This window comes from Eretmochelys imbricata, chromosome 2, assembly GCF_965152235.1.
Source record: "Eretmochelys imbricata isolate rEreImb1 chromosome 2, rEreImb1.hap1, whole genome shotgun sequence".
NCBI classification, from domain to species: Eukaryota; Metazoa; Chordata; order Testudines; family Cheloniidae; genus Eretmochelys; species Eretmochelys imbricata.
Genome location: NC_135573.1, coordinates 3,147,788 through 3,212,101, shown reverse-complemented (window position 1 = coordinate 3,212,101; position 64,314 = coordinate 3,147,788). Strand labels below are relative to the sequence as shown.

The 64,314-nt window shown below is 50.1% G+C and overlaps 1 protein-coding gene across 5 annotated transcripts; it reads left to right on the top strand.

Annotated features, from left to right (window-relative positions):
* The first annotated feature begins 5,204 nt into the window (after nucleotides 1–5,204).
* On the top strand, nucleotides 5,205–45,324 carry ZFTRAF1 (zinc finger TRAF-type and ring finger containing 1). 5 transcript variants are annotated; one of them, XM_077809674.1, is made up of 4 exons: nucleotides 5,205–5,563; nucleotides 37,174–37,412; nucleotides 39,868–40,079; nucleotides 43,695–45,324. In XM_077809674.1, the coding sequence occupies exons 1-4, from the start codon at nucleotides 5,240–5,242 to the stop codon at nucleotides 44,084–44,086; spliced, it is 1,167 nt and encodes a 388-aa protein (XP_077665800.1). In that variant the 5' UTR covers nucleotides 5,205–5,239; the 3' UTR covers nucleotides 44,087–45,324. The 5 variants fall into 5 exon arrangements, with proteins under 5 accessions (XP_077665800.1, XP_077665803.1, XP_077665802.1 ...); XM_077809677.1 differs by lacking the exon at nucleotides 5,205–5,563 and adding an exon at nucleotides 6,198–6,232; XM_077809676.1 differs by lacking the exon at nucleotides 5,205–5,563 and adding an exon at nucleotides 6,314–6,345.
* The last annotated feature ends 18,990 nt before the right edge of the window (nucleotides 45,325–64,314 follow it).

Here is a 64,314-nt window from a genome sequence, read left to right as displayed (position 1 = left end):
CAGTTCAGTGTGGCCCTGCCTGTGTGTGTGCTGGAGGAGGCTTAATAGCCTGGCTCAGCAAGACAGGTAAAAAGGGTGCCCAGGCTGGCATAAAAGGCAGGCTCAGTGGTATCTCAGCACATCAGGTGGCATCCTAAAGGGGGAAACCCTTCATAGTTCCATTTACATTTAGCCAGATTAAAGTGCATATTGTTTGCTTGCGCCCAATTTATCAAGTGATCCAGATCATTCTGTCAGTTAGGGAGTGAGGGCTCACACTGTAACAGCCTTCAGACACCCCTCATTCCCCAACCCCATCCCCAATTGCATCCTTCAGCAAAACCAGGGTAGACCTGATATTTCTAAAGGTAAACAGAAAATATTAACAAATTAAATCCTTCAGACCATTTCCCCCCCCCCCCCCCCCCCATTATAAAGAAGCACAAAAGGCACAAGGACAGGTTTCAAAATAATCGTTTGCTGGTCACTTTTTAACACAAAATAACATTCCAAGTCTTTGGGCCTGATCCTGCAAAGTCCACAGGAACAGAGGAAGTCCTTGGGCATCTTTCAGGGTTGGGGCCATTTCTTTCTTCTTTAGGAGGAGAACCAGGCCCTGCATGTCGGCCAGACGGATGATTACAGACTGAGAAGAGCCAGGAATTGTTGGAAAGTTAAAAGTAGCAACTCTGTTACCGCTGCAGGCCAGGAGAATGACAATCATTTCCTGTTTGGTTCTGCGACTCTAGTATAAAACGGGCCCAATCCCAAATGAGATTTGGATTGCTGACTAGATAAGTGTAATTAATATGCAAATTACTCTCCCTTTTTTCCTCCAGAATTCAACATCAAAGGAATATCATCTCCAAGCACAAGAGCATCCAAATGAGCCAGGAACAATAGGGCATTGTTCACACAGCTCCTGAAAGACTAAAAATGCATCGTGTTAGAATGGTCGCTGCTATTTTGCAGCTGGTTGGGGATTTTGGTTTCTGTGTGTCCTTGCCCAAAGAACGGTCACAGAGAAAACACTAGTCAGGCATAAATGGCCATTATTCTTCCTGGGGCCCAGACCAGCTTCTAACACGCCACTTGCACCTTCCTGCCCACAGCTCACCATGCACATATCCAGCATGGGCTGTGCAAAACAAAGGCAGGACATGTAGCAACATGCAAAGGTCTGGCCTGTTACAGCTAGCAGTGTTGTTAGCCAAGGCCTTGTCTGCACTGGGGATTTTAGCCACTGGTATAGCTTTGCCAATGCAGCTGCCCCAGTGCAGACCCCTAGGCTAGCTGCATTGCACTGGTGCATCGACACTGGGAGTGTCCTCTCACCACTGCAGGGGAAGTTACTTCCTGAGCTTCACAAACCAAACTGCCCTGTGAAACGAGATTCACCTAGGAGATGAGATACCCCAGCAGATCCTCAGAAGAGACCCACTCCAGTCCATCACTTAGGCCCCAGGGGTTGAACTGCAGCATGGTAGCAGGCGCTGGTTGGACTTCTCCACGGCCTCGAGCACTTACTGCAGAATTTAAGCTTTCCTTTGCAACCCCTAACGTTCTAATTGCTAGGGTCACAAGATCCACTTGCAAATGGGATCCCCATGCATTGCTACCCCCAGAGTCTGCAGAATCCAGCTGGAGAGGAGCCTCCATCCATTTCGGGGAACTCCACAGCATAACCATGACCATTTAAGTCTCAGTGCTGCTAGTGGTTTCCCCGGGATTCAGTTCAGAAGCACCCAGCTAGACTGGGATAAGGCCAGTGCTTGAAGAGTGTCCGGCTTCTTTGGGCTGGTCTGACTCCTGTTTTGTGTCCCTGGGAGAGCCAAGCTAATTCCAGGGACACATTGCTGGGAAGCAGGTCACCCTAAAAATAAGTGTGCATGGCTTTATTCGTGTGCTGTAGGAATCACTACCTGGGCAGTTCCTTGGTTCCAGCCTTCTCTCGCTCAATAAGGACCGGATGGGATATTTCTCATTGACTTCAGGCTTTGGGCAGCCAGTGCGTGTGGTAAGTGGCTTGGGGGAGTCCAGGTGGAGGCTTTTGGGAGCCAGCAGGCCCAGCTGATTTCACAGCAGCTCCTCCTCCCAGCTTGGTGCTCAGTGGAAATGAAGGAACTTCAGACGTGACATTATCCCACCCAGCCAATGCCGCTGTCCGTGCAGGGGCTGGATGGAGGTGCCAGGGCGGGATCAGAAAGTGCATCTCGCTGCTTGAACGGAGTTCCAGTGACAGCATTTCTGAGCTGGCCTGGTTCCTCGCACGCCTTGCAGGAGACCTCAGTTCTGGCAGGGCAGGAGCCAGGTGTGCGTTGTGTTGGGGAGAGCGGGCGAGGACAGGGACACTTTCCCGGCCCACCTGCATTTCTCAAGGTCTCCCCACATCTTAATGAGGTTGGAAGCAGCTCACAGAGTGGATCTTGCAGGCTCTCCAGTGTGGCGCTGTAGGGCCAGGCTCCCCCCATCCCACCAGCTCAGCTCTCGGCTTAGTTATTCCAGCCAGGAGGGATTTGATCCCAGTAACCGAGTGGGGGTGAGCAGGCCCTATGGAAAGCACCCATTTATTGTCAGCCTGAATGGTAAGTACCTTCCCAACACTGTACTGCAGGGGGGAAGGAGGAGAGCAGGGAAAGGAAATGAAATACCATGCAAAAAAGGTAGGGGGTGGTGGTTAGGGTTGCCAACCCTCCCAGATTGGGCAGATGTGTCCTGGAATCAGGCTTGAGCTCCCGGAGGCTTCTGAAGCCAGTCTGGGAGATTTTAGGCCATTAAAAGTCCGGTTGGCGGTTCAGCAGAGCTAAGGCAGGCTCACTGCCTGCCCTGATTCCACGCAGCTCCTGGAAGCAAGTGATCAGGAAAGGTGAGCTATTACCAGCAGGAGAGTGGTCAGGGGAGGCGGGGGGGACGGGACCTTTTTTAGTGATAATCAAGGTGGGCCATTTCCAGCAGTTGACAAGAACGTCTGCGGAACAGTGCGGGGTGGGGTGGGGGATAAACATGGGGAAATAGTTTTACTTTGTGTAATGACCCATCCACTCCCAGTCTCTATTCAAGCCTAAGTTAATTGTATCCAGTTTGCAAATTAATTCCAATTCAGCAGTCTCCTGTTGGAGTCTGTTTTTGAAGTTTTTTTGTTGAAGAATTGCCACTTTTAGGTCTGTAATCGAGTGACCAGAGAGATTGAAGTGTTCTCCCACTGGTTTTTGAATGTTATAATTCTTGAAGTCTGAATTGTGTCCATTTATTCTTTTACGTAGAGACTGTCCAGTTTGGCCAATGTACATGGCAGAGGGGCACTGCTGGCACATGATGGCATGTATCACATTGGTAGATGTGCAAGTGAACGAGCCTCTGATAGTGTGGCTGATGTGATTAGGCCCTATGATGGTGTCCCCTGAATAGATATGTGGGCACAGTTGGCAACGGGCTTTGTTGCAAGGATAGGTTCCTTGGTTAGTGGTTCTGTTGTGTGGTTGCTGGTGAGTATTTGTTTCAGGTTGGGGGGCTGTCTGTAAGCAAGGACTGGCCTGTCTCCCAAGATCTGTGAGAGTGATGGGTCGTCCTTCAGGATAGGTTGTAGATCCTTGATGATGCGTTGGAGAGGTTTTAGTTGGGGGCTGAAGGTGATGGCTAGTGGCGTTCTGTTATTTTCTTTGTTGGGCCTGTCCTGTAGTAGGTGACTTCTGGGAACTCTTCTGGCTCTCTCAATCTCTTTCTTCACTTCAGCAGGTGGGTATTGTAGTTGTAAGAAGGCTTGATAGAGATCTTCTCGGTGTTTGTCTCTGTCTGAGGGTTGGAGCAAATGGGGTTGTATCGTAGAGCTTGGCTGTAGACAATGGATCGTGTAGCGTGGTCTGGATGAAAGCTGGAGGCATGTAGGTAGGAATAGCTCTCCTGCTGGTAATAGCTCACCTTAAGTGATCACTCTGGTTACAGTGTGTATGGTAACACCCATTGTTTCATGTTCTCTGTGTATATAAATCTCCCCACTGTATTTTCCACTTAATGCATCCGATGAAGTGAGCTGTAGCTCACGAAAGCTCATGCTCAAATAAATTGGTTAGTCTCTAAGGTGCCACAAGTCCTCCTTTTCTTTTTGCGAATACAGACTAACAGGGCTGCTGCTCTGAAACCTGTGATTAGACAGTTGGGAACCCTAGGGGTCGGATGTCTTTGTTGGTGCTTTGCCATCGTCATCTGGTCTCTGCTGTGCCTGCTGCAGGCTCTGCAGCCCCTTGCCCAGCTACTCTTTGCCACCCTTCCCTCCCACCTTTTGCCCACCCTACGGTACCCTTCCCCCTCTCACTAGACCTGCCCATTCCAGCACCCCCTGCTTCCCGGCACTGCCCTCTCATCTCCAGCCCCACCTCCACTCTAGTCTCTCCCTCCCCCTCTAGCTCCGCCCCTTCTCTTTAGCCCCTCCTCTCCCATCTCCAGCCCCCTTCTCCTTTAGCCTCTCCCATTCAGCCCCTCCCCCTCTTTAGCCCCTCCCCCTCCAGCCTCTTCCCTTCCCCCTCTAGCCCCTCCCCTTCCCTTTAGCCTCTCCCATTCAGCCCCTCCCCCTTTAGCCCCGCCCCCTCCCCCTCTAGCCTCTGCCCTTCCCCTCTAGCCCCTCCCCTTCTCTTTAGCCTCTCCCATTCAGCCTCTCCCCTGCAGCCCCTCCCCCTCCCCATCTAGCCCCTCCCTCTAGCCCCTCCCCTTCCCTTCAGCCCTTCCTCTCCCTTCTGTAGCCCCTCCCTTCTCCTTTAGCCTCTCCCATTCAGCCCCTCCCCCTTTAGCCCCGCCCCTCCCCCTCTAGCCCCTCCCTCTAGCCTCTGCCCTTCCCCTCTAGCCCCTCCCCTTCTCCTTTAGCCTCTCCCATTCGGCCTCCTCCCCTCTAGCCCCTCCCTCTAGCCTCTGCCCCTCACCTTATAGCTCCGCCCTACCGAGCCCCTCCCGCGAGCCCCGCCCCATCTGGCCCCGCCCCCGCTGTTTTGTTCCCTTCTCCGGGTTCGTGAAATTTTCACTGAAAAAAAGCCAGTGGGCGCGGGGCGGGGCCTCCCCAGGGGCGGGGCGACGACCTTTGTGCTGGTAGGTCGGTGGCGCGCCGGGCCCGCCCCCGCTGCGCGGTGATTGGCGGAAGGCGTGGAAGGGGCGGGGCGGACGAGGGAAGGAGGAGGAGGAGGCGGCGGCAAGCAAAGATGGCGGCGGCGGTGGCGGGGTGAAGCGGCGGCGGCGGAGTCTGGGCCGGCAGCAGCGCGGGGCGGGCGGCGCCATGTCCGGGGCGGAGGAGCGGGAGCCCGGCGGCGGGGTCCCGGCCGCCGCCTCCTCCTCCTCCGCGGCGGCCTCCTCCTCCTCCGCGGGGCTGGGCGAGGCGGCGGGGCCGGCGGCGGCGGCGGGGCCCGAGGAGCCGGGGCTGCTGCTCGGCGGGGCTCGGCCGCACGCGGAGCCCGCCGCCGACCCGGACGCGCCGCCCAAGAAGCGGCTGAAGGTGGCGGGGGCGGGCGGGGCCGAGGGCAGCGTCAAGCTGGAGGAGCGGCTGTACTCGGTGCTGTGCTGCACGGTGTGCCTGGACCTGCCCAAGGCCTCAGTCTACCAGGTACCGCCCCCCCCCGGGGCCCCCCATGTCCCCTACAGTCCCCCTGGCCCCCCCCCCAGTGCCCCGCCCCGCACGGTGTGCCTGGACCTCCCAAGGCCTCGGTCTACCAGGTACCGCCCCCCCCCCCGGGGCCCCCCATGTCCCTTACAGTCCCCCTGGCCCCCCCCCCCAGTGCCCCGCCCCGCACGGTGTGCCTGGACCTGCCCAAGGCCTCAGTCTACCAGGTACCGCCCCCCACGGGGCCCCCCATATCCCCTACAGTCCCCTTGGCCCCCCCCCAGTGCCCCGCCCCGCACGGTGTGCCTGGACCTGCCCAAGGCCTCGGTCTACCAGGTACCGCCCCCCCCGGGGCCCCCCATGTCCCCTACAGTCCCCCTGGGCCCGCCCCACTGCCCCGCCCCGCACGGTGTGCCTGGACCTGCCCAAGGCCTCGGTCTACCAGGTACCGCCCCCCTGAACCCCCCCGGGGCCCCCCATGTCCCCTACAGTCCCCCTGGGCCCGCCCCCCACTGCCCCGCCCCGCACGGTGTGCCTGGACCTGCCCAAGGCCTCGGTCTACCAGGTACCGCCCCCCGGGTCCCCCCATATCCCCTACAGTCCCCCTGGGCCCCCCCCACTGCCCCGCCCCGCACGGTGTGCCTGGACCTGCCCAAGGCCTCAGTCTACCAGGTACCGCCCCCCCCCCGGGGCCCCCCATGTCCCCTACAGTCCCCCTGGGCCCGCCCCCCACTGCCCCACCCCGCACAGTGTGCCTGGACCTGCCCAAGGCCTCAGTCTACCAGGTACCGCCCCCCCGAACCTCCCCGGGGCCCCCCATGTCCCCTATAGTCCCCCTGGGCCCCCCCCACTGCCCCGCCCCGCATGGTGTGCCTGGACCTCCCCAAGGCCTTGGTCTGCCAGGTACCGCCCCCCCAGGTCCCCCCATATCCCCTACAGTCCCCCTGGGCCCCCCCCACTGCCCCGCCCCGCATGGTGTGCCTGGACCTGCCCAAGGCCTCGGTCTACCAGGTACCGCCCCCCCACCGAACCCCCCCCGGGGCCCCTATATCCCCTACAGTCCCCCCGGGCACCCCCACTGCCCCGCCCCGCACGGTGTGCCTGGACCTGCCCAAGGCCTTGGTCTACCAGGTACTGCCCCCCGGGGTCCCCCATGTCCTCTACAGTCCCCCTGGGCCCCCCCACTGCCCCGCCCCGCACGCTGTGCCTGGACCTGCCCAAGGCCTCGGTCTACCAGGTACCGTCCCCCCGAACCCCCCCAGGTCCCCCCATATCCCCTACAGTCCCCCTGGGCCCCCCCCACTGCCCCGCCCCGCATGGTGTGCCTGGACCTGCCCAAGGCCTCGGTCTACCAGGTACCGCCCCCCCACCGAACCCCCCCGGGGCCCCTATATCCCCTACAGTCCCCCCGGGCACCCCCACTGCCCCGCCCCGCACGGTGTGCCTGGACCTGCCCAAGGCCTTGGTCTACCAGGTACTGCCCCCCGGGGCCCCCCATGTCCTCTACAGTCCCCCTGGGCCCCCCCACTGCCCCGCCCCACACGCTGTGCCTGGGCCTGCCCAAGGCCTCGGTCTACCAGGTACCGCCCCCCCCGAACCCCCCCGGGGCCCCCCATATCCCCTACAGTCCCCCTGGTCCCCCCCACTGCCCCGCCCCGCACGGTGTGCCTGGACCTGCCCAAGGCCTCGGTCTACCAGGTACCGCCCCACACCCCCCCTTGGGGGGCCCCCCAACTCCCCCGCCTAGCATGGTGTGCCTGGGCCTGCCCAAGGCCTCGGTCTACAGGGTACTGCCCCGCACTCCCACATCCCCCTCCCCCCCCCGGGCCTTCCTCAACTCCCCCGGCCTGCATGGTGTGCCTGAACCTGCCCAAGGCCTTGGTCTACCAGGTACCAGCCCCACAAACCCCGCCTGGGGCCCCTCCACTGCCCCGACCCGCATGGTGTGCCTGGACCTGCCCAAGGCCTCGGTCTACCAGGTATTGCCCCCCCCACCTCCTTGGGGGCCCCCCCACCTCCTTGGGGGCCCCCCCACCTCCTTGGGGGCCCCCCCACCTCCTTGGGGGCCCCCCCACCTCCCCTGCGTAGCATGGTGTGCCTGGACCTGCCCAAGGCCTCGGTCTACCAGGTATTGCCCCCCCCACCTCCTTGGGGGCCCCCCCACCTCCTTGGGGCCCCCCCACCTCCTTGGGGGCCCCCCCACCTCCCCTGCGTAGCATGGTGTGCCTGGACCTGCCCAAGGCCTTGGTCTACCAGGTACAGCCCCCGCATCCCTCCCGGGGCCCCCCGCATCCTTGGAGCCCCCCAACTGCCCCACCCTGCATGGTGTACCTGGGCCTGCCCAGGGCCTTGGTCTACTAGGTACCTCCCCCCGGAGCCCCCCACATCCCTCCAGGGCCCCCCCAACTGCCCCGCCCCGCACGGTGTGCCTGGACCTGCCCAAGGCCTTGGTCTACCAGGTACCCCCTGTGCCCCCAACCCCCCCCGGGGGCCCCCTACAGCCCCCCTGTACCCTTCCCAAGTTCCTCACCCCGCATGGTGTGTCTGGACCTGCCCAAGGCCTTGGTCTACCAGGTACCTCCCCACCCCCCTGGGGCCCCCTACAGCCCCCCTGGGGCCACCCCAAGTCCCCCGCCCCACACGGTGTATCTGGACCTGCCCAAGGCCTCAGTCTACCGGGTACTGCCCCTGTACCCCCAAATCCCCCATGGAGCCCCCCACATCCCCTACTGCCCCGCGCGGTGTGCCTGGACTTGCCCAAGGCCTCGGTCTACCAGGTACTGCCCCCCTGTACCTCCAAACCCCCCGGAGCCCCTCTGGGGCCCCCACATCCCCTACTGCCCCCCTGGGACCTCCCAAACTCCCCCATCCCGCACGGTGTGCCTGGACCTGCCCAAGGCCTCGGTCTACCAGGTACTGCCCCCTGTACCCCAACACCTCTGTGGGCCCCATGTCCCCTAGAACCCCCCAACTCCCCTGCCCCGCACAGTGTGCCTAGCCCTGCCCAAGGCCTCGGTCTACCAGGTACCGTCCTCCTTTATCCCCCAACACCCCCGGAGCCCCCCAAACTCCTTTCCTGCGCACGGTGAGCCTGGACCTGCCCAAGGCCTCGGTCCAACAGGTACTGCCCCCCGGGACCCTCCCAATCCCCCACAGCCCCCCTGGAACTCCCCAAACCCCACCCTGCCCTGCACGGTGTGTCTGGACCTGCCCAAGGCCTTGGTCTACGAGGTACATCCCCCCCTCCCCCGCACAGTGTCCCTGGACCTGCTCAAGGCCTCGGTCTCGCAGTTATCCCCACCCCCCGGGACCCCCATAACTCCCTTGGGACCTCCAGGACCTCCCCGCACAGTATGCCTGGACCTGCGCAAGGCCTTGGTGTACTAGGTACTGTTCCCCAGGGCCTCCCACCCTTATGCTTTGACCTGCTTAAGGCCTTGGTCTACCAATACCATCTTGATTCCCCTGGAATCCCCCATTTGTGGTTTACCAGTACCACCGTCCCACCCCGATTCCCCTGGGATCACCCACCCATGGTCTACCAGTTCCAGGATCTCCAGGACACTCCTGCTGACATGCCCACCCTGCATGGCATGACTGACTTGTCCAAGGCTTCAGTCTAACAGCTACCCGCATCCCCCCACCCCAGGATCCTTTCAGGATTCCCCATGGGAGCTTACCACCTTGCACGGTGTGCCTGGACCTGTCCAAGGCCTGGGTCTACCAGGTACCCCTGGGAACCTCCACCGCACTGATCCCTGGACTCCCCCATACCCTCTGTAACCTCTCTGTATGGTGTGCATGGACCTTCCAAGGCTGATCTACCTGGTACTGGCCCCCTGGACCTTATCCCGGCTGGGATGAGACCCTCCCTTCCCCTGCATGGTGTGCCTGAGGGACTGCTCAATGCTTCTGTCTACATGGTACCCTCTACCTGTCCTCCCTTCACAGTATTCCTGGATCTGGCTAAGGCTTCATCTACCAAGTATCCTCAGATCTGATCCCCTATTCTCATACCCCTGCACAGCATTGCCTGCACCTGCCCATGATCTTGTTCAACCAGGTACCCACCCTTGGGACCTCAGTCCACTATATACCTTCCTGGGACCTCTTCTCCGTCTCTGCTACCACTGCATGGATCTGCCCATAGCATCTGTTTTCCTGGCCCCTCTCCCAAGCAGGACCTCCCCCGGCATCCTCTGGATGGTGTGCCTGGATCTAGACAAGCCTCAGTCTTCTACAGAACCCCTCTGCCAAGGGCTGACGCCTCCTGTACCCAGAAGACCTTATCTCCACCCCCCTCATGGTGTCTAGCCCTGCCCACGGCCTTGGTCTGCTAGCTTCCATTCTCCAGGGAATGGGACCATCACACTGCAACGCTGCTTCTGGGGAGAGGGGAGCCCCCTATTGCTCTGGGGACTGTGCACTTGAGCCTGCCCAAGGCCTCTGTTTCACACCTGCACTCTGCCTCCGATTCCCCTTACCAAACCCAGCCTCCAGCCCTGTATCCTTGTCCAGCCCTGTTCTGGGTTATCGCTTCCTCTGCCTCTCTGAGGTTTGAGGACTAGGCTCTGCTACTGAGCAAAGTGATTCTCAAAGAGAAGATGAAGTGAGTCATTTCTTCCTCAGTCTGCTGATCACTAAGGGGGCAGGTGTTTTCCCATGGTCGCTCCCGAAGGGCCTTTCCCCAGATAGCATCTGAGATGTGCTCCTTGCTTTTTCTAGGTCACCTGGTACCAAAGTCAAGGCAACTTCACTTCACCCTCCTGCAGGGTGTATTCCCTCCCACTCCACGGCTCCTGGTCACCAGCTCCCAAAATACATAACATTCTGGGGAGGAATGGGCTTTGCAGAAGAAAACAGGGATCTAGTTGAACTCCTATTGAATGGAGCAGGCTACAGTGCCTCTCCCTGGGGATTGTCAGCTGGTCAGGGTTTGTTTGCTCCCTCTGGGAGACTTGTGTTCCATGGAGGGAGGGGTACCTTGTTTTAGTCAGGGAAGATCCCACCCTGTTTTGAATCTTAGTGAAATAACTTGATCCCATTGAATGGCTCCAGTGACTGGTCCCTTAGCCTGAAATAGCGCCAGGCCAGAGAAAGAAGGCAAACTTCTATGGAATAGAAACAGAAATACTCGTAAAAAACAAAAACCCATCTTTCTTCCACCTGAGTGTGCTGGTGGCTGGGCTTGGTGGAAAGCAGTGATCGCGGGCTCGCTGCCAGCTGCATGTCCCACACAGAGACTCACATCACAGTGAGGGTTTCATTGAAACAGCACAAGTGGAGGTGCCAGAAACTCCAGGGCATTATGTGGACCAGTTATGTAAAATACGTGTGGATATGTGTGGTGTTGACAAGACTCAGATCTGCTTTTTATTTTATCACCTCTTCTGCAAGCAGGCAGTTCTCTCTTCGCTCTGCAAAGCATACACTTCTCCTTGTAATGGTGCTGCAGGAACGTGTGCTAATCTGCAGACAGTTGTAAGTGGCCTCAGTATAGCCAGTGTCCATTTTGTGGGACACTGACCTTCTGGCGCTGTTGAGGCTTCACGTGTAAGGCAGGGCTACCCATCACTTTCTAGATCTGAGGATGACTGAGAAGTGAAAGAGTTCGATAGCCCTGTCAGTTCATTCAAATCTATCTTTGAGCTGGGATAGTTGATCTTCCTGGGGTATGCTAACCATTCTGGCCTCTTCAGGCAAGCAAGAGGAAAAACAAAATGGACTTCGGCCTAGCCATTCCTCAGCTTACAGTTTCTATGCTGCACAGGCTGGCTGGTTAGAGGAATTTAGACATAGGGTTGCCAATTTTGGATGTATTCCTGGAGATTTCATCACATGACACAATCTTTAATTAAAGATTAATCTTTCATTCCTGGAGACTTCAGGACAATCCTGGAGGATTGGCAACCCTATGCTTTAATTCTCCTTCCCAATCTGGTGTTTGGAAGGTTCATATGACTCGCATTTAATCACAGAGCTGAGCTGTGAAGCAGAGTGTGAGCTGAAAGCCTTGAAATGGTAGGAGTGAGAGACTTGAATTAGCCAAGAGCTTAAATGCAAAGGTCATTGCCTTGGTGATGTTACACTTTGCTGATCAGACCCTAATAATTTCGGCTGCACACTGTTGCTAATGTGAGAGTAGCCTAAGATGGCAGAGCTGTGCTGTCTCAAGGAAGGGAGCTATGTTACTGTGAGGTTTATTTCATGTGCAACTCTGTCATTCATGGTAAGGTTTACAGGCTCAAGGGATCGTGTAAAATGGCTGCTTGCTCTGAGGAAGCAGTGTTCTTAGGAGCAAATCTGTTAGCAGAAATGTGTGGGTACGCACTTAAACTGAATCCGAATGACTGGTGATAAACCGATGGCTCTTGCCTTGGTATGTGTGCCTGCAAAAGAACTGGCTTTCTTTTCTGAGCCTTTGTAGGTATTAGGCTTCATTGGGAGAAAAGTGTTGTGGGAATACGGGTCAGATGCTGATTCTAAAACTAACTGCCACTTTCCCTCCTCTGGGCCCTCTTCCAGTCGTGTTTGTCTGGTGCCCTAGAATTTTTTTCCCTAAAAGAAGACGAAATAATTGAGTTTTAACTTCCTTCCCTGCAGAGAATAGGTAAACCAGGACAAGCTGCTGCTGGCTGCCATGCTGTGGGAGCTTTGGCAGCATCGCACAATGGTCCCATTATTGATGAGGGCACTCAAGGTTTTGGATTGCCACAAAATTACTGCTGCTTTTACAGGCTAGCAAAGCAAACATGATTGTGATTTTTGGAAAGGCTGGTGCAAGCCAGTCTGGCGCTTTGGTAGCTGTGGAATTCCCTGGGCAGATTCAATTAGGAGCATTTAAAATGTTTTGGGAGAAACGAAAACAGCCATGAATAGCAAGAGGTCTTCCTGTATCTGTAGAGACCCACAGAGTGAAATCGGTGCTTGCTTGTTAATGTTCTCTTGAGTGGAGCTTATGCGGTTTAGTTGCTGTTGCTTGATTTGCTTGTGCTGGCAAAGGCATCTAAATAGTGCCACAAGGAGCATATGTTTTTTTATTCCTCTTGTATGCCCTCTTCCCTGAGGTGTGTCATACATCTCTCTAGCCGCCTGGCTGAATTTGAGGGAAAGGGTGACTTTGTGGTTGAGACAACGAACTGGGTCTCTGGTGGAGGTGGGAATTGAACCCATAAGCTCTGGATTTACTGTGACAACTTGGGCTAGCCCCTCACTCTCCATGCCTTGGTTTCCTCATCTCTAAACTAGGGGTCCCCGTGTGATAGTGTTGAGCATACATTTATGAATGCTTGCAAGGAGCTCAGATGATGCAGTGACTTGGTACATGGGGAAAAGTTGGAGCTTTCTGACATGGAATGCCCAGATCTTGTCTAAATGTGGGCTGTATTGCAACTTACCAGGAAGAGCAGACTGCAGCTACCCTCAGTTCTGAGACCTGCAGGTAGCTGCTTAGGAATCAAGGTGGTGCATGGTCTGTGATTATAGACTGCTCCTCTATTAAAGGTGAAGGTTATTCTGAATGAGGAAGAAAGGTCTTGTGCTTAAAGCACTGGGCTGGGTCCAGGTCCTGGTCCTGGCAGTACTACCAGCTTTCTGTGTTATCCTGGGGAAGTCACTTATTCTTTGTGCCTCACTTTCTCCACCTGTAAAATGGGGATATCCACCTAGCAGAGTGTTGAGCCCTAATTCATTATTTGTAAAGAACTTTGAGGTCCTGGGTGGAAAGTGTTGTAGATGGGTGTCCTACGCAGTACTGTACAATTCTGTGGGTTCTCTTTGGCCATCCTTCGTTACAGTGTAATAAACTTGAAACCTTTATTAACCAACTAGACTTGGCAAAATGTCCTGCAAAGCAACTTTAGAAAAATCTACTCTCCCATCCTACCTGGTCCAGTCTCTGCTTGCCTGGGCTGACTACCATTATTTGTTGTAACTGAGGAGTAAGCTAGTCATTTGTAATCCCTGTTCGTGAGGGAGGTGGAGGGGAAGGATAGATATGCTTTGTGCCGAGGCTGCTGTAAGGATTCTTAGTGGGGACCTAATACTAGACGCAGGAAAGCCAGTGCAAACCTTCTCTTGGAGTTGATATGAGGTACACATTAATGTCTGAAGCTTTTTATTTACAGTGTGTCTTTGTTCAGGTTTATAGATGCTGATGAAATCTGATGATGAACAGGAGAATGAATGGAATTCCAGATACCTTGCTCTTCGGTGTTTATATATATATATATATATATATATATATAAAATAAATAAAAGGTAGTTAGCCCAGGCAAGCAGAGATTGGAACAGGCAGGGTGGGAGAGTAGATTTTTCCAAGGTTGCTTTTTGCAGGACATCACAGGAGAGGTGTCTGGAGAAGGGAGTAGTGCGTCTGCCTTGAAACAAACTAATTGTAAGCAATAATAGTGTTAGCACTGATATGCAGCCACCCCATGTTCTGAGTGCCGCCCATCCCTTTGTGCATGTTGTGGAATGCTGGGGTTCCTACAGGCAAATGAACGGCCTAGCAGGGTGGATAAGGTGGAGTGCTGTATGCATTTTTCTTCAGTAATGGTGGCCCCGGGATGGCTGATTTTGTGGTTGAAAGCAGGAAATAGATTATCCTGAGTATTTTAGCTGCTGGTAATTTTTATAGTTCTCAAGGGTTTATCTACATGGGGATGATCAGGAAAGTTAGGATGAATTAACTAAAGGTGTGATGTTAAATCATTTTAACCCAGGGGTCTCAAACACACAGCCCGCGGCGTTATTTGTTGTGGCCCGTCAAGCTCCCCCTCGGAGTTATTTCCTGTGGCTGCCAAGGTGCTTCCTGCACCTCCAGGTGCTTCCCGCTGCCAGACAGCTGTTCGGTGGTGCTTAGCGCTTTCTAGGAGGGAGGAGCGGGGAGCTGTGTGCTCAGGGGAGAAGGGGCAGGGATTTGGGGGAGGGGTTGGAATAGGGGCAGGGAGGGGGCAGAGTTGGGGTGGGGACTTTGGGGAAGGGATTGGAAAGGGTGGAGTGGGGCCAGGGGCAGCGGGAGGGGGAGGAGGCGGCTTTTGTACCTTTATATGAAAAGGTGTCAGTGATGCGACCTGCAGGCCAATGTACTAGTCCTCATGTGACCCTCATGGTGATTTGAGTTTGAGATCCCTGCTTTAACCTCTGTATGCATGCTTTCATTCAGGGAATTAAGTTAGAGTGAGCTCAAGTCCTTTTATGTCTGATTGAGAGGTCCACACAGGGGATAATGAGCTTGTACTCCACAGCTTTAGTTAATTCATCTTAACTTTCCTGTCTGTCCCTGTGTAGACAAGCCCCAAGCATGCTGATGCTTCATGGTACGAAGAGGAAATGGTCCCTCCCCTGAAGGCCTTACAGTCTAATTCTAGACATGTAACAACAAGCTGTGTAACCGAGTAGGGAGGGACGGGCTGAGGGGAAAAGCAACATCAATAAAATAATGCAGTTACTGTGTAGGGTTTACAGCTTGATGGTTCAGCAAGCTGTTTCCCCATAATTATTGGCTCACTTTGTGAGCATCCCAGGGGAGGTGTCTTAGGGAAGGAGTAATACAGCTGCCTTTAAACAAACTGATTGTATGCGGTTATAGCGTTTAGTGTCTATATGGAGCCATCGCCACGTTCTAACTCTGTTCTTCGCGCTGCCCGTCCCTTGAGCTTAATAGGAATCCCAGCCTTCCTTAAGTATCTAATCCATAAATACACAACAAGCAGGAGTTTCCTTAGCACACTGTCTCCAGTATACACTATAGGGTGCATTTCTAGTGTCTTGGTAATATGTTCTAGTTCTCTCTCCTTTCCCTTGCTGGATCATCTGCTGTTGGTTGGACTTTTTGAGGCCTACAATGAAAATCCCCAATAAGCTGCTGCAGGGCAGCCCGAACAGCTGTAATTGTACATTTGTACTTCTAAGGAATGTCACTTTCAGTGTTCTTAAGAGAATTTAGCTGTTTTGCCCACTCCTTTGGTTCAGTTGCCAACTATCTCTGGCTAGTCAGTTTAACGATATTTTTAATATAGCAAAATAAGCTGTGGAAGCCATTTGCGGTCATGTTCCTTCACCAGACTCTGTAGTTGCACTGGTGCATTGTAAGTCAGCACAGATCACCTGTCCAGCCTCCATGTTCCCCTAATACGCTATAGGCAAACATTAAATAGGGGATCTGTACAATGCAGACTTGAGAGTTTTTAATTAGCACATTAATCTGGGATTGTGGTGTTAAACTGAGATCCTAAAATAAAACATCTAAAATCTTACACAGTTCTAAAGAGCTACGGGTTGAACGAATATGTATGAGTGTGCCCAGATAAAGCCTTAACATTGCTCAAGGGATATATATAAAGGTAATATTTACTGCATAACCAGCATTACCATTAAAAAACCCCAAACTTAAGCATTAACTCTGGAAACAACAAGTTAACAAAATATTTCTATAAATTACCTTATCTATAAATAAACTTTTGTATAGGTTGTCAACATGAGATGCTTAAGGCTAATGTTAATGTTTGTTCATGATGACCATACATACTCCAGCTTTTGAGATCATTACTAATGTACTTTATATAGTTGGATGCACTCCTCGATGTGATGAGTTTATAAATAGGTATTTGTTCAGTTCGGTCTCTCGAGGATGTCTGTAAGGTAACAGTATCGGTAACTGAATGTACTGTTGAATGCATCCCATGAAGTGAGCTGTAGCTCACGAAAGCTTATGCTCCAATTGGTTAGTCTCTGAGGTGCCACAAGTCCTCCTTTTCTTTTTGCGAATACAGACTAACATGGCTGCTACTCTGAAACCTGTTGAGAGTTGTTTCGGTGACTTTAGTAGAGCATTTCCATGCTTCAGTGCTTTGGTTTTTAATGGGGACTCTCAGATACTGTATAGCCAAACAGTCAAGCAATCGCTTGAACAATCTGAACTAAGTTAGTCTGGGGAGGAATTTCCTAGCTTTTTAAAGAAAAGGGAGGAGCAAAGTAGTTTCTAGCTGAGCTAGTTGCATGTTTAGACAACTGAGTCTGTAAATATTGGTGTTTAACTGGCTCAGCTGTTAAACTGGTTTGGTTCTGGTTTTATGAACTCTTAATACCTCCATAAGGACCATGGCCACCCTCAGTTTAGTGCACCCCAGGTACTCCGCTCTCCTGACCCCGTGTGGTTTCATGCCTTCCTCAGAGAACTTCACAGGACAATGAGAACTAACAGGGTAGGGAGCCCAACAGCCCCCCTCTAAAGCACTAAGGGCAGCTGTACCTCGATTCAGCAGCTCAGTTGAGTGGGGCTTGAAGGAAATGCTTCCCAGCTGAGTCAGTTTAGTGCATATGTTTAACCCTTTAAATGCTTAGTCCCCTTTGGTGGCTTCTGTAGTAGAAGAATGGTGAGTTAAAATCTGGTTAGACCAGTGCAAACCACTGGATTTTCATAGTTGAAAAATTGAAAACAAGTTAGGAAGATCCGTCCCAGGGTTCCCACAGACACTGACTAGGCTTTCCTGCGCTTACATGGTGCACTGGGGTCCTGATCCTCATTGCAGCATCCAGGTGTTACTGAACTACATGTGCTTAAAATGTAGTCTGAGACTTCTGGATTCCCAAGCCAGAAGGGACCACCATGATCGTCCAGTGTGACTTCCCATGTAACACAGGCCTGAGCCCTGCCTCCAAATCATTCCTAGAGCAGAGCTGTTAGAAACACAGCCCATCCCAGTTTAAAAATGGTCTGCCTTGGAGAATTCACCACCACCCTTGGGAAATTTTCAGTGGTTAATTACTCTAAAACTGTGCCATCTTTCCAGTCTGAATTTGTCTTCCAGCCATTGAATCGTGTTATACCTTTCTCTGCTGTCTTTCTTACTATACCCAGGAACATGTGCATTTCCTAGATACTTGTTGTGGTTCAGTAAGCTTCTGTAGGGAGCTCTGGCTTTTGACATATTAACCCCTTCCCCCCCCCTTACTGCATTTTTTGCATTTTTTTAGTCTAAAGTAGAAAATATTGGAGAACTTTAAATGTGATCCTTTTCAGCTAAACATCCTGAGTGTAGGAAATACTGAATGGTAAGCAACACTTCTTTTGAGACTAAGGGCTAGGTTTTCAAAGGTGTTTAGGCACCTAAAGATGCAGTTACACAGCTATATAGGTGCTCTTGGATTTCAGGCACCCATTTGCCACCAGTGTTTTTCTGATACTGAAGATGACCCTGTGCCTGCATTTAGGAGTTTACAACCTAGAGGTCTGACCCATCAGCATCCAGACCTTGCTGCAGTACAGGTCTTGGATGGCCAGGGCTTTGGAGGTCAGGCCGTAAATTAGGTAAAGAAATGAGACCGTGAGGTAGAAGAGTGGTGGAAAGGAGAGCCATGCACCAGAGAAGAGTGCCCTTCTTGGGGACTGCATGTGTTTTACATCCTCTGACTGGGCTTCATAACAGGTGTGGATTTATATGAAGGGTACATTTAAAAAGTTTAGACTATCTATCATTTATTAACCTTTTATAAACAGGTTTAGATCGTAGTATATTAGAGAATGTTGGACTAACAATCTATAACTATATTTAAATATCAATTTATTAAGCCTTTAACTATAAATGTAGTCTGATAATTTCAGAGAGGAAATCAGTGGTGGAAAGACGTTTGGAGGACGAGAGAACGGTGGTGGTGGTGGTTGCAGAAAACTGTCTATTCATGATTTCTGTACACTGCAGGGGTCTCTTTGGTACATGGCTTTTTTTAGATGTCGTCTTTAGGGCAAGAGTCTCATGTTTTACAACACTCTCCTTCTGCCCTGTTGTCTGTGCTCTTGATCTACAGAAATATTTACAACCTTTCAGGGTTGGGACAATGATTTAAGCAGATATCACTAATCATCATTGTGGGATCAAGCCTTTCCAATCTCCCTTTCTGCTGTAGTGAAAGATTAAACTGCTTCCATAGCTCTCATGTGATTGCTGTAGGCGAGAGCTTTAATTCCTCTTGGCTGACCCACTGGCTTGTGTCTTATTGTTGGCTCACTGGTTGAAACTTTAGAACTGCGTTCTTTACTCCCTGCCTTCATCCTCAGAGCTTACTCAGGAGAGAGCAATTCTTAGCAGGTGAGAGTAAGAGTGAAGGTTAATCTAGGTTGTCCAAACTCACTGCTGATGGCTCTTCTCGTGAGGCCGTTTGACAGCTGTGAATGTGATGCCTGCTTCCGCTTAAAGTTTGGAGAGCACCTATGGTGAAATGGGTACGCTTCTCCACAGTCTGCAGATGAGCTGGCAAGCTGCAGACCTACTCTTCGTTACTTGATAAGGTGCCACAAGTACTCCTTTTCTTTTTACAGATACAGACTAACACGGCTGCTACTCTGAAACTCTTCACAGCATGTCTTTCTCTTGTCTCATGGATTCAGTAAGCGACTTGGTCTGTGCAGCTCTGAATATTTCACTGCTGTCACCAGGTGAGACAGCAGGACAAGAGTGAATGTGACTTTAAAGTGCTGCAAAAGGATTTACTCTAAACGGTGGTTACCCAGATACTTTTACAGACCATTCCATAGATGATCCCTTGTGAGTCACTTCTAACCCTTAGCCACCCTCCCAACTGCTGATCCTCAGTGTTTTCTCTTACTGACCATCAGGGAGGACTCTATGGGTTACTAATCCATGGACCACAGTTCGAGAACCACTGCTCTAAGACATTCTTAGTGGTGTCTTCAGAGGGCTGCTCATGGCCTTGAGACTTCTTGAGTATTTGCCTTCAGGGGTGGTGTGGAGCGGAGAGAATATGGTGCAGCTGTAGCTGTATTGGACTTCACATTTCAGAAGCTTTGGCAGTGGGTGTGTGTGTTACCCATCAAACCATAAATGCATCTCTCTCCACATTGATCCTTGTGGTGTTCAGGGCCTTTTACCAAACAGAAAATGCACCTGAAGGCCTGGGTGAGGATCAGGTCCCACTTCTCCTGTTAATGAACACTTCCAGACAAGCTGCCGTCCTTGGTAGACAGTAATGAAACTTGGGCTGTAGCACCTGTTTCAGGGGTTTGTAGATTCCAAGGCCAGAAGGGGGACCATGGTGATCCTCCTGTCTGGTCTCCTGTGCAATACAGGCCAGAGACCTGCCCCCAGATCATGCCTAGAGCAGAGGAGTTAGAACATCCAGTCTTCAAGTCAGGGCTGTTAGAATTCTGTTACCTGGACAATGGCACAACTTTCACAGTGGACGTTTCCACACTTAACCTGGGCCCAGGCACTTCACTCTGTATTTGGACTTCATTGCACAAGGCTGGCTGTTTGTCTCTACACCCTGTCCTGCCCCTGCCTGAGCCTGTAATGTAACCCTCCCTCTGTCATACAACCCATCCTGGTATCCCCCTAGATCTTCCCCCACCATATCCCCAGCCCTCACTTTACACACAGAACACCCCACCCCTGCATCCCATGCACAGTGTGTGTGTGGGGGAGGGGGGTTTGAGAGGGCTGTGATTTTTCAGGAGCTGTTAGCTTACCACCCCTCCCCTAGACCCATCTGCCCCATATTCTTCCCATAGCCCCTCCATTGCATCTGCACATTTCTCTGCCCCACGACTCCCCCTGCGTCTGCCCCCATATGCTGGGGATGGCAGTTTTCTTTGGTCTCGGCTCATTGCCCTTCCCTGCAGTTGCTGGTGGAGAGTATTCCCTAGCTGGCCAGTGTCTATTATTTTAGCTCCAAGCCCCAACAGGGGTCCCTGGGGGGTGGAGCTTTGGGTCTGGGGCTGTCTCTGGGCTGCACCAGGCCATCAAGGTTTAGAAATGGGTCCTGAATTAGAATGACTGTCGTAGTGTACTGATAGAGAATTGAACAACTAGCAGAGATGGGCATTGCCAGGAGCAGCAGGCAGTGCTGTTAAAAGGCAAATGGTCTTAAGGTCACAGTGGGAAACTTGCTCATTGTACAATGAACTGTATCAGATCTCTGGGACTGACTCTTCTGCCGAGCCTGATATGCTAATCCTTTTGGCCACAATGTTGCATTAAGATCTCATGTTCAGCTGGTTATTCACCCTGACCCCCAAGTCTCTTTCAGGGTCACTGCTTCCCGGGAAAGTATGGTTTACATTCTTGGTTCCTAGATGTTACTTTACATGTGGCCGTATCAAAATGCATTTTTTATTTTATTTTTTTTTTTGCACCCAGCTTACTAAGAGGTCCAGCTCACTCCGTATCTCTCCTCTGTTGTTTACTATTAGCCCATGCTTTTGTCATCTGCAAACTACCACTAATGATTTAACTCCAGGTCCCTAAAATGTTAAACAGCATAGGGCCAAGAACTGATCCCCCTGGGACCCTATAGAAACACACCTGCTTGCTGATGACTTCCTGTTCATGATTACAGCCTGTTGTTAGGCCCCTGAACTCAGATTCCTGACGGAGAGTGATTTTGTATTCTTGTTTCTAAGCAAATGGCGGCAGCACCAAGCAAAATCCTTACAGAAGTCTTAATGTCAATGCCTACGCCATTCCCTTCATATCCTCATCTGCCTTATGGCTTCGTCAGAAGAACGCTGCTTAGGGGGCCTCTATACACCAAGGGAAGAGGTGATGGGGACTGGGGGAGGATTGAGTTTTGGGATCGCTTTGGGAGGGACCCAGAATCCTGAGATGTCAGCTGAGCCACTTATGCTTGAGGAAGAATTGGGGGGACAAAACACTTCAGCAGGCCTGCAGCTTTTTATTGTACAGCTGGGACTTATCATGCAAGTCCATGGAAGAACTGGGCGCATTCTGATGTATGCTGCCTGTGGTGTTGGTAATAGGGCCACAATACCACCTGTGCCTGCAGACTCTATCCCCCCTACATTCGCTGCTCCTGTTTCTTGGGCTGCTCTTAGCTGTCAGGGTAGAAGTGCCTGACTCCTTCACAGAGTGTCTGTCTGAGCTGGGCCATGTGGTCAGACTTGATGTTGAGAAGCCATCAAAGAAACAAACCTCCACTTTGCAGAATTACAGTGAGCACTAGGGGCAAAACATTGCTGTTACATGGTGTGCTTATCAGGCCATCTGCCTCCAAGGTGCACCTAGAGATCATGCTGCAGTGGGCCTTCAATCAAGTCTTTATTTAATGAAGTGACCACCCCCCCCCCCTTCCCAAGTGTGTGTGAAGGGTAATGGATTCTAAGTAAGCAGGGGAAGTCAGTGCTGAATTGAAATTGCTTTGATCGCTTTCCCTGGGATTGAGGGGATGCGGCTGCGACCAACTCCCCTTGTTTTAAATTGTTGTCCTGCAGCCTGGACAGTCCATTGCAGGCACAGGGTGGGGGTGATGGCATTCCAGTTTTGGGACCTCTTAAAAATATGAGCTGAAGGAAGAGGAAAATCCCACCGGTTAGTAGCTGCATTGAGTGCTCAAGTCTCAGGCACACAAGAGGAGGGCTACTACTATACAGCAGGATGCAAAGTTTGGAAAACTCCTGGAAAGTCAGGGCTAGTGTGGGCAGGAGGGCCAGGCAGCAATGCGTATGGCGTATGAGGAAGATACCCAGCGAGGATAGACGATGCCAATGGGAGTTCTGTAACAAAATGAGATACTGCTGCTTTGACCCTGAGCCTGGCAGGAGCACCGCCTGCCCAATTGCTGCGTATCTGTTAGAGCAGTGGTTCTCAACCTTTTGTTCTGGTGTCCCCTTTCACTCAGCAAGCCTCGGAGTGTGATCCCCTCTTATAAATTAAAAACACTTCTTTATATTTAACACCATTATAAATGCTGGTGGCAAAGCGGGGCTTGGGGTGGAAGCTGACAGCTCGTGACCCCCTGAGAGGTCCTGACCCCCAGTTTGAGAACCCCTGAATTAGGGCAGAGCAAGAGCTATTACCCTTTCTTCTAAAGCATCCTCACAACGGCTTTTGCAGGCACCTTCTGCAAGAGCAGGGGAAAGAAAAGTGTGTCTGGAAGAAGTGCTCTTGCTCTCATGCATGTTAGGTTTTTCTGATACGGGGGCAGGCCTGCGAGCTTGTCTGTGTAATAAACTTTCTTGAAAACAAATCTTGTACCCTTTACATATCACAATTACTGTTTACTGCCACTACACCTACACTTCAATCCTCTGTCAACTCCCTTGTACTAGAATATAAAGCCCACATCTGTGAAAAGTACAGCACCTCCATGTACTTTTTCCCATACAAATAATAAAGAATGTTTAATGCTTACAAAAACCCCTTTGCATCTCCCCATGGAATAAACTCCACTAAAGTTATTCATTTCACTGATGGGTGCTCCAGTCCCTCATGAGTTTGAAAGTGTGTTCTAACATGTGCTGTCTGTGCTAGCAGCTTCATTGGTTAATGCCAGGCTGGCTGCCTTGATACTGAACTCTTCTGCCGTGCTGCATTCGTTAGTTGTGGAACTGCCATGGTGGGTCAGGAGCTCTCTCATCCTGCTTTGTCTCATGCATGCTCGCTCTCTCCATCTGCTGTGTATACATGGAAGTTGCTGTGTGGTTGGGGTGATGTCCTGACGCATCACGCTAACAGCAGACCCATCAATGTACCATGGGAATCGTCCTCTTTTGCCTGCACATGAAAGTTTAGTATCTCTGGTCTGTTAATAAACTGCTGGTGGGGTTGAGGCTCATGGCTTCCAGCAGGGGCTCTGGACTAGTGGCCACCTTGATCACACACCCCATTAGCAGTATGTGTACTGCCCTGCATGACTCCCAACAGTTGTGTTTGCTGGGGTGTACTGACTGTGCCGAGGAGTTGGCCACCAGATAGCTCAGGCGTTCTCAATCAGCGTTGGGACCCACAGGGGGTCGCGAGCAGTCAGCCTCCAGCATTTATAACGGTGTTCAATGTATAAAAAAGTATTTTTAATTTATAAGGGCGGGCGGTCGCACTCAGAGGCTTGCTATGTGAAAGGGGTCACCAGTACAAAAGTTTGAGAACCACTGAGATAGCTGGTGTAGCCAGCTTCCACAGAGCAATCTCCACTCTTCTCTGGGGAGGGGAGCTCTCCTTGTCATGGTCTGTTCTAGTGGTGAGGCCAGGTGGGTTTGCTTCCTCGTTCTGAATGCGTGCAGCTGTTGGTCCTCATCTCTGCTGTTAAACGTCTCAGCCCACTACTCCATGGCTTACTGTCTGGAGCCAGCATCAGCATTGCAGGAAGGGTGTGGAGACAGTTCCGGCAGCATCTGCAAGAACAGTAGGTGGACCTGGACAGCGGGGCTAGCGGGACGCTCTGGGTACTTGAACCCCTGAGAGAGCAGCACAGATGAGGCCTCGGAATGCACCCGTCAGGCATTCCAAATAACTCACAAGTCACCCAGGATCTGCTGGGAGCAGATTACCAGCTCCAGCCTCTCTCCATCTTCAATGGTTACACCCTTCAAATAACTACATTGGTCAGGTATCCTCTCTCCCTGAGTCACCAATTAACTAGTGCCCCAGAGTTTTCAAAGGATCCTTTGGGGGGTGAGGCACTCAACTCCCATTGAAATTCAGTGGTACGTGGGAGCTTCTCTTTGGCTTCTGGTTTCAGAGTGGTAGCCGTGTTAGTCTGTATCAGCAAAAGAAACGAGGAGTCCTTGTGGCACCTTAGAGACTAACAAATGTGTTTGGGCATAAGCTTTCGTGGGCTAAAACCCACTTCATCAGATTCATGAAGTGGAAAATACAGTAGGGAGGTATAAACACACAGAACGTGAAAGGATGGGAGTTGCCTTTGGCTTCTTTGGTGAAAGGATGGGAGTTGCCGAGGTTTCAGCATGGATTCACCAAGGGAAGGTCATGCCTGACTAATCTAATCGCCTTCTATGATGAGATTACTGGTTCTGTGGATGAAGGGAAAGCAGTGGATGTATTGTTTCTTGACTTTAGCAAAGCTTTTGACACTGTCTCCCACAGTATTCTTGTCAGCAAGTTAAAGAAGTATGGGCTGGATGAATGCACTATAAGGTGGGTAGAAAGTTGGGCTCAACGGGTAGTGATCAATGGCTCCATGTCTAGTTGGCAGCCGGTGTCAAGTGGAGTGCCCCAGGGGTTGGTCGTGGGGCCGGTTTTGTTTCATATCTTCATAAATGATCTGGAGGATGGTGTGGATTGCACTCTCAGCAAATTTGCGGATGATACTAAACTGGGAGGAGTGGTAGATACGCTGGAGGGCAGGGATAGGATACAGAAGGACCTAGACAAATTGGAGGATTGGGCCAAAAGAAATCTGGTGAGGTTCAATAAGGATAAGTGCAGGGTCCTGCACTTAGGACGGAAGAACCCAATGCACAGCTACAGACTAGGGACCGAATGGCTAGGCAGCAGTTCTGCGGAAAAGGACCTAGGGGTGACAGTGGACAAGAAGCTGGATATGAGTCAGCAGTGTGCCCTTGGTCGCCAAGAAGGCCAATGGCATTTTGGGATGTATAAGTAGGGGCATAGCGAGCAGATCGAGGGACGTGATCGTCCCCCTCTATTCGACATTGGTGAGGCCTCATCTGGAGTACTGTATCCAGTTTTGGGCCCCACACCACAAGAAGGATGTGGATAAATTGGAGAGAGTCCAGCGAAGGGCAACAAAAATGATTAGGGGTCTGGAACACATGATTTATGAGGAGAGGCTGAGGGAACTGGGATTGTTTAATCTACGGAAGAGAAGAATGAGGGGGGATTTGATAGCTGCTTTCAACTACCTGAGAGGTGTTTCCAGAGAGGATGGTTCTAGACTATTCTCAGTGGTAGAAGAGGACAGGACAAGGAGTAATGGTCTCAAGTTGCAGTGGGGGAAGTTTAGGTTGGATATTAGGAAAAACTTTTTCACTAGGAGGGTGGTGAAACACTGGAATGCGTTGCCTAGGGAGGTGGTAGAATCTCCTTCCTTAGAAGTTTTTAAGGTCAGGCTTGACAAAGCCCTGGCTGGGATGATTTAATTGGGGGTTGGTCCTGCTTTGAGCAGGGGGTTGGACTAGATGACCTCCTGAGGTCCCTTCCAACCCTGATATTCTATGATTCTGACAGTCCCAGCCATAGCTCTGCTTGCACATGGGCTTGCTGTGGTTCTGGGATCTTTAGCCATAGACGCCTGCTGAGGAGGGCAGTATAGCAGTCTACTGCTTGTGGGTAGTTTGGCAGTTTTGGTTGGGGCCTTGTCAGGGAGTGAACAAACCATTTATTTCTGCCTTACATCATGTTGACGGTCCTATGTCCTCCACAGCCCAGTCAATCTAAGCTTTGCAGCAAAAGGCCAGGAACCACGGCCCTACTGCCAGTTCAGTACAGCATCCCTTATGTGAACGTAACATAACAAATGTATTTTGCTCCACATACAAATGTTTGGTAACTGCAGAAACTGTTTGGGGCAGGGAGGCAGCTGGGTGCTTTGAAAGCCCTCTCCTGTCTTATGGGTGGGGGCTTTGGGTGTCCAGAAGTGAGGGAGGTAGGCATCTGTTTGGGGTGTTGTGGAACACAGTAGGTAGGTGAGGTTTTTTTCTTGCTGCTGTTTCTCAGCATTACAATGTATGTTTCCCTTTCCCACAAGGGTGGGTGTGACTTTAAATGTGCTGGGGAGGGGAAGGTTTGTTCCTCATTCCTCTCCCTGGTGACTCTTGCCAGTAACTAGCCCTTGCCCCATCACTGCACTTAGCAATGGGTAAATGTGTTAGGTTAATGTTTATCCCAAAATGCTCTAGCCAGGGCTAACATGTGCCCTTTGTCATAGCTGTTCTGGGTTGTCTGCAGACCCACAGAGATATAACGTGAGTTTAAATCTGCTTTACTTCAAGGCTTGTTTTCCCCAACCAAAAGGACTAGGGACTCTTTTACAAAACTGGAAGCATAGTTACTGTATTGCAGTTAGGCAGCCTGTATTTAAAAGGGGAGTGATGTGGCTATTTTTGCAGCCAATAATTACATTATTCATGGGGCTGTGGTCATGTTTGACTCGAAGTGCTTGTGAACCTAGGTTCTGGCTTCCCCTCCCTGTCCTGTGGGTTTAGTGTTGCTATTAATTGTGCTGCTCCTGACCTCTGTTTAGTTTATTGCTGTGATGCACTGCATAATGAATAGGGCTGGGTCACGGAGCTCCGGCATGCTTGCCTTTCCCCCGACTGTTAATTAAAAAAATTTTAAAAAGTCAAACTTTTCCTGAGGTTTGCTGAAGCTTTCCAGGCTTTTTGGAAACTTTCATCTGAGCCTTTTAGTGCCGCCCCTTCTGCAGAGTGCTGCCCGTGGTTGGTAACTGTTCCACTTGAGCTCTAAACCCTGGGGTGAGTAAAGACCAGTCCTTTGAGAATTACCCAACTCCTGGTGATTTTTGAGCTGCCTGCAGTTTCGCAGGCTACTCCCCAATTCCCAGTATTTTTGACATATCAGTGGAGAGCTAGACCCTGCCTTGAGCTCTTTGCACTGTTCTGTCACAGCTGTTGGTGTGGAATGAATGAAGAGTATGTTGCACACTGGGATTAACAGGAATGTCAGTTTCGTGGGTTTTAAGCCTTCTCCTGGGAAGTGGAAGAGAAGCTCCCCTGACTTTTGATCAGCTGACCTGAGCACACTGTGGGGATAGGCTCCGGGTGTGGAATCTGAAGCAGCCCTTCTCTTCTGGATTCATAGCTAGAGCTTATGTTCTGAATCAGTCCAAACGATCCATGTCTATGAGCCCAGCAACCTGAGTGATCAATGGGAAGTGCTTTGTCGGACTCAAATTCCAGTTAATATCGAGAGTGAATGACTTGGAGGAGAATAGATTTCTCCTGTCTAAAGTGTTCCTGTGTCAGCAGCCTTTCTGTCAGGCTCCTGCCCAGGAAGACAGGATATGGGTGTCTGGAGATTGTGGAAAGAGTTTATCACCTTGGAATGCAAGTGTTAGAGTTTGTTTCCTTAGAAGACACACTCGTAAACTCTTTACCTTCTGAATAGTGTGCATTTCAGTGGAGGGGCAGTGTCCAAGTTCTGAGACTGTCTGGTATCTGCTCACCGTGGTATCTGAGCACCTGCTTTGCCACACACCGTTCTTGGGATTGGCGAGTTTTTCCGAACGGTGTCTTCAGCTCTTGTCCTAAACAGTCAGGCTTGGGCTCAGTCTTCTCTCTTCTGGCAAGGAGTTCCAGACCCGGTAGGCCTGCTGCAGAGACTGCTCAGCCAGAGCTGGGCTTACTTCCACAGGGCTTTTCAAAGCTACCCCCTCTGTTGCTACAAGCCTGCCCTCCAACCTGTCTGCACAATGATCACATCACTATGCACCGGGGGCGGGGCAGCCTTAGGGCATGGGGGAGGTTCAGAGAGGATTCTTTGAGAACCACACCTCAAACGTTATTGATTCCTCTTACCATTCGTATGGATCATTAGGTCTCTCCCAGTGTCCTGTTGTAGAAATCGAGGCCAACCGGTTGTGCAGCATAGCTACAAATATCTAGAAAACTTCTTGCAAAGTCCTCAGGTTCTTGTTCTGTGCTTGTTGCCATGTATGTAAGCGGTATGGAAAACCTTTTGGATGGGGTTGAGGGTAGTCTTGATGGTTTATCCTTGTTGGAGTGGGTCTGAGTGACTGGCTTCTCCCTGTTTACATTGGTTCCGCTGGCATGGTCCAGCAGGATCCTTAGAGTATTTGGGATATACATAGGGTTATTCCTGTCTTTGATCCTTCTCCATTTGTGTTATGTGTGTATGAAAGAGTTCTGATACATTTGTAGTGTTCTGTTCTTGGGGATCGATCTTCCACACAGGCGTGGCTGTTTTGTCTTTATTCCATGACAACTTTTAATTGGAAGTCGCAGACAGAGGAGTGATGCCAGCTACAGCAAAGCAGCGCTGAGCGGTATCCTGTTTCTCAGCCTGCGAATGCTGCAGTGTAGAATTCCTAGTGGATTAACTACATAGCTGGTTCCACTCAAACTCCATTCACTGAGAAGATCATGTGAGTTGTTATAGTTCATGATGCTACATGCTTTTCATGAAAGCAGGAAGTTGTATTATGTTACACAGTCCTGTTTCTGAACACAGTGGAGCTGCAGACTTGTGAAACTTTTTTTTTTGTATTGGTGAACCCAAAAGTGCCTTGCAAAAAATAGTGGTTTTTTTCCCTCTCTGATTTATGACATATAAGGCCTGATGGGGTCACCTTTTTAGGAACCATAGGAGTTGCCAGACTGCATGAGACCTGAGGTTGTCTAGTCCAGTATATATCTGTGACAGCGGCTAGCATCAGATGCTTCAGAGGAAGGAGCGAGAAACTTCCCATGAGGCAGGTGTGGGATAACTTGCTCCCCACATTAGGTCTTGTCCTAATCCCCAATAGTTACAGATTTGTTTCAGTGTGAGTTTTAATCTCTTCCAGAATGTGGACGCATTAACTCTGGATACTTGTGTTATGCGTATGACTGTCCACTCCGTTTTGAACCTTGCTAAGTTCTTGGCCTCATCCTTTGTAATGAGTTTGTATGGGTTTCGAATTTCCCACCTTTTAAAAAAATTTGTTGACTGTCCCCTTATTCTTATGTTTGAGATGGAGACCAGCAGCTCCCGGTCTACCCACTACAGCAGGGGGGTCTCAGCCTTTTTCTTTCTGAGGCCCCCCCCCAATATGCTATAAAAACTCAACGGCCCACCTATGCCACAACACCTGTTTTTCTGCATATAAAAGCCAGGGCCTGTATTAGCGGGTAGCAAGCCAGGCAATTGCCCAGGGCCCCATGCCACAGGGAGCCCCATGAAGCTAAGCTGCTCAGGCTTCGGCTTCAGCCCCAGGTGGCAGGGCTCGGGGTGGTGTGGCTTAGGCTTTCTGCCCTGGGCCCCAGTGAGTGTAATGCTGGCCCTGCTTGGCGGATCCCCTGAAACCTGCTTGTGGACCCCCAGGGGGCCTTGGACCCCTGTGTTATAACGCTCCTCTAGACCACTTGTTTTATGTGCTTTTAACATATCCCCTCTTACGAGTCTCCTTTCTGAGGTAACATTTACTCTTCATAGGAGAGATTTTCCAGGCTTTTGAATGGTCTTTTTGCTCTTCTCTGAACTCCCTCCAGCTCTGCAATATCCTTTCTGAGATGGGGTGACCCCTACTGCACACAGTATCCAGACGAAGCCTCGCCATTGACTTATATAAAGGCTTTATAACGTTAATCTTTATTCTACACAATCCCAGTCCTGATACCTTGTTTTCTTTTGAGCTCAGCTCTTCCTTGATCTGTCTACACTGATGTCTTTCCTGAACTGGTTGATAGGTTAGACGCCTGTATGGTGTGTGAGTAGTTGGATTTTTTGCCCCCAATGTGCCTTACTTTGCGTTTATTAATATTGAACTCTGTTTCACATTATGTTGTGCATTCACCTAGCTTGGCTAACTTTCTCTGAAGCTTAGCATGGTCCTTTTCTAGTCGTTTTGTGTTAGATGTATCAGCACTCAGCTTCAGCTTCCCTGGTTTTGCTGGCAAAATTGGAATGAAGGTTATTACAAGGTGAGACTGAACCCAGGATAATGGGAAGAGAGATGTTTTTTTTTTAGTCAGGCAGTTTACAACTTAAAACAAAAAACAACCCCGGGGAGAAAAACTCTTTGTGAATGATCCAAACCCCGTTCCCTTCTGAGTGCTGAGAAAACTTCCACCAACATTTTGCTGAAAGAGTGTTTGGAGCAGGGTGGACAAAAATCGATGATTTTAAAAAATAAAATAAATCTGATTTTTTTAAAAAAATTGAAATTGGATTTTCTGATTTGTTGAAATTATAAGTTTTTAATTTTAAAAAATAAACCTGTTTAAACGAAATAAATGAACTTGCTGAATCCATGGGCCTCTATTAAAAACTTTGAGTTAAAGGCTGCTTTTCTATATAAAGAAAGAATGGGGGGAAAACATGTAATTTTTGAAGTTAGTCTTTATAAATCTGGCATAGCAGGTCATGTACTGCATTAAGGGCTTGTTTTGTTTAACAAAAATAAATTGTATATGCTGTTCTGTGTGTTTAATTAAATTCTAGTTACCATCCTCATGCAGCTTGACACAAACCATGAGCAAAAAGTTAATAATCTAGTTAATAAGCAATATGTCATTCACTGTTTTCTAACATACTAAAATGTACAATTAGTTAATAAGAATCTGAAAATATTAAGCTATGCAATTGCTTAAATAAATATATATTGTTCTAATGTACCCTCCTAGTAATAACAAGATGTACCAAATCTAGTGTAAAGGCTCTGGTTAGTTGTAATTCAACATGGTTCACTGGTTATATTAACCAGTGAGAATGCACTTTTCTTTAGAACATAACTGAAGTGCAAATGGAAAAATTGATTAAAATGGATGATTGAAATCGAGGCTTTCCACTTGGTGATTAAATCATGATTTAAATTGCTTCTTAAATCACCTTGATTTAAATCATTCTGCCGTGATTTGGCGGATTAGAGAAAATGGTGACTCCCAATATTGCTAATGTAAGAAACAAGCAGAAAAGTGTCAGCGTTAGCCCTTTATCTACCACGCAGGAGCAAAAAGGGCACAGGCACAACTTGTATTTGTAGGTCACTCTTACATCAGAACGAGTGCTTAGAAGTACCTTGCTGAAACAAAGGCCTGTACCTTAAGGAAGATGAGATAGGGCATGTTAAAACCTGATGCAGAACTGACCAGCTGTTGAGCAGGGCTCAGAGAGTCGAGGAATTCATGCAGTTTTTAGCCCCAGGGGAAATTTGGGGGCTTTGGCTGCAGAGGCTTCATGTTCCATTATTTCTGTTGCAAATGACACTCTTTGGCATGTAGCTCCTCAGCTCTTGTGGACGGTGGTTTTAGAACAATTGCCACAGTTACGCCCTTATGTTTTCTGGAACGTGGGCCATTGCTTGAGAAATACCTTTGCTGTCTTTAGTATAGAACAAGCCAGCAGCATGTTGTAGTGAGCAGAGTCTAGGAGACATGTACTTTTTCCTATGGAAAGTCGGGGCAGAGAGGAAAAATGACCCTCAAAGGCAAATCTGTAACTAAACTTTGTGTAGAAACATTGTGACTTCCTCATCAGCACCCTGACAGTCAGAGGAGAGCCCTCATCTGAGAGTCCATATACTCTAGGCTTGGAAAACTGGCCAGAAGCAGACAAACGGCGGTTTAGAATTTGGTCACTCAGTGTCATTGGTTGGGTCACTCATCTTTCCAAGTGCAATGATGCAAACACAGGATGGGGCAGGTTTTAAAAATGCCCTTGTTACTGGAAATTGGGATGCTTTGCCAAGGAGGGGAGGAGTAGCTAAGCCATCAGTTTCTGCAGCCGCCTACATGACAGCTTTAAATGAGCCTGGATAATGAAATTGCACAGTATTAACTGTGGGTTTGATTGTGCCATTGTTCTCCTACATTAATGTTTTCCTGATAATGGAGGCAGCTGCAGATTGAAACTCACGAAGACTAGTGAATTTCATATTGTTTCTACCACAAGGAAACTACCTGTGGGCAGGAACTCAAGTACTAACTGTCAGGCTATGCAAGGCTCCCAGTGCTACTGGCAATCTGATTATTTACAAGCATGTTAAAACAGGCTTCTTCCCCTCCCCACCCCAAACCAATTATTTGGGAGTCATTTTCTCTTCCCTGGACTGAGGATGGGCGGTAGGTAAGGGTTGCCCTGCCACAGACAATTAAACTACAAACCTGCCGAATCCAAGCACTCATGGGCTGGCCGGAATGCAGTCATGTGTCTCTGCTTTAAAGTAAGCACCGGACACCCTGGAGAAACTAGTCCTGTCTCTTGTGACCTTTGACTTGCTAGTTTCCAACCTGCTTTGCACTGGGTTAATAGAATCAGGGCTGTGTCAGCTGGTTGTTGTCGGAACTCCACCCAAAAGGAGTATAAGGTTCTCCTTGGACGATCTTTTTCTTCTGCTGATTGGCTGCTTGCTCGGACTACGTTTCGGTCTCATTCCCCTTGCCCTGTGTGGGTCCCCTTCATCCTTCCCTGGCCTCAGTGCCCACTCTTCCTGCCTTTGTGGTGTTTGCTGTTCAACTGACCCCTTTGTGGCTTCCCTCCTCTCCCAACCCCCTTGAGAAACACTTACTATAATAAATAAAGGAGGACAAACTAAGCCCACTCATTTTTACATAAAAATAAATCATGGCATTAACATGCCATTGAACTGTCCCTTGGTTCCCTCTGCTTGTAAGTTACACCCCACTTTTGACTCCATGTCTGTCTTGTCTGTTTTGATTAGGGACACTCTTTTATTCTGTCTGTGCAGTGCCCGGCACACTGAGGCCCTGATCTTTTTGTGGCCTCTAGGTGCCTCTCAGATAATAAATAACGTGTAAGAGCAAGGAGTAGGTGAGAACCTACTCTGGAGACTGCTTGACCTCCTACCTAGCTGTAACACTGTGCGGCCAAGGCCTGTCTAAAATAATTTTCCACATAGGCTACATTTCTTCAAGGGAATTTGACTTACGAAGGAAAACAGAAAATTGTGACGTGGCAGCTCTCCGGCAGTGCCGGGACAGAGGCTGTCTTGCTAATAGTGCAACAGCCTCTGACTTGTTGGGAGTTTGTTTTTTTCCAGTGTGTTTTTACATAGTGGGTGAATAGTTGCTTTGTAGTAGCTCTTCCATTTAACCTCTGTGCAGGACAGCTCTCTTCACCAGAGCTTTCAGTCTTCCGAGTACTAGCCACGGGTCAGTTGAACACGACTCTGCTAGTCTAAAGAATTTTACACTAGGACTTGGCACTAATAAAATTTCTAAAAAATCTCAGTGGTCAGGGTCGAATACGATTGAGCCCTGGCTAGATGCAATGATGTTATTCCCTCCTCAGCCTTCCAAATTGTCTTAGACTTGGTAAAACTTTGTTTTTTACAAATAAGCTTTTACACATAAGGCAAAGGGGAAGGAAAGAACCAGCAGGAACTTGCAAATAAAAGTCCAGTGTGGACAGAAACACGTTAGACTCTATAGCCAAACATAAAACCAGCTGAGGAATCCTAGCGTCTGCCTAAAGGGAATATTGGTGCTTTGTTGTTTCATGAATATGGATCACCTCTGGCTATTTGACTTTTGGAGTGACAGAATGGCCCAAACGTACCTGTTTTAGGGTGACAGTATTTTTTACTTTACTTGTCTCTCAGAAAGGTGCTGTCTCTATTGGTTCCTGCTAATCTTTTTACTGGTGCTCATTTCAGTCCTGTGGTTCTGCCTGAAATTCAGATCTCTAGCAAAAGACCAGCAAAGAGGAAGTGTAGGTCTTGCTACTGCAAGCCATGCTGGTGATATTTCTCTGAAAATGGGTCAAATTAATCATACGCCTGTTTAGGGAAAGGTGACTTGCATGGAAGCTCTTAGGCACCCTCTTCTACTGCAGCTTTCCTATATCAAGTACACAGCACCAGTTTGATTTCCAGAATAGCCTAGTAAAAATGAAATAGTCAGTTGGATTTGGTGCTATGTTGAATGATGCCACATCCTAGTTGAGATGGGTTCAGTCACAGTGTCCCCCTTGGGACTGTCACCTGATGTGCTGAAATTACCTCTGAGCCTGTTTTCCCTGCCAGCTTGGGACTTCCAGAACCCTGTCTTGTTGAGCAAGACACACTAGCCTGCTGCAGCACAGACCCAGGGCGTGGTCCATGCCTCCAAAGCTGCAAAGTTAACTGAAAACAGTTCAGCACATTACCTTTGTCCAGCACTCAGACACCCAGTTTCCAGTGGGATCCAAACCCCAAATAAATCCATTTTATTCTGTATAAAGCTTATACAGGGTAAATTCATAAACTGTCCGCCCTCTGTAACACTGATAGACAGATATGCACAGCTGTTTGCTCCCCCAGGTATTAATCACTTATTCTGGGTTTATTAATAAACAAAAGTGATTTTATTAAGTATAAAAAGTAGGATTTAAGTGGTTTCAAGTAATAACAGACAAAAGAAAGTATGTCACCAAGCAAAATAAAGCAAAAGCACACAAGTCTAAGTCTAATACATTAAGAAACTGATCACAGGTAATATTTCACCCTCAGAGATGTTCCAATCAGCTTCTTTCACAGACTAGACTCCTTCCTAGTCTGGGCCCAATCCTTTCCCCTTGTACAGTCCTTGCTAGTTCCAGCAGACATCTCAGGTGGTAAGCAGGGGTTTTCTCATGACTGGCCTCCTTTTGTCCTGCTTCACCCCCTTTTATAGCTTTGGCACAAGGCGGGAATCCTTTGTCTCTCTGGGTCCCTGCCCCTCTTTCTAAATGGAAAAGTATCAGATTTAAGATGGATTCCACTATCCGGTGACATGGTCATATGTCACTGTAAGACCCCTAGTTTCCATTCTTCCTGGGTTGACCCACACCTACACAGGAAAGCTTGCAGGTAAATAAACCATTTCCAACCAATTGTCCTAGTCAGTGGGAGCCATCAAGATTCTAAGCCACCATTAATGGCCCACACTTTGCATAATTACAATAGGGCCTCAGTTTTATAGTTCATATTTCTAGCTTCAGATACAAGAATGACACATGCATACAAATAAGAGGTATATATTCAGTAGGTTATAGCCTTTGTTATGATACCTTACAAGAGACCTTTTGCGTAAAGCATAGTCCAGTTATATCATATTCACACTCATAAGCATATTTCCATAAAACATATGGAGTGCAATGCCATACTAGTGTAAACACATGTGAACATTTGGAAACTGATCTTTTCAAAGACTCAGTAAGTGGAGTTTGAACACAGGTTGCCTCAGGATAGGCTGTCCTTCCTGGGCTGGGATAGAAGGTGTTTTACAATACCTGTTGGTTATCCCATGCTAACTAATGTGTTCTAACTTTCCAAGTGCTGCAGGCTGAGGTGAAAACTAGACTCCTGCTATGTTCATCTTGCCCGGCTAACATGTTAACATACAAGTTGCCTTTGGTTGGTTGGTTGTCATTGACGTGCTCTTTGCGGACAGTATAGGACTCACTGGTGGAAATCTGGCCTGCTCTAGACAGAACAATGCAGCTGTACAGCCCGCATGCCTCGGGGCATCAGTTTATGACTAAATGAGGCCAAGAAGACACGTCCTCCCACTGTGTAGCATTGCACAAGTAGATGGTTTGTGGTGGGGTGTGGTTCTGCTTTTGGGATGTTGCCAGCATCCAGCGAGGATAAGGGGCTCAGTGTGACTGGCCAAGGGATGTCTCCTTGGCTTCAAGGGTAGACGCCTGTGGGGTTTTATTCTTGAGGTAAGGACCAGTATTCTTCTGGTGCTGTGTGTGCTTTGTATAATAACTGTTGCAGTGCATGGCTCAATCTGCGGGTTTCACGTTCCTATTCACATGGGAAAGGGACAATTTACTGGAAGCTCTCTGGCATGGTTCAGACTCAAGAAACTATTTTCAAAAACACTTTTTGTAAAGATGTTAAAAACAGTTTCATGCTGTCTACGCAAGGCGTTGTATTGTCTTCAGCATCAGCCCAAGGAAACCAATAGTTAACTGACCTAGTGCTGAAAATAGTGTCTCCCGGTGTAGTAGGGCTACAGGGTGTTGGAAAGTGGGAAACGAAACTTGATAGTGGTCAGGAGTGCTATTTAGTCCACTGTGAACAGGCTTCAGTAGACAAGCTGTCCAGAGGTCTCCTCCGTCTTACAAGGCTCATAAATCGCTAGTTAAGCATGTGATACAAAGGTTGGTTGGGAATGGCGTATGCCTGGATTCCATTCAGTCTATAGTTGAGTAAAGGAAGAGTAAGACTATCGTCCTTTTGCTGTGCCAAAGGAGAAAGCAGGCCTTCCTCGGCGGCATTGGGGTGTCACCTGCAAGGCAGTTACAAAGCAGACTTTCACTAGAAGGAAGGGGTGGGGAGTGCCATTCACTTTCTGTTGCTGAGCTACAAGAATAGTGCCAGTAAAAAGGGCGCTGGCTGCCTGGCCAAATCCTGGGTGCCATGTGCGTTTTTTCAGCATGTTGGCTAGTCAGTCATTTGTTTGTTCCCTGTTTGAAGCTGAGCCTTGTTTAAACAAAGCAAAAGCAGTAAGTCTTTCTGCCAGGCTATAGGATTGTGGGTGTGGGGAAAATCCAGCCTTGGGATTTAACCCCTAAGGTTCTATCCGTTGTCTTTAAACAGATGGGCAGACCCAAGATAATAGCACCTCCAAGGCAGAAATTCGTGTTATTTAGCATCTTTCCTTCCCCTCCTGCATTGTTTGGTTTGAAGCCCAAGTGCTGATGAGTCAGAAGTGAAAATTTCCTACTCTCTAGTTTCTGATCTTTACCAGGGGTACAGTCCAGGATTGTTCTTATCAATGTGGAAGAGTTTTGACAAGTTTGCAATATGGGCTCCCATCTCTTATTACTAAAGATGGTAACTGACTGCAGGGAATTGCTGTTTCTGTGTCTCTCTCAAGACTACAGTGGAACAAACCAGATTCCTTTGCTTTATTTAAAGATTAAATGTTGCAATGTTAATTTAAGTGGCTAGGTCTGTTTCTTGTTTACCTGACACCTTTCGCACATTTGTGCATTTAAAAAAAATTCTCCTTATGTTACTCTCTTGTCTAACACGTCAGTGGACCAGAGAGCTACAGTACATATATGTATGCAGCAAAAATTACATATGTTTATAATCAAAATATAAGGGAGACTAGAGTGCAAACATGGCAGAAGTGTAGAGTGAACCTCTGGTACGTCATTTCCCACAAGGTCTTTGAAGCTTCATTTCCCTTTCCTTCTTCGCAGTGTACTAATGGTCACTTGATGTGCGCTGGCTGTTTTATCCACCTACTAGCAGATGCCCGGCTGAAGGAGGAACAGGCTACGTGCCCCAATTGCCGTTGTGAGATCAGTAAGAGCCTCTGCTGCCGAAACCTGGCTGTGGAAAAAGCAGTGAGTGAGCTGCCATCAGAGTGTGGCTTCTGCATGCGGCAATTTCCTCGCTCCCTTCTGGAGAGACACCAGAAAGAGGAGTGCCAGGACAGGTAAACAGTCTCACCTTCTGTTCAGTGAGGCACGTGGTGCTTTCATAACCCCTGAAGGACAACCCATCTTAGGTCATTGCAGTCTTCTCCGCTGCGCTGGGTGTTAGTGGCTGCTTCTCAGACGGCACTGTCCGAAGCAGAGCAGGTAACGCCAAGAAGAGTGTGGTTTAAAATACCTGGCTTAGTTGGAGTGTGAATTTTTTATGGTGCTTCTGAACTGTGATTCTGAACACTAGCGAACAATACTAACCTGCAGTGTGAGTTTCAGATGGGAGTGTTAGCATGGGTGGCAGCAGGTACAGCTAATGGGAGGCAGTTGGGTTTGGCAGACTTGCCTTGTTCCACACTACAGAAACCGAGTCCTACTTCAAGAATATGAGCTACCAAGTGAACTCTTACGTACGCAGTCATGACAGCTCTCCACCTTCTCCTGACCGTCCAGAGACACTAGCACAGGCAGATTCAGAACACCCGTAGTAAATGGTTGGATTGCCCTTCTGCAGTATTTAAAGGGAACTGAGTGACCCCTAGTGACGATTATAAAAGCGGCAGGAGGAAGGAACCACATGGCCAGTGGTCTTCTGCTGGAAAATAGCCTTCCAAAGCTTGTAAAACAGCAAGAATTGCATTTTCCTGAGAAATCGTCACCGCTGTAGGTCAGGCCAAAAGGTAGCTGGACTGCCTCTTGCTTACAGCTGAGGCTGTTTTGAGAGTTCTCACTTGCTTCCCAATTGCTGTAGAATCTTCAGTGAAGGGCGTCTCCTCTGGGCTCGTGGCAAGGTGGGGAGGAGGATTTCTCCAGTCTTACAGACCATCTTCCTTAAGGCTATGGTGGGATAACCACATTGAATGTAGGTAACCCTAAACGGACAGATGTTACAAAACCCCAGGGAGGACAGAAAAATGGAGAGCCAGAGAGACTAGGAACATGGGCAGCAAGTAAAATGAGATTACATTTGAGAAAAATATATCAGAACAATAATACCCTAACAGTGAGATGTGTTAGGCTGCAGAATAGTCTTCAAAAGAGGTGCTGTGAAAGGTCTATTGCTGAGGCATCTAAAACAAGGAAACAATGTGTGCTGGCCCCGTGACGTGGGGCTGGAGTAGAACACCTTAGCAGGCTCCCTCTTCTAATGATTGTTGTTTGTAAGGTGGTCTGGCTGCAGGTCACACTCGGTGAGACTGGAAAGTGAAGCTTTTGGCTGGCTTGGCCACGAGTTGCTTTACTTCCATAGAATTGTAAAGCAGCACTGAGAGCACAGAGATTTGCACATGATTGTTTTCTATTGCTTCTATCTCACAGCCTACTGGCAGAGGCAGTGCATTGTCCGAGCCTGCGGCATGCACCCTACCTCCCATCCTTATCTTGTGTAGTTGTGAGCAGCCAGAAGCCTGTGGCATGCTTCTCTCGGGCAGAGCCCACTAGCCCAGAGAATACTGGCTAGACTGCAGCATGTCAGCTGGGGCAGAAGCTCCGGTTACACAGCGCTGTTGGGAATTCAGACTTACTGAACTGCCTGTCCACATGAGCGCTCCAGCTGTACTGCGATCAAGTGAAATCTAATAAACCAGCCAGGGTTGAGTGTCAGGATTTGGCTGGGAGGCCCGTGGCAGGAAGCTGCTTGTGTGCCCTCTCCGGTAAAATGGCACCATTCCCATCTCCCCTACGGGAGCTATGCCCCAGCTTGGCATTACAGGGCTATGCTGTTGTAGGGGCTTTTTCAGTGTAAAATCCTGCCCACGCGTGGTCGCTGAAAATCCATCGCACTCATTGCAGTGAAAAGGGAGTCAGCGCTGACGTCTTTTCAAACTCCATTTCAAATTCAGCCCAAAAGGCACCTCCTGTCACTTCAGTGTATGCTCTGTACTTTACGCAAGTGCTTTTAAAAGGGAGTGGTGCTGGTATGGGATAGTTGCTACTTTACTACTCCGCAGAGGGTGCCGCATTTCAGCGGTGGGTGAAGAGAGCCCTGCAAACAGTCCATAGAGTTCTTTGGCATCGCATAAAATGACAGGTGCTAAATAAATCCTGGGGAAGATTTATACTGCAGTAGCGCCCAGAGGCCCCACTGTGTCTGGTGCTCTACAAGCAACACACTAAGATGCCACCCCAGTTTAGGATTACTGACCCCATTGCTGGGACCAGCTGTTTCGTTTGAGCATGAATGACTGCAGCCAAACGTGCTGGCTGGCAAAAGCCTAGGCCTCTTTGGCACGGATGGAGGTTGTGGGATGCCGAGGCCCAGAGGTTTAGTGATGAATTCTGGTAGCCAGTGACGTAGTTACTGTTCCGCCAGGTTGGTCGGGTTTTGTTTTCGGAGGCTGTATTCTGATCAGACAATAAGTGTCCTCATTCATGGAGTGTCATTTGCCATTTGTGCATCTCATTCTGTGGTGCAGTGTCTGTCTACAGAGCAGACAAGTACTCCTGTTTGTGCTCTCTTTGTAACAGGGTGACTCAGTGCAAATACAAGCGGATTGGGTGCCCGTGGCAGGGTCCATACCATGAGCTGACTGTTCATGAAGCGGAGTGCACTCACCCCACAAAGACTGGGAATGAACTGATGGAGATTCTGGATGAAATGGACCAAACCCATAAAAAAGAAATGCAGCTGTATAACAGCATCTTCAGCCTGCTCAGCTTTGAGAAGATTGGCTACACAGGTAATCACTCAGACAGGGCAAAACCAGCCACCACCCAATATTTTCAGTGTCTTGCTTTTGGCACTCCTGTTCTTGACGTACTGATGAAGCCTGTTTTTCTTATGTAATGCACAGTGCCGGTCTGTAGATCAGAAGAGCTGGGCTTTGCTGAGCAGACAGTGGCCGCAGTGCGTCTGTCCCAGTAGTGCTCTCCGAGAAAGCTTCCCTGTCTGCTTGGCCGTTGGGTTAGCTCGTGTCTGTGTTCCTTGCTTGGTGCTGGGCGGAGATGGAGGGGTAGTCAGCCATGTTAAGAGTTGGCTCAGCAGCAGCAGATTTCATTGTCCTGGCGTCAGGTGGGGTTTGGATTCAGGAGGCGAATGCAGGATTTCGGGGCCTCGGAACTGGTGAAGACTGGACCTGTTTCACAGGCTATGTGCTTGGGCTCTGGACAGGAGCTGACCTCAGTTCTTATGGCGCTGCTTCCCTTGATGGCTAGTCCACGGAGCAGCACTTGTGTCGAGTGGGGAGGAAGGCCACTTCCTAGCTGCAGGTAAGGTGCTGTAGTTGCATCCACTGGATTGATGAACAAGACCAGAATAATAAGAATATAAAACCAGTGTTGCCTGTACTGTTTCTTTGTTTTACTGCAAGTGAAAATGAAATTTGACAGCATCCAGCTAACAGACCCCTTATCTGTCATCTGACACATCCTTCCACCTGGAGTCCAGTGTATTAATAACTGCAGTGACCTGTCCACACACACTGACCCTACGTGATAGGCCTCTCGTTTCCACTGCATGAGAATTACAGCTCCTCACATTCTGTTCTGGTTCCTGTTGTTGGGTCACACACAATTGGTGAGCTATTCAGAAAGCTTAATTTATCTTTCACGGGGGTCTCCGTGCTGTTGGTTTTGTACCCATCTCCTGGAGAGCGCTCTTTGTAATACATAGTCATTTCTCATATTTGAGTTCCTCCTGTTCTTGGTTTTCCTTTGGGTGAAGAAAAACCCCAGTGCAGAGCTATCTATTGTCTGCCTCAAATGGCAACTCATGAGGGTGGGGAGGGGGGAAAGAGGGATACAAATTAACTTTGAATTAACAACTAAACAATGCAATGAAACATGCAGGGAAGCTGGTTACTTTATTGGCACATCAGTGCTAAAGTCGGGCCCGGAGAATTGCTCTTTAAGATTTGTTTGTGCTTGAGGTACTTGCAGGCAAATAATATGGAAGAGAAACTCTGAAGAGGGTATGGAGGGGAAAGGGTGTGGGTGGGGAAAACACATTTCCCTTACCATAAATATTTAGCAGCCCCACAGAGAGGAGCGTAGAGGGAAGATCTCCTGGTCTCGGCTGGCTTTCCTCCTCCATTCTGAGGAGCAATGGATGCTCTGCTGTCCCAGAAGGGAGCCGCAGGCAGAAGCGTGTGATAACCTCGTACTGCTCAAGGTCTCTGCTTGCCTGTCCCATGTGAGGCAGAAAGGTGATTTTTGTAGTTGCAGTGATAGCCACTCTAGCGTCCTGCTGCATTGATCACTTTGTTTTTTAAATCTGGAGCTGAGTCCTTAGTGAAACTTACCGAGGCCGGCGTGTGGCAAATGGATTGTGCTGGGAGCTCAGATCATGAAAAACAGAGCAGTCTTGTTAGCTGATCCACTTAGCCCGGATTCTGGTTTTTCCCAGCATTACATCCGTTGCTGCCAGTGGATACACGTAAGTAGTTGGCGCTGAGGAGGGGAGCGAAGTTCCGTAGCGTCTGCACTTGGAGCACCAGGCTGAGCTAGAATAGTTGGCTAGGGAGTGAGATAGTCCAGCTTTGCTCTGCTGCTGCTTTCCGGGTCCAGCCCTTGTAGGATAAGTTAGCTCAGGTGGGCACCTTCGAGAGCAGGGCAAAGCAGTAGCATTCTGTGCTGCAGTGCATGGCACTGGAGGGGCAATCGAGACACTACACCCCTATGCCTAAAGCAGTTACTTCCTAGGAAAAATGTCTTCTCTGTGTAGAGATGTGTGTTAGAAATAATACCTCTTGATCCCTGAAGATACAGCTGGACTCTCGGCTCTTTTATTGTAGGATTCTGTAGTAAAATGATGGTGTATGTCAAAGCACTGAGTTACCAATGCTGTGTAGCTTGAATAACTGATCACCTCCTTTGTCCAGGTGTTGCCTGCTGTGCTTTCCTAATTCTTCTGGAAACTTTGAAGAATATGTAAACCTGTATGAAATGCACCCAAAGGGTTATTGTACCTGTAGTTATGCTGTGAGCTTCCATGGTTTGTACAGTAAAGACTTCACTGGAACGATGTGTTTGTCCAAAAGTGATAGAGTTGACAAAGTCTTTGTGCTGGCAAAGAGTTTATTGGACTGACAGCGGACTGTGCCTTGAAACGGGGGCTGGATTTCAGATTTTAGAGTGCATTTGCAAAAGTAAATTTGGACCACTTCTACCCAATGTATTGTTATTTCTTTATGTATCTGAACCCGGAATTTTCTGTACCTTTGAACCCTGAAGGTCTGTGTTTCACATGCCCTGTTCTCTGGTTTTGCACTGTGGTAATGCATAATTGTGCCTTATTACCTTGATTACAGATTTGTATGCATAATCCCAATAAAATGTGCTTTGTTATCTGAACTGTATCCTGTCTGCGTGTGATGCTTGTTTTTATGCACTCCAGACCTCAGTTCGGGCACACCCAAGATTTTATACCTAGGATCCAGCTACAGCTTCCCACAAGACTGACCTCACTACACACTTATTGCCTGTTCCCCCTGCTCTTTCTCCATCAACAGATCACAAAGAAACAAGTGTCCATCTTGCCATTCTTGATGGCATGGTTTATAACCAAATTAATGTAGATCATTTGCATCAGTCAGACCCACTTAGGCAACTGACTGATTCTGTGTAATTGTGTGCTGTGTGCACCACCCACTCACCACAGCTAACATTAGCGTGTCATTTACCTTGTAACAACAAATTCAGACTGATATAGGAAAATACTTCTTTACACAACAATCAGTTGACTTGTGAGACTCTCTGCCACAAGATATTACCGAGGCTAAGAATTCTGAAAAGGATTAGACATTGATACTCAGAATAGCTACAGTTACACTAAATATGCAAATATCTACAGCATATAAACCCTCATGGCTCCAAACCTAAACCCATCAGAGACTGGGGATTCACTGTCTACAGATGGGGTTACTTCAGCCTTCCTTGCAAGCATCTGATTCTGGCCATTGTCAGAGAGAGGGTGCTAGACTAGATGGTCCAACCCAGTTTGGCAATCCCTATGTTTATAAGGTGGTGTATTCAATGGATTTGATTAACCTTGTTTGTATTTTATTCTCCCCTCTCCCTTTCCCTCCCCTCAATTTTATGCATCTTAAAAGTGCTTCCTGTATTTACTGTTTTCGATGGACTGTTAAAGTGCATTGAGTTCCTTCCCAAGAAGTCCCATTTGTCCTGACACTGGCTTGGAGTGGTCACCCCCAACCCCAATTGCCTCCTTATGCCATGTCAAGAAAGGTCCTGCACAATAGCTACAGGTAACGTGAGCTCGATTGTTCAGGCTGCCAGCTGCTCTGGTTAATTGTCTGTCTGTGTTTTCTCCCCCACCCTCTTTTGTTGTGTTGCAGAAGTTCAGTTCCGTCCCTATAGAACCGATGACTTCATCACCCGCCTGTACTATGAGACGCCCAGGTTCACCGTGCTCAACCAGACCTGGGTGTTAAAGGCCCGAGTCAACGACTCCGAACGCAACCCCAACCTGTCCTGCAAGCGCACCCTTTCCTTCCAGCTCATTCTGAAAAGCAAGATCAGTTCCCCCATGGAGTGTTCCTTCCTGCTCTTGAAGGGGCCCTACGACGACGTGAAAATCAACCCCGTGATCTATCACTTCGTCTTCACCAATGAGAACAATGAGACGGAGTATGTGCCGCTCCCCATCATCGACTCTGTGGAATGTAACAAACTGCTGGCTGCCAAGAACATCAACTTGCGGCTTTTTATATTCCAGATACAGAAATAGGCAAGGCTGAGTTATGCTGGAAGTTACCAAGAAAGCACCACTGAACCATAGTTACCTCGTACGGCTGCCTGTGCCCGTTGTGATTTCACAGTAATTTGATCATTTTAAAAGAAAAAAAAACAACAAAACGTCTGCATGTGTATGCAACAGCGTAAGCAGTCACAGCCTTCCTTCCCTTCCCTTCCCCCATCTTCCCCAGGGACAGACAAGAATGGAGCCAGGTCCGGGTCGAGGACTGGCACGTGGGGGTGACAGCTGTGAAACCTGCAGGTGCTGGCAGCATACCAAGAGCTCTTTGGCATGCTGTGGCGAGGGCAAGTTGGGGAGCCAGCGATCCAAGCAGTTCAGTATATGTGAATAGACAGAGTTTTGTTGTCCTGGTACAGTGCACAATCTGCATGTGGCAGCTGGGGGGGCTGTAAGGGAGGCAGTGGTGTTATTTTCTCCCCCTCCTTTCAGATCTCATGTGGCTTGAATGAACTGGATACATTTCAGTTTCCTGTTTTGCTTTTGGGATGGGGAGCACAGAGACAAGTCTAGCTGTGATTTAGGGCTTGGGAGAGCCTAGTTCATTATTACTTGTGCTGTCTGGTCCTCTGTCTATTGTATCAGTAGAATAAAACAAACGGGGATTCCCACCCTCTCCCCTTCCAAAAACAAAGCAAAACCCTAATGAGGTGTTTGGGGGAGTTTGTGGCACTTGTGCTGGCTGGGCTGACGCTCCACTCTTGTGTGGGAAGAGGATGGAAGTGGGGAGAAATGACGGAGTTGTAGTGCATTGCATATGAAAGTGCTCCAAAGAACCAGACTCCCCATTTGTGTCTTGTCTGTGTAAACTAACCCTTTGTTCTACGTCCCTTTCGCCCCAAGCTTTTGGTCCAGTGGAGTTAACCATTGCCATGGTTTGTAAATGGAAGTTTAAGATGCAGGGTGAAGACTATGAAAAGCAGACACGCTGAGCATCGCATGATCTCTCACAGGATTGTGACATGAACCTCCTGGACTGAGTGGGCTTTCCTGGTAATTCCCAAGCGAAGATGCTCTTGTTCTTGAATAACTTAAGAACAGGTTATTGGAGCATTTTTGTCAGGACTGTGCTAACGGCGAATGGATCAGAACGGTTCAGTGTCCCCTCTCCTTCCCTTCCCCCACAAACACCACCTGGACTGCTGCAAACAAAATACTGTATCTCTAGTTTATTTTGTATTGCACATCATGAAGAAACAATCCCAAGGTCATTTCTACAGTTTCATGCTTCCTCCAGCCCTGCAATATAGCACAGGTTGAGATTTTATCTAGACAAGATGAGGACCTATGTAGAAACCAAACCTAAATTCTTGCAGACTTTTCGGAATGCAGGGTGAAATTCTGTCCCTTTGCAGTTTTGCCAAAACTTGAGTTTCTTGTGAAACAAGAAAAAAGAAACGAGTTGCAGGCTCTTCTAGTAATTATGCAATTTTACAGTGTGAGAATATTTTTTATATATGAATATATACAGCATGTTTATGGACAGGGATAGTGCAGCCAGTCACCAAATTGTGAAGAGATCTACAGGGATGTTTCACTCGACACTATTTTTAAGAAATGTAAATGTGGGATATTACTGGTGGTGGATGAAAACACTATCACAAGCTCATTAATGCCGTGTATTCAAGACCAGCCACCCAGTAACTATGCCCACTGAAGTCAGGCTATCTAATTTTATTTTTAAGGAATAACTGGATTGGGTATGATGTAAATCATGGAAACCTCTCGCAGATGCTGCCTACAATGAAGCTATTACTGTTTTACTTTCTGTCATGAAGCTTCTTCTGCCCTGGGTTTTCATTCTGAATCATGTCAGCTTTCCAGCCTAGCTTTTTCACCTCCCACTGGCCGTTCTAAAGGTAGTGGCCACTGGGAGTTCGAGCCCTTTTATTGGTAACTTGATGAGTCTTTCTGCTGTGCCCCGTGGAATAGGAGAATGTTTATAGCATGAAGCCTAGTTAATAGTCTTAATAGTGTCTTGAAATCTTAGTGATGTCTTCTAAAGAGGCATCGAGTTTCATAGAGTGACAGTATTACTGCCAGGTTAAAACTTGCCTGTTGAAAATGCTCAGTTGGAGAGGGTGTGAGAGTTACAAAGGAAGAATCACTCTCCATTAGCTGCTGCCATGGCTGTCTCGTGTGGAGGTTGGAGTCTGAGGTTATGTGCTACAGGTGCAGCCCCGTCCTTCACGTCTCCCCTCCCGCGCCTTGCGAGCGGGATCTCCGCTGCCAGAGCCCCAGGTGTGTGGAATGTCTAACACTGACTTGCTAGAATTGTGAGCTGTCATTTTACAGAGGCGTCTCCGTCGCTTCAGAGGGATAACACCTGTTATAGCTTTCTTTTGATTAAATACCAAAGAGCCATTTTCCCGTTAGCCCCGTTACTCTTCGTTACTCTCACATGCTACATGTTAGACTGACAGACTAAATAGCATGCAAATGGCCAGTCTATATTTGGTGACGGTTTTGAGTGTGTCAGAATGACCCCAACACTACAGTGCCCATAGAGCAGGTCAGACCACCTTGGAAAACTTCAGAGGAACTTTTTTGTGATGAATGTAAATTTTTTCAAAATGGATAGTGTCAGGGTTGCCTGTCTTCTGTGTTAGCAACACTGAAGGTATCCCCAAAGGCTGACTCCATTTAGTGCTGTTTCCTGAGATCTAGTCGCTTACAGGATAGGTTGGAAGCCAGTTCAGGAAAGATGGTGCCCTCAGGAAAAGCCATTCAGAACAAGCTGGCCACGATCAGAGTCCCTTGCTTGGAAAAGTCTATAGAGTGGAGTCAAACACCAGGGGCAGACTGAGACTTCCCCTTGGTTATGGTAAGAGAACTTGCATCGCAGTTGTCTTTCCATTGCCCCAACCTGCAGTTGTTCAGTTTGTAGTGCAGTTTGTTCCTTTGTGTCAAATGCACAAAGGCTTGTCAAGGAAACAGAAATTCCCCTCACCAGGGGCCGTTGTGTGGTAGCTGACTGGCTCAGGCAGTGCCACGTGAATAGAGCTTGTTTTTTTACGAGGTGGAAGAACTCCAGTGCAGTCTGGTACAGGCCACTACTTCCTTCTGTGACTACCAATAGCTCTTTGAACCTGTCCTTGTTAACTGTTTTGAACAGGACTAGGTATCCACTGGATTATTGATCCTACTGGAATATGGGGGATTCCTATGTTCTGCAGACCTTCCAGGAGAGGATGGCCAGGTGTGGGTAATGTCAGCATGACAGAGCATGTCATGTTGGATTACATGGACACTTAGTGCTCTGTTCACTTTACGCAGAGTACGGCGGCACTGTGGCAGGTATCTTCAGAGTAGCATCGTTGGAATGACCAAAAGTGATCTAGAAGTGTCTTGACTATAACCTTTGGGAAGTGAAGACTACCAGCTTTGGCATTTGTGAAACTTAGACTTGCCTTCTCCTAAGGCTCTAAGAAGCTCACAAGTGAAGAGTTGAGTCACCTTGAGGAAGGATTTGCCTATCCTAGTGTAACTGGAAAATACCACGTGCGGCAGATAAGCACAGTGCATCTATCAGGAAGGAGTTGCTACGTTAAGTCCTGTAATAGAGTATGAGAATTCAGTTAAAGCCACCATGCAAACTGATCAGTGCACAAGGTAGGTATATTTCCCATGTACCAGTGCCCTTTTCCCACTGTTGCAAAGGCAGGAGGGTGAGTATTTTCTAGAGTCATTAAAGGTCACCCTAGGAATGTTCTGCAATACCTGACACTTTCCATTTAGTATAGCCTGGAAGGCATTGATCACTCTCTAACCAGTGCCACTGGTTTGCTAATACACCTGGTATGTTCATGTGCTTTCTACTGAGGCAACTGCCTCTTAACCCGGTGACCAAAGAAATCCAAGTTCTGGTATCAGCCGTGCGAGTGGTAGAACTTCAGTAACAGCTTCATGGAACGGGCTACTGAGAGGCACAGGAGCGAAACACAAAGGCGCTCTGCATTAATATGAGCTGTTGGAGGGAGGGTGAGAACTATGCATGGCTTCAAGACCTAAATTAAGGGGTAAAACTTTCCAAAGTAAATGGAGCATATGAGAAACATGTGCTTGGAAATGAACTTCAACAGAAGAAATCCTGTCCCTGAGGAGTTCCCCTTCCATCCTGAAAGCTTAGAGCAACTTGGGGCTTAGTTCAGGGGGAGCCTCTTTCCCAGGAGGCTTGAGAACCCATCAAGAGATGGCAAAGAGACGTCATTCCATTAGGAAGCTTTGAAGATTCTCCTAGAGAACTTCAGGCAAATCCTCTGGAGAGTTCATTCTGCTGCTCTGAGGATGGGCAGCTGCAGAGATCTTTGTACAGCTTTGTTCTAATGATTCACTTTTTAAAAAATTGGAAATGTTCAACCCCCACGTGCCCCTGAAAAGGAAAGACTCATTTTATATTTCTTAATACCGGCTCTTGACGCTTCTGGGTTTGATCCATGTGTAGTTTGCATGCTGGGTTTTCCCCACGCCAGCTTCTTCTTTCAGAAGGTTACCTGGGGACTCACTCATTTTCAAATTCTGGGGAGAATTTGTGGCAACCTCCAAACTTTTCAGGGTAGAATAATTTTACCAGGTCGCTTCCCCAATTCCACCCCCGGTGATTTTAAAGCTAGTAAAATCCTGCAGGTCTGAACTTGTTTGTGGCCTAATCTTAGTACAATAGTCCAGGTTACTATGTTTTCATCTCTGAGAGTGTTTCTCCAGTTCCCTGAGTGTGTAGGGTGAATGCTGGTGAGTTTCTGAGGGCAAATTGTTTCGTATTTGGTAACTCTTGTCCCAAGCAACTGGCTCCCATGGGAGGAGGTAGCTTTGCTTATCTTCATTTGGTTGATGGGAAGAATCTGGCTGTTTTCTGTGCACTTTGCTTTAGATGATGCCCAGTGGCAGTGGAGTCTTCCTGTGCTGCTGTCAAAGGGGGGTGCTCCCGGGCTTGCCCAGCTGAGCACCACACTGGCTACTTTGCAGGGGTTGGGGTCCCCACCTAATTAGTAAGTAAAACGGATGCAGCCGTCCTCATCTCTTTAATTGAGGGATGCAGCTTGGGTAGGGTGGTTGCCAGTGCACAGTGCTGCTGCTTAGATCAAAGTGTAGCCCTGTAATCTCCATGGCCCGTCTTCCCCATGAAGATAAGGGAAGCCACAGGCATTTTATGCAACACAGGGTTAATCAGTGTCGGAATATTAGTCTTCTCTCCAAAGACAACTCCGGTAGGCCTTGAATTCAGATGGAACAGATTTTTTTAATGCAACTCTCTTCTGTAGATTCAGGCAGGAACCTCCAGTTTGCACATTTAACGAGATTCCTTTAGTCTCTGTGTGATAGTTGCATGAGTTGAGCAGAAGATGTCGTCAGACAGCAACTTTGAGTGAAATGGGCACAATCTCTGAGAGTTCCCAATATTAAGGCAAATTGAGACCCAGCCCGTCAACTGTGATTTAATGCAACTCTGCGTCTCCTGCACCATAGGGTGCTTCCCAATAGCATGCACAGTGCCATGGGCTGCACATGACAAACCTGTCCGGGCAGAGACCCATTACTGTCATCTGATCCTCCCCCGTGTGTGTAGATCTCTCCCTACTCCTCTTTTGTGTCATACTGTTTTACATACTGTTTGCTATGTGCCTTTAATATCGGCCACTGTTTTCAAAGGATGGCTATGGGAAAGGTAGAACCCGTTCCTTTCCCAGGAACGTTCCTCTGCAGCCCTCAGCAGATGCTAGTTGAATGAATGTGTCTGCAGGTCTTCACTAAAGAGGTATTGCCTCTTCCTCTTTCTCTTCTCTTGTTGCCACTGAATGTTTCTGTCCCCTTTTTTTGCCTCTAGATTCCTCTCTCCTGTAAGCGCAAGGTGTTGTGCTTTGGAGTAGCCATGTGTTTCCCGTTTCTGAAAGGTGGGACTGAGATTATTGGTCAGATGCAGACTTAAATTTGCGTAAGCCTGGGCCAGTCTTTGTGGCCCAGACCTGGGGAGTGATGTGACCAAATTGTGTCTGAATGCACAGTCTTCCCCTGTGGTTACTGTTTGTACTGCTTCACTAAGACAATGGCAGGTAATCTCTTTGGAAGCCAAAAGACAGGGCCCTTGTACAGTATTACAAAAGTTCTTGTATATTAGTATTAGTTCTAAAAGGGCAGAACGAAGGGAGAAGCAACTATATATCCACATCCGACCGAAGCATTAGACTGAGAAAAGCACATTGCAGTGAGGGGGAGGACCTGGTAAAGTGGGGACTCCAGCTGGGGTTACTCATCAGAGTCCAGCTGCTAGAGTTGGCATTCCATAAGAGCTGTGTCCATTGCTCCCTTTGGGTTTGCGGTTTTAAAATGCCTTCCTGAATCAGTGGCTGTGTCCGGGAGTCCCTGGCCAGCTGCCAGCCAGACTCAACGGATTTCCTGGGTGTGATGGTCAAAAAATTCTAAATTATCAAATTTTTTTGCAAAGCTGTTCTCTCTCTCCTCGCCCTCGTCCCTCAACTCCTTTGCATAGGTCACCCTGTCCTTACTGGACATTGGAAAATTCATACACAGTAGCTGAGCCTTACATGTCTAGTTCAGTACTAGACAAATAAAGATTGTAGCACGTCTCTTCATGCCAGGGCTGAAGACTGGCAGACCACAAACCTCCTTACAGTATTTACTGTGGGTAATTTATTTAACTAGTGAATGTAGAATTAAAATAATTTAAAAGCTAACGGTTTGTTTGCGGGATCGTATGTCCTCTCTGTAATTGGCCTGGTTTTATTTGTGTTCTCGTTCCTTTAGTTCATTCTATATAGCAGGGCTAGAACGGACAGGGTGGGGCGCGGGGGGGTGAGAGGGTTAATTCTAACTCTGGGATTCAGCTTGAGGCTGGTGTTCAAAGTAGATGAGGGTGGGTGGGTCTCAGTCTGGCCTCTGGACATTTGTCTCGCAGAACCAGCCCGCAGCTGGCAGGCGAATCAGGGCGGCGTGGGACTGGACTAGCGGGGACTGCCGCAAGTCAGGGCTGAGAAGCGCTGCTAGGGCGTTGTCAAGAGAGCACGTGCAGCCCCTGGCTTGGTTACCGCTACCGCTCGCCTCCTCCCGGGGCCTGAGCACTACACGTGGCGACCCCCGTCTGAGAGGGCTGGTTCTGACGCTGTCGGGAATGATTTCTTCTGTTCCTTTTGTGGTCTGCGTTCTGTTTGAATAGTTTCTGTATGTAACTGTAGTAAAAAACCAAACCAAACCACTTGTGTCTGTGTTTACTTGACCGAACCGTGCTGCCAGTCATCCTCCCTGCTCTCTGGGAGATCTGCCAGCGCCGTGGGGTGCAGAGTCTCTGTTCCGTGGAGCAGGCCCATGGGGCAGGTCAGCTTTGCTGCTGGGGCAGCTCCTGACCATTCTAGGTCTGGTGCACTTTGTCCTGTCTCCGTGCAGGGAGCTGGACTAGATGACCTCTCAGGGTCCCTTCCAGCCCTACATTTCTGTGACTCTCCCTGGAGGAAACTTGAGCCCCACAAGATCCCATACTTTATCAAAGGAGTTGATTCCATTTGTGCCGTTCCAGTAGCCAAGAATGGTGAGAACATTGGAAAGGGACCTCTTCGAATCCCAGCCAAAGCATGCTAGGCATGGCCCAGTTCTGCTCCTGGCTTGGGTCTGCATGGTCAGGACCCCAGCAGCCAGACTGCACGCAGTGACAGCCCTGTGTAATGTTCCTGACCAGTCAGAATGGAGGCACCACAGTGTGGAGAACGAACAGCCATGCCACCCAGTAACCCAAATATGGCTACTCCCCTCTCATCCCTGCTTCACCTGCCCAGTGTCTGGGTCTCTGAATCTCAGCATGTCCTAGGCCCCACAGCCCAAGTCTGTGGGGGAGAATAGGACTGTGGGAGTGAGGAACCCAAAGCTAAGTGGTTAGGCAGTGTGATGGCAGAGAGATCAGGGTAATAACAGGAATTCCTCATGCATAGTGCTGGCTTCTAAATTAAGGGGGGCCGAGGGGTTACTGTGGATAGTCCAGTGATGTCATCTGCTCAGTGGGAGTCAAAAAGCAAACGACCTCAGGATATAGAAAATAATAAAAATAGCTCTTCTTCTATCTCCATGGCGGGGCCTTAACCCAAATGCTGGGTTCAGGACTGGTCACCTTCTCTTGTTCATGGCCCAGCAGCAAGCGAAGGGGTCAAGGGGTGGGTAGTGAAAACGGTTAGAGGCATGAACTCTTCTGTACGGGGAAAATGAGAAGGCCTGGGGCTGTTTCGAGGGGGAAGAGGAGGTGTGATGTAGGGGTCCAAAATAATCGAATAGAGAAGGTGACTTGTGCGCTTCTAGTTATCTTTTCTGATACAAGAACAAGGGGACGGTCTGAAAGGCAACAGAAACTGAAAAAAACATTTTTGGCACGATGCATTGCCTGTGAAACTTTCTGCCACAAGCTTGCTGAGTCCAAGAGCTCAGCAGGATTCAGAACAGGATTGGACATTTGTAGAGGTAACAGGAACACCCAATTTAAAAATAAAATTGCTCGTTGGGGTTGCGATTGTATCTCTTTAAGTTGTTTGTACGACACCTTTACACTGGGGCCCTCATCCTGACTGAGCCTCTGAAGTTTTGTAGTAAAAATAGCCAAGATCATGATGTTTCAGATCCTAGCTCAATGTCCGGGAGTTAGGACAAACTCGGAGCAGATTATCCCAGAATTGGGCATTCTGGACGTTCTGGCTCCTTCCCCTGAAGCCGCCAGTCCCAGCCACTCTCAGCACATCAGACTAGATGGAGCCGTGCTCTGAGCCGGTAGGGCAGTGCCTGCGTTTCCTGCTTTTATCTCCCTTTCTTTGTACCTCTTGTTGCACCCTGGACCTTCCACCTTTATTCTCCCTGGCGCCCTCTGGAGATACTGAAGTCGTGTAGTTGCCTTTGGCTTTAACACAAGTCAGTGTCGTCAGGCGAAGTAGCTGAAACATTGACTTTGTTCATTACTTTACCTGCTTTGTGAAGTGCTTTGAGCTCTGCTGATGAAAAGCGCAAGATGAGAGCGAGGTAATATTATTACTCGCTGATATTGGGAGTGCTGTGTGTAGAGGTTAGGTTTTCCATATGCTCTTTTTTATTAGCAGCAGCAGCCTTTGTGATGGATGGTCCGTGCATTTGAATAACACACTGTCATTGTGATGTTAGACTTGGTACAACACTGTAATCCTCTGGCCGGTGACTATTGAAAACTAGTTTGCCAACACGTTACTTGTTGGTACAGTGTGGCCTATTTCTGTAGGCCCCCTCCATCCCGCTCAGCTGGGGTGTGCTCGGGGTATAAGCCCACGCAGCGGGATCCCTCACACTACAGCAGCACAATCCTGATTCACTGCGTCTGATCGTGAGTCCCACTGATTTCTTTCTATTTAATTTCTCTGGGTACTGGGTGTCACTCAGACTGTCCAGAGCAGCCATTTTATGTATATCCTCTGTGCATGAAACCTCACCGGGATCCATCATCCTATCAAGCAGAAGAAAATGTGAACCCACCCCCAAAAAACCCCTCTCTAGCTATATGGTCGTCCTGCACCATAGGACGGGGGTGCCTTCTAAACTCCCCCTCTCTCACCTCCCAGAGCCGCAGAGACGTAGCTGGGGTTTTCTGTAGGTGACATGAGTTGGTTGGGGTTTGTGTGTCTGTTGAAGCACTGCGTGAAGGCGCGTGCAGTCTCCGATGTAGATCTGGGCGTGGTGAGGTGGATGGAGTACGGAAGGGTGGTTCAGTTCAGCTGTGTCAGCTCCTTCTCCCACGCGTCAGGGTCCTCTTGGTTGGCAGGTGAGAACAGAACCGCGCTGGGCAGTAGTGGTTGTGTGGGGAGAAGTGACTATTTGGGTGGCTAGTGCCAGTCCCATGGAGAGCTCTGCATCTCGGGACGGACATTTTGGCCTGGAGTCTGGGGAACCAGTGCGGACAGCGGACACCCCGTGGGGGATGTGCTGCCAGTGACCTGTGGAGCTCCTGTGTGTTGTGCAAGCTGGAGGGTTTTTCAGAATGTTTCTAGATAGCCGTCGTGATGATCAAACCTGGAGGCCACAAACACACAGATCCCGGCCAGGTCTGTGGCCTGCTGGAGGGGAGCGATCCTCTGGCCAGCCGCGGAGACAAGTGGGCGTCTCTTGCTGCTGTGGCTCTTTCGGACTCATGACCACCAAGTGTCCAAGGGACCCCAACGTGGTGGACTGAAAAGGTGGGGGAGGAATATAATTTATTGGACTGACTTCTGTTGGTGAGAGAGACGAGGTTTTGAGCTACACAGAGCTCTTCTTGCCAAAGCAACTTCCTCAAAGGACTTCCTGTTTCTGACAGCAGCCCCTCAGTCTGACGTGGATTCACCTTTAGCCAGGGGTTTGCTCCACTTCCAGAGATGGGCACAGTCAGGGGGCTTGGCCCTCCTGAAATGGAGAGTCTATAATAGGGCCTCCCTTCTTGGCTACGTGAGGCCGAGAACCTGATGCTCAAGCACTGGCTAAGCTCAGAAACTTCTTGCTCCTGATCTGTGGAGGGGATTCAGATCTGCCAGAAGGAGCCAAGCAAAACCCAACGGCCCCCGGCTCCTCTGCGCCCGAACCCCAACGGCCCCCAGCTCCTCTGCGCCCAGGATGCCCCCTGGGCAAGACGACTGTAATTGTTAGGTGCTGTGTGGAACTGCACTAGAGACAATCAGATTTCATAATGAAATACACATTGGCAAGTTTTCTCAGGCTGGGAGTTTTTATTTTCCTCCCCCTTCTCTGCTCCAAGAGACTTTTGTACGTTCCCTGACTAGACACTTTCACTCTGCCCTGCAGAGAACTGACCCACCGGCCCCCGGGAGCAGCCCCCTTGGCGTGTCAGGTTACAGTTCACCTGCCTTTCCTAATACCTACTTAAAATCCCTTCCCCCTTGTGAAGTCGAGCCAGCGTTTCTTCTCCGGGGCATATCCTCTTCCTACCAAGGGTGTTCAGACCTGTGCGGCCAGCACGGACCCAGGCCCTGCAATCCTGGCACTACCGTGGATCCTGAGAACTGGCAAGAGGCTCTCAGATACCCCGTCCCTGTGTCAGTCTGTGACACTGGCCCTTTTCTGCCTCCTAGAAAGCCTGTCCAATGAGGCCTGCTGGTTTCCCACGCCATGGGGGCTGGCGGGGGCCGCTTAGGCAGGTATTGTTTAATCTGGTCTCTTCTCCCAGAGCGACTTCCACTGCTCGCAGAACTTGGGGCTGCGGAGGCGGAAGGATAGCACCGGCGAGAGCTCAGCGCTCCCTGATGCCATGGTGGAGCGTTCCTTCCGTCGTGACTCAGAGCAAAAAGCTGCCCCCCGAGCTCCCTGTGCGTCCCGTCCAGTGAACTGCCTGGTGCTGCTTCATTTGGAGAGATCTGACAAGGCCGCGGGCTGAGGGCAGTAACGCTGCAAAGCCCAACACGAGTGGGGCTGTTTTCTCCACGTTCCTTCTGCAGCTGTGTGTTCAGTGGGGCCTACATCTTAACCCCCACCCCCCCACAACTATGGGCTAAAAATATACACCGGACCCCTGTCGTCCTACAGGTTAAACCTGTTTGCTGGGGTGGGAAATACCTGCTCTACTCTGCCCTTTGGCCAGCCTCGTGCTCCCCAAGCCACACCTGGGCCTGGCTGGGGAAGGGGCACAGAAGCTGGCATATCGTGTATTCCACATGTAGCAGGATGTTTGGGTTTGGTTTGACGGGCGGCTCGCTGCTGCTGCTGTTTATTGCAAAGAAACGTGCGAGAGCCCGTGAGGAAGAGAGATGTGGCTGGCAAAAGAACAGAAAGAAGGCAGTGCCAATCCGCCTCCATCCCCGGTTTCTGCCTGACCTCTGTCCTCTGACCTGAAAGGATCCAGCTCCTCTCTAGTAGCAACAAAGAGATGCCATGTTCCCCTCTTTAATCCGGGCACCTGCCACCTCCACTTTGCTCGTCGCCTGTTCCCCGGAAAGGCCTCGTGCCCATTGCTGATGGTGCCAGCAGACACGCGAGGTGCCGCCGATGGATGATGCGAACGCAGGGTGAGGGGAGAGTGCTACCTCGTGCAATAGGACCTCGGGGGGGATAGCTGCTGCTGTTTGGCTTCATGTGACCCTTCGAAACAGCCTCCTGAAGAGCTCTGCGTGCGTGACCGAGCGGCTCGCGGGGGCTGCACGGGACACCCAGCGGTGCCGGAAAGACCTCAGCCGGGGGAATTCTGGCACAGACGTCACCATCTGACCAGTCCCGCAGGAAACCGTGCGGCTTGCACTCCACGCCGTGCGTGCCGGCCTGAGCGCTGTGGGGCGCGCGCTGGAGAGAGCTCGATGTTGAAACGTCGTGTGAACGGAGGAGGGCGCTGGGCGTGAGTGACTGAGCATGGAGAGAGGAGGTGAGCCAATGGGCAGGCTCCACTTCGGAGTCACATTTGAAAGTTGAAAGTAAACGAATTAACGCACCCCTGTCTGCTTGGGGAGATGGAAGTGCGCTGCGGCTCGGTCCATGCGGCCCACCAAGCCGGACACGCCTTTCGTCAGGCGTTTGGGGGATGGACACTGACGCCTGGAGCGTTTCTCGGCTTAGCTGGAATAGCAGGTGGGTTCAAACCAGCCCTGCCTGGGCTGTACTGGGTGAGTGCGCTGCTTTGAAAGGGCTTGGTCCCTTTCCCACAGGGAAGTCGCCCTGACTTCCTGCTCCTGTGCCCTCTGCTGGGGTTCTGCGGGGCCGTGAAGGCCAGAAGGGACCATGGTGCTCAGCTAGTCTGGAGAGACCCCCCCGTTCTGAGACGATCACAGCCTGGGGGTGCGGCTCTGGCTCCCTGAACGTTGGGTCCAGCTTCCTGGGGCAGAGCCCAGGCCACAGCAGGACTTGAGCCCTGTTCATGCAGGTCATTGCCTCATGCCTGCTCCGCACCCAGGTCCTGTGGGGTCTGGCACCGGCTGTGCTGTGGCTTGAGCTGGACAGCCTGGAGACCTGGGTTGCAGGCTGCCCTCCCCGAGCTCTCTGCCGGCCACTGGCTTCTGGGTGCAAGCAAGGATCCTGGGAACTACAGGCCAGTAAGCCTCACCTCAGTCCCTGGAAAAATCATGGAGCAGGTCCTCAAGGAATCAATTCTGAAGCACTTAGAGGAGAGGAAAGTGATCAGGAACAGTCAGCATGGATTCACCAAGGGCAAATCATGCCTGACTAATCTAATTGCCTTCTGTGACGAGATAACTGGCTCTGTGGATGAGGGGAAAGCAGTGGACGTATTGTTCCTTGACTTTAGCAAAGCTTTTGACACCGTCTCCCACAGTATTCTTGCCAGCAAGTTAAAGAAGGATGGGCTGGATGAATGGACTATAAGGTGGATAGAAAGTTGGCTAGATTGTCGGGCTCAACGGGTAGCGATCAATGGCTTCATGTCTAGTTGGCAGCCGGTATCAAGTGGAGTGCCCCAAGGGTCGGTCCTCGGGCCGGTTTTGTTCAATATCTTCATAAATGATCTGGAGGATGGTGTGGATTGCACCTTCAGCAAGTTTGCAGATGACACTAAACTGGGAGAAGAGGTAGATACGCTGGAGGGGAGGGATAGCATACAGAGGGCCCTAGACAAATTGGAGGATTGGGCCAAAAGAAATCTGATGAGGTTCAACAAGGACAAGTGCAGAGTCTTGCACTTAGGACGGAAGAACCCCATGCACCGCTACAGACTAGGGACCATTCTGCAGAAAAGGACCTAGGGGTTACAGTCGACGAGAAGCTGGATAGGAGTCAGCAGTGTGCCCTTGTTGCCAAGAAGGCCAATGGCATTTTGGGATGTATACGTAGGGGCATTGCCAGCAGATTGAGGGACGTGATCGTTCCCCTCTATTTGACACTGGTGAGGCCTCATCTGGAGTACTGTGTCCAGTTTTGGGCCCTACACTACAAGAAGGATGTGGAAAAATTGAAAAACGTCCAGCGGAGGGGAACAAAAATGATTAGGGGACTGGAACACATGATTTATGAGGAGAGGCGGAGGGAACTGGGCTTGTTTAGTCTGCGGAAGAGAAGAATGAGGGGGGATTTGATAGCTGCTTTCAACTACCTGAAAGGGGGTTCCAAAGAGGATGGATCTAGACTGTTCTCGGTGGTAGCAGATGACAGAACAAGGAGTAATGGTCTCAAGTTGCAGTGGGGGAGGTTTAGGGGTGGGATATTAGGAAAAACTTTTTCACTAGGAGGGTGATGAAACACTGGAATGTGTTACCTAGGGAGGTGGTGGAATCTCTTTCCTTAGATATTTTTAAGGTCAGGTTTGACAAAGCCCTGGCTGGGATGATTTAGTTGGGGATTGGTCCTGCTTTGAGCAGGGGGTTGGACTAGATGACCTCCTGAGGTTCCTTCCAACCCTGATATTCTATGATTCTAAGGAGCCCTCCTGCATGCCCCTGGCTGCTGAGTTCTCTCGGGGGTCTGCCCCTCCTGCCCACTGGGGTAGTTGCCCCCCTTTCTAGCACTTGCCTGCTGGGGTGGGTTGCCCCACTCAGTCCCCCTTTCCATCCCCTCCCCCCCGCCCCATTCTGAGGTGATCCCACTTTCTTTCGTTGGGGGTCCCCTCTCCTGTGGGTCAGTCCCCTCTGGTTGGCTTGGCCCCTTTCCCAGCGCAATCCCCTCAGCCCTCAGGTGACCAACTCTGGCCCGTGTGGCCCGTTCACCCTGCCAGACAGGAGCCACATCCTCTCGCCCAACCCCCCCTGCCATCCTTCAGCTTGATCCTCTAGTGATGGACTCCCCCGTCCTGGGGGGAGAGAGATGCTGGGGGGATGGTGTGAGGGGGCAGGGAGAGCAGGGAGGGAGATGGGATGTCTGAGGAAATAGGTGGGGAGGGCAAGCCGTGAACCGGGGCAGAGGAGACGGGGGCAAAGGACCAAAGGCTGAGGACCAGAGCGAGGGGCCGTCAGTGTGTGGGAGGGGAGAGGAACCAGCCAGAGAGGCAGGACAAACCCCACAGACCCATGAACTGGAGCAAGCCCAGGAGCTGCAGGGGCTGCAAAAGATGATGAGAAAAATTCTCCCATCTCCAGCGGGCAGGGGAAAGGAGCGAAACACTGGGGGCAGCTGCAGTGGGGGCCGGTTTTGGTGTCTCGGGGTTGCTTTTAACAGTCCAAAAGAGACGCGCCTGCCCAGAAATCTGGGACAACTGACCCCCCCGCAGGCGACGATTCCCCGCTCGTAGGGCTGAAGCCCTTGGGCTTTGGCCCCCCAGGGTGGTAGGGCTCAGCCGTTTTCAGGCCTGGGGTCGTGTAGTAATTTTTGTTGTCAGAAGGGGGTCCCGGGGCAATGAATCGCTAGGCCTTTTAAACTGCCCTCCCAGGTAGAAACACCTGTCCCCTCCCCCCTGCATTAGGCTTAGGGCGGGAGGTTTAGGTGGCTGACCCCTAGCCCTGCAATAAGGGCACATGAAGCGTCGGGCTGATGCGAGGAGCCGCAGATGCAGCGTTTCCCCGGAGCACTTTCCCTGCGTCAATTGTCCACTCGCTGCTGCATCCGAGCAACATTGTAATGTCACAGCCGGGGCGGAGATCGGGGGGCATTAGGGGCATTGCCCCCCCAGACTGCAGCTTTCCACTCCCCTCCCGGCCCTGGCCCTTCAGTGCAGCCCCAGGGCACACAGCCACTTGCCCGGCCTGGCAGAGCCTGCGTTTGGGGGGGCAGGGTCTGGAACAGGGGAATTTTGGGGGGTGGGGGAGCCTGGGTCAGGCGCAGAAGAGGCGCAACTGGAAGGTTTCCTCCTCCTGCCCTCAGCAGCTGGCTTGCAGGCGGGGGGTCAGGGGTTGCTATTTCACTGTGGAGAGTATCGGGGAACCCCCATGCACTGAACTGTCCCCTCCATCTCGGGTGTTGGTGGTGGGCTGTGGGTGGGCTGTTTTGCAGTGAAGGGCTGGGGGATCCCCCTCCCCAGGGCACTGACCTGTCCCCTTCCCCCCTCCTGTCTCCCCTATCCATGCGGGAGCCCCCCCCCGCCATTATAGGCTGCGCCCTCCCCAGCCATGGTGGGGCACGAAGCTGCCAGCAGCAGCATCCTCAGCCTGTCCCCACCACTGGGCTTGCTCAGCCGTTTCGCTGACTGGGGGCTCCCCTGCCCCATTCCCCCCATGCTCAGCCCCCCAACTCCCCTCCCACAACATGACTGTCCCATTCCTTAACTCGTCATATGCCTTTGCTCGAAATGGCACTCCCCACAACCGCAACAGTTCCTAGGGCTCGGGCGTGACCTTGCACGCGGCAGGCTTATGGGGTCTTTTCCCAGAGAAAGAGCCTCACACAGTGATAACCCTAACCTCTATTGATTACCAGTCACCACAACAGAACATACACACTGAGCACACAACGCTCCCCGCTCCCAAGGAGACCGGAGCTTTCCCTGGTGGCCAGTCAGGATCAGGTCATCCGGGGACTCCAGTTTCTGCCCGGTGTCACGGGCTGGGTGCCGAGGTCTGGCACCTCTGCTCTTGGGCCGTGTCCTGGAGTTGGTCCCAAAGCACTTCCTTGTGGACCCCAGTTCATACAGTGAAACTTGAGTCCTGCGTAGCTGGGCCTTCACCCGTCATTTTAAAGTACAAGACAGTACTTCTCACCAGTCCTAGCCCCTTCAGACCCACCACCTTGGCTGACTTACACCTTGCAAGACTAGCCACGCAACAGACAGAACCAATCAAGGAACCAGCCAGCCGGACCCTACAGCTAAACCCTGGAGGAGTGGGGACCGTGAAGGCAGAACAATAGAAGGGGGGATTTCACAGTCACAGCTGGTGAGACGTGGGTCCTTGCCAGACAGGAGGCTTCAACGTTTTCTTTAACCAGCTTAAGATCTGTTTCTTTAGCTGGTGCTGGTGGGTGCTACGGGGACAGGAGCTGCTTACCAGCCCGATAGGCTGTGACTTCCTGCTTCTTCTTTGCTCATGGCTGCTGCTGCTTACTCAAGGAAAAGACCTCAGACCTGACAATATGGCTACAGGAAGAGACCTTATCCTTACAGCTGGGCACCTGGGCAGAGCTAGGACACCAGTGCAAATAAAGCCTGTTCTGGGCGGCTTTCCCCCATGCCATCAGTCGCTAGCAGGGACGAGTGTGGTCACCTAAGTTCCCTCTAAGCTGCGCGGCTGCGCAGCAGCCTATAAAGTGCCGCACAGTCCTCTCCCCCAGCCCCGGAGCTGCTGCAGGGAGAGAGATCTGGGGGGAGCTCCCTCCTGCACCCCAAACCCCTCATCCCCATCCCAGAGCCCGTACCCTCCACCAGAGCTCTCACCCTGCCCCCACACCCCAACCCCCTGCCCCAGCCCTGAGCCCCCTCCCACATGGTGAACCCTCATCCCTGGCCTCACCACAGAGCCTTCACCCCCAGCCGGAGCCCTCACTCCCACACCCCAACCCTCTGCCACGGCCTCACCCAGGGATCTGATCCGACCGTGACACCCACGGGTTAGTAGCTCCAGACCGGGGGGACGGTTTCCACATTAAGTGTCAGCGTGGTGCCTAAGCTGTTCTCTGCATTGCCCCGCCCCGCCCCCCAGTCTAAACGTGACCAGGTTTCCAAGGGTAGCTGCGCCCTGGCTTTGCTGCACCGGCCCTGCTTGGGCCAGCCTTGCGGTGTGGGAGCGTCAGGAGCGCTCTGCCTCCAAGGCCTTTCGAAGCCTGGGCCCTTGGCCTCCAATTCTGCTACTGGCCATGCTGATCTCCTCCAGATGTGGGGCCCAGTGGCTAGGCCCACAGATGCTGCAACTCAGGGTGGGGGGCTGCAGCACCTCCACACTTGAAGTGGTTTCCGTTATATCCAGGGTTCACAGTTTGGCTCAATGGCTCTCAGCACCCGCCACCAGATGCACTGTTCCAGTGCCCCTGGCTGCACCACTCCGTCATTTCCCTGGACACCAGGCTTGGCAGCGCTGAGAGTTTCTTTCATTAGCCCCTGCCCCCCTAGACTTTAGCTGTATTGCATGCAACTAAGATAACACCAAGTGCCGGAGCGCCCACAGGGAAACAGACTGCACAGCAGGTGTGGCGAGATTACTTCCAAGCAGAAAGAAAAGGTCAATTAATGGATGATGCCCCAGCTCTGCGAAAGACTGAATTTTGATCTATGAGCCACCATGACAGCTGTGTCTGAGACAACGCAGATCACCCAGCACGGGACAAAGCATCCTCTGCTAGGGAGCAAACTTCCAGAAGCAATCAGGTGAATCTAAAGTCTTGAGTCGGTAGGAAACACAGCAAAGCCTCTTCAAAAGGGCTTTTCCAGCAAAAGAATGACTCATAACGACACTCCCTTCTACCCAATGAACCCGACCAACCCCCCTAGATGCGACAAATAAAGAGAGAGAAACGAAATCCCTACCCTAAAATCCTAAAATAGTGATCAATGGCTCCATGTCTAGTTGGCAGCCGGTATCAAGTGGAGTGCCCCAAGGGTCGGTCCTGGGGCCGGTTTTGTTCAATATCTTCATAAATGATCTGGAGGATGGTGTGGATTGCACTCTCAGCAAATTTGCGGATGATACTAAACTGGGAGGAGTGGTAGATACGCTGGAGGGGAGGGATAGGATACAGAAGGACCTAGACAAATTGGAGGATTGGGCCAAAAGAAATCTGATGAGGTTCAATAAGGATAAGTGCAGGGTCCTGCACTTAGGATGGAAGAATCCAATGCACCGCTACAGACTAGGGACCGAATGGCTAGGCAGCAGTTCTGCGGAAAAGGACCTAGGGGTGACAGTGGACGAGAAGCTGGATATGAGTCAGCAGTGTGCCCTTGTTGCCAAGAAGGCCAATGGCATTTTGGGATGTATAAGTAGGGGCATAGCGAGCAGATTGAGGGACGTGATCGTTCCCCTCTATTCGACATTGGTGAGGCCTCATCTGGAGTACTGTGTCCAGTTTTGGGCCCCACACTACAAGAAGGATGTGGATAAATTGGAGAGAGTCCAGCGAAGGGCAACAAAAATGATTAGGGGTCTAGAACACATGACTTATGAGGAGAGGCTGAGGGAGCTGGGATTGTTTAGCCTGCAGAAGAGAAGAATGAGGGGGGATTTGATAGCTGCTTTCAACTACCTGAAAGGGGGTTCCAAAGAGGATGGCTCTAGACTGTTCTCAATGGTAGCAGATGACAGAACGAGGAGTAATGGTCTCAAGTTGCCGTGGGGGAGGTTTAGATTGGATATTAGGAAAAACTTTTTCACTAAGAGGGTGGTGAAACACTGGAATGCGTTACCTAGGGAGGTGGTAGAATCTCCTTCCTTAGAGGTTTTTAAGGTCAGGCTTGACAAAGCCCTGGCTGGGATGATTTAACTGGGAATTGGTCCTGCTTCGAGCAGGGGGTTGGACTAGATGACCTTCAGGGGTCCCTTCCAACCCTGATATTCTATGATTCTATGATCCCTTCCTTTGACCCCGAAAAGAGCAATGTGCCAGATACTCCATGAAGTCAACTCGGGTCTTCACTATTGCTATAGATGTTTGCTTGAAAGCTGCTGAGAGGGTGGTAATGGGCAGGACTATAAAACCAGACAGTCACAAAACACTTTTGGGGACCTAGTTCGGGGTCCTTTTTTGATGTTGAAAGTCTTTTACAGCAGAAATAAAGAATCATGGAACTGAGGTCAGACAGTTCTTTACCCTCAAGGAAGGAATTCTGCGGCATTTTAAGTCTCCTGTATAAATCCCTTCACACACACACACCCGCCTTTGGTCCCCCGGTTTGGGTCTGGATCCTATGTAGTTGGTTCAGAGGGGTGGGCAGCAGCTTTTGTATATACTTGGGAAGGGTGATTCATCACAGAGGTTTGACTTTGGCATCCCAATTTCAGGTCAGCAGGCTGCGAAGTCACGTACCATACAATTTGCACCATGTAACTCAACTGATGCATCTTAATCTGAATGGGTTTTAAGTGTTTATCTCACAAAGGTAGTAAGATCTGTAGTGAATGTGTTGTCTCAGACAATGGAGAGATGCACTTTCAAGGGCAGGTGGGAAAGGACAATGGGCAGGAGAGGTGAATCAAGCCCCAGAACTCAACAGCAGTGTGGATTCCTCCATCTCGCACTCCAGAAGGAGAATGGCAAACGGATGGCTGTATCGAGTCCGACATTCCAACACAGGGAATCATTGTGTTCCCATTCCCCCGCCTCAAGATTTGGGATCAGTGGCTTACCCATCCTTGGGGAAGGAGACCTGAGAGCACTCGTGTCTTTGCTGGGTCACTGATGGTCTTGAG

Bases quoted from the DNA above. Each gene is read 5' to 3' on its own strand.
- ZFTRAF1 (XM_077809674.1), top strand. From the start codon at position 5,240: ATGTCCGGGGCGGAGGAGCGGGAGCCCGGCGGCGGGGTCCCGGCCGCC. The intron at 5,564-37,173 runs GTACCGCCCCCC...CCTTCTTCGCAG, and splicing joins CCAAGGCCTCAGTCTACCAG to TGTACTAATGGTCACTTGAT. The intron at 37,413-39,867 runs GTAAACAGTCTC...TCTTTGTAACAG, and splicing joins AAAGAGGAGTGCCAGGACAG to GGTGACTCAGTGCAAATACA.